The 70699-nt window shown below is 49.4% G+C and overlaps 2 protein-coding genes across 7 annotated transcripts; one reads left to right on the forward strand and one right to left on the reverse strand.

Annotated features, from left to right (window-relative positions):
- Positions 1–1715: 1715 nt before the first annotated feature.
- LOC101951584 (butyrophilin subfamily 2 member A1-like) lies at positions 1716–53664 on the reverse strand. Of its 6 annotated transcripts, none has more exons than XM_008177068.4 (12): positions 53438–53664; positions 33744–33987; positions 29867–30024; positions 21473–21820; positions 19604–19885; positions 17852–17968; positions 16830–16862; positions 5678–5710; positions 5548–5580; positions 4492–4512; positions 4367–4393; positions 1716–3023 (listed from the first exon to the last, which is right to left on the reverse strand). In XM_008177068.4, the coding sequence occupies exons 3-12, from the start codon at positions 29964–29966 to the stop codon at positions 2521–2523; spliced, it is 1497 nt and encodes a 498-aa protein (XP_008175290.2). In that variant the 5' UTR covers positions 29967–30024; positions 33744–33987; positions 53438–53664; the 3' UTR covers positions 1716–2520. The 6 variants fall into 6 exon arrangements, with proteins under 6 accessions (XP_008175290.2, XP_065432857.1, XP_008175291.2 ...); XM_065576785.1 differs by lacking the exon at positions 53438–53664 and adding an exon at positions 36521–36598; XM_008177069.4 differs by lacking the exon at positions 53438–53664 and adding an exon at positions 34154–34251.
- LOC135977270 (myb/SANT-like DNA-binding domain-containing protein 1) lies at positions 45289–47688 on the forward strand. The gene is made up of 2 exons (XM_065577198.1): positions 45289–46259; positions 47254–47688. Exons 1-2 carry the CDS (start codon positions 45656–45658, stop codon positions 47490–47492), a joined length of 843 nt encoding a protein of 280 aa, XP_065433270.1. The 5' UTR covers positions 45289–45655; the 3' UTR covers positions 47493–47688.
- Positions 53665–70699: the final 17035 nt, after the last annotated feature.

Here is a 70699-nt window from a genome sequence, read left to right on the forward strand (position 1 = left end):
GCCTTGATTCACAGAATCAGGGTAACAAAACTTTATTCTTCCTGCCCCAATAACAGAGAAAATTGGGGATCCCACACCAGCCAAAGTAACCACTTTGAGTTGCTGTTGTTTCATGCCAGGCGAGTGGGTGTGCCTATGCAAACAAGATCAGCCCCTGGAGTTCTTTTCCACACTCGCCATAATTCACCACCAGATGTCAGGGTAGAGCTCATCCTGACTCTGCTTACAGTACTAATGTGAGATTTCTAAAGATAGCAACAGCACTCAACCCAATGTTTAAGAATCTGAAGTGCCTTCCAAAATCTGAGAGGGACGAGGTGTGGAGCATGCTTTCAAAAGTCTTACAAGAACCATAGAATATCAGGGTTGGAAGGGACCCCAGGAGGTATCTAGTCCAACCCCCTGCTCAAAGCGGGACCAACCCCAACTAAATCAGCACAGCCAGAGCTTTGTCAAGCTGGGCCTTAAAAACCTCTAAGACCATCTCCCTAGGGAACCCATTCCAGTGCTTCACCACCCTCCCAGTGAAAAAGTTTTTCCTAATATCCAACCTAAACCTCCCCCCCTGTAACTTGAGACCATTACTTCTTGTTCTGTCATCTGCTACCACTGAGAACATCCGAGCTCCATCCTCTTTAGAACCCCCCCCTTCAGGTAGCTGAAGGCTATCAAATTCTTCCTCACTCTTCTCTTCTGCAAACTAAATAAGCCCAGATCCCTCAGCCTCTCCTCATAAGTCATGTGCCCCAGCCCCTTAGTCCAATGGAGGGCAACAAAAATGATTATCTACAATTTGTCCACATCCTTTCTGTAGTGGGGGACCCAAAACTGGATGCAATACTGCAGATGTGGCCTCACCAGTGCCAAATAGAGAGGAATAATCACTTCCCTCAATCTGCTGGCAATGCTCCTACTAATTCAGCCCAATATGCTGTTAGCCTTCTTGGCAACAAGGGCACACTGTTGACTCCTATCCAGCTTCTCGTCCACTGTAATTCCCAGGTCCTGTTCTGCAGAACTGTCGCTTAGTCAGTTGGTTCCCGGCCTGTAGCAGGGCAAAAGAGTAATGCTCCAATGCGGAAATTACAGAACCCAAACCGCCAAAAAAGAAAATCAACCTTCTGCTGGTGGCGTCTGACTCAGATAATGAAAATGAACATGCATCAGTTAACACTACTTTGGATTGTTATTGAGCAGAACTGTTATCAGCATGGACGCATGTTCCCTGGTGTGGTGGTTGAGGCACAAGGGGACATGTGAGTCTTTGGCGCATCTGACACATAGGTATCTTGCGACGTTGGCTGCAACGGTGCCATGGGAACGCCTTTTCTCACTTTCAGGTGACATTGTGACCAAGAGGTGGGCAGCATTGTCTCCTGCAGGTGTGGCCGGGCTTGTTTGTCTGGGCGATTGGCTGGGCAGGAGGTAGGACTGAGTGGACTTGCAGGCTCTGTGGTTTTGCATTGTTTTTGAATGCAGGTTTTTTTGTACATAATTCTACATTTGTGGATTCAACTTTCATGATAGGGAGATTGCACTGTAGTACGTGTATTGGGAAGTACTGTTTCTTTTGTTTTTTTTGCAGTGCAAATACTTGTAATCAAAAATAAATATAAAGTGAGCACTGTACACTTTATATTCTGTTGTAATTGAAATCAATATATTTGAAAATATAGAAAACATCAAAAAACATTTAAATAAATGGTATTCTGTTATTATTTAACAGTGCGATTAATCGCAATTAATTTTTTTAATTGCTTGACAGCCCTAATTCATATATGATCTTGAAAAAGGGATAAACAGTGAGGTGTCAAAATTTGCAGATGAGAAATTACTCAAGATAGTGAAGTACAAAGAACACTGGAAAGAGTTACAAAGAGATTTCACAAAAGTGGGTGACTGGGTAACAAAATGGCAGATGAAATTCAGTGCTGATAAATGCAAAGTACTGTTATACACATTGGGAAAATGTAATCAAGAGTGGTGTGGAGAAAGTGAATAAGGAAAAGTTATTTACTTGTTCCCATAATATAAGAACTAGGGGCCACCAAGTGAAATTAATGGGCAGCAGGTTTAAAACAAATAAAAGGAAGTTCTTCTTCACACAGCGCACAGTCAACCTGTGGAATTGCTTGCCTGAGGAGGTTGTGAAGGCTAGGACTATAACAGCGTTTAAAAAAGAACTGGATAAATTCATGGAGGTTAAGTCTATTAATGGCTATTTAGCCTGGATGGGTAAGGAAGGGTGTCCCTAGCCTCTGTTTGTCAGAGGATGGAGATGGATGGCAAGAGAGAGATCACTTGATCATTGCCTGTTAGGTTCACTTCCTCTGGGGCCCCTGGCATTGGCCACTGTCGGTAGACAGGATACTGGGCTAGATGGACCTTTGGTCTGACACGGTACGGACGTTCTTATGTTTAATGAAAATATTTAAAAAGGAAAAATTAGTCCATTTCAGAAAAACAACAGAACAAAAAAGTCTTTGACCAGTGAGAGGTGCTATCCCAACATGCCATATCTCAGGGACACAGCGTGATTGGGGAGTAGACCCAGAAGAAAGGGCGGAGCTGCCCAGTGAAAGAGGAGGCGAAAGTGTAGATCGGGGCCTCCACACCAGGATGATAAAATGACACCAGGCCCCGCTCATAGTCCAGATACACCCCAATCCTCCCGGGGCTCGCAGTCAGGGGAAGGAGGGTCTCTGGGGAGGTGCGAGCCCGGTAATGGCTCCCACACTGATCTACGGCCCAGATGCTCTCCTCAGGAGAAAAGCTGATCCAGCCCTTCCTCCTGACAGACTCTCTGGCCACCCCCACAGCCCAGGTCCTACCACCCCCGACCTCTACCTCCCAGTAGTGTCTCCCCGAGGTGAACCCTTCCGAGCCCAGCACGCAGGTTTCACTGTCAAATCTCTCGGGGTTGTCAGGGATGTCCTGCTGCAGGCCCCTCCATTTCACAGATCGCTGATTCTCAGAGACCAGGAGGCTGGGATGAGCTGTGTCCGGATCCAGAATCACCATCGCTGCAGAGATGGGGCAGAGCATCAGGGGCAGAGCCCAACCTATCGGCATAGGCACTGACTCCGTGGGTGCTCCGGGGTTGGGGCACCCACAGGGAAAAATTAGTGGGTGCTCTGCACCCACCACCAAGCTCCCTGCCCCAGCTCGCCTCCACTCCGTCTCCACCTCCTCCCTTGAGCGCACTGCATCCCCGCTTCTCCTCCTAGCTCCCAGTGCTTGCCGCTGCAAAACAGCTGTTACGTTGCGTAACAAGCTCTGGGAGGAGGGGGAACGCGGCGCACTCGGGGAAGAGGCGGGGCCAGGGCAGAGATTGGGGGAAGGAGTCCAATAGGGGCAAGGAGGGGGCGGAGTTGGAGTGGGGACTTTGGGGAAGGGGTTGGAATGGGGGTGGGGCGGGGTGGAGTCAGGGTGGGGCTGGGGGCAGGGGGGTCAAGCACCCACAGCGCTGTCTTAGCTAGGACACTCTCTGATCTCCAGGCTCTACCTCCCGGGGACCTGCCCCTCTGCATTTCACTGCAGCTCTCCTCCCAGGCACTAGGGGCAAATAGCTCCCCTGAAAGAGCGGGAGATGCCTCTAGCTCCCATTGGGCCTGTCTGTAACCTCTACAGAGGCCCCTGTGAGGAGCGAGCTCAGGTGTTACACACACGGACATCATTTCAACCATTACGAGAACTCAGTAGTCACCTACCACAAAATCTGTGCTGTGGGGCTGCTCCCACGTCTCCACAGCTAAGACCACAACTGAGTCTCCAATCTACGCCTGAGTTGGGAGCCCTCTATTCTAACACCCACAGAGTCGTATCACACTCAAATTTGGTAGATTTGGTCTGGGTCTAGGTAGAATTTTTCTACCAAATTTGAACTGAATTGGCCAAAGGGCTACTGATTGACAACTCTGTAAAAACAGAGATTTCACCAGAATCCAAAAAGCATTAAGATAATTACCCACAGTCAGTTAAGGTAATTTACAGTTTCCTAGAACCCTTCTAGTTCATGAAGTCAATTAATAACACAACACATGATATGAGAATTCACCATATGTGTCCAGTAAAACGCCAACTCTGACCCACAATTACCAATCCTGTGAGCACCTCCCCCCTGAACTGACAGCGGGTAAGTTCCCAGCCTTAGGAGCACTCTAAGTTATTGCAGTTACACTGGAGCTCTCATGACTCCATAGTTAAGTGTGAGCATTTGTTTCATGCAAGGAAACTGGGGACAAATCTGGCATTTTCATTGACCACACTGTTCTTTCCCTGTGACTTCTGGCATGTGTGCATCTGCTGGGCAGCAGAGTGGTGCAGGGGGGAGGGGGGCTGACATTAAAATACCAGCTTCACTTACCTGCATGTTTGCTGACTTTACTCCAGCCTGAAATCAAACACACAAGAGGTGAGCACTCCCCGGAGCACGGACTGCCCGCGTAGGACACAATGGCATATAGGGGAAAGGAGACACATAGCACTTACCAAGTTCAGCCAGGGATTTCCCTGCAAACAGAAAGACATGGGTGTACAGTCAGTTCTATAACAGCTCTTGGGTTAGGGAATGTGCCTTTAAAGGACACTTTGCCCTCCCCATTGTGCTCTCTGCTGGCCTCTTTCTGCCCAGGTCTCCTGGCCTGAGCTCCATCCTCATAGATCTCTCCATGGATCACACCCCCCTTCTTGGCATCTGACCCTTGCTGGGCTTCCATGACCCTGCCCTAGCTGGGCTCACCTGTGGTGTAGTGTCCACACTCCCCATGTGCCAGGCAGCTTGGCAAGGGGCTAGGCCCTGATAACGTGGAAGTGAGGGTTTAATGAGCTAACCCTTGGCCCTGGACACTGGATCTCAGCCAGGGCCGGTTCCAGGCACCAGCGCAGCAAGCAGGTGCTTGGAGTGGCCAATGGAGAGGGGCGGCACGTCTGGTTCTTCGGCGGCAATTCGGCAGTGGGTCCCTCACTCCCTCTCGGAGCGAAGGACCTGCCACCGAATTGCTACCGAAGAATGAAACGGCGGCGGTAGAGCTGCCGCTGAAGTGCTGCAGATCGTGATCATTTTTTTTTTTTTCTGCTTGGGGCAGCAAAAACCCTGGAGCCGGCCCTGATCTCAGCTTATGGGCCCAGCAACATTAGTTAGCTCCTTCTCACTGAGTTTGTGCCTCAAAGTGTCAGAGTGCTAGGAGACTTTGAGACTGCGCTGAGCCCCTGTTTCCAGGGCATCAGGATCCCCCCCACCCCGCCATTCCTTTAAATTCAATAGCAAAAAGGTACTTTGGCCCAGGCAGACCCACCAGTTTTGGATATGGACGCTCCCCTGTGTGCAGATTTTAAAGGAGGGGCTAAAATCAGGCTTATGCTGGAAACTGAGCAGCAATCTTATCTATGGAGCAGTTACTCCCCTCTATGATTGGTCAGAGCTCCCCGTCCGTTTGGTTCCCAGAGCCTCTCCTAACAGATAGTGCAGAGACAGAAGCCAAAGTCTGTCTGACTATGTACAGTGAGAGAAAATCGTTCAAGCCTCCAGTGAGCCCAGACATTTACCTCTCTCGTTCTCCAGCTCAGAGCGCAGAATCTCTGGAGGAGAAAAGGAAGAAAGAGGTGAAGTTTCATGTTGTTACATTAACTGGGTTATTCCTACTGTTATTTCAGGGAACTTGTCCCAGGAACTTACCTCTCTCTTTCTCCAGTTCAGATTGCAGATTTTCTAAAGAAAGAAGAGTGAAAAAGGTGAGATTCTGGGGGGCGATGGTCCCCTCTAATACTAACAGCTGCTATTTTACAGAAAATCAAAGATTCACAGAGCTTAAGGCCAGAAGGGTCATAGTCTGACCTCCAGTACATCACAGACCTTAGACCCTCACTCAGTCACCTCTGTATCAGGCCTAAGGTTACGATTTAGTCACAGGTATTTTTAGAGAAAGTTGTGTACAGGTCATGGGCAATAAACAAAAAAATTCACCGCTTGTGACCAGTTCATGACTTGTACTATAAGTACCCCTAAGTAAATCTTAGGGGGGCCGCTGTTGGAGGAGGAACAGGACCAGCAGCACCAGCTGCCAGGGCTCACTGAGCAGCAGTTGCTCCGGCCGCCTGAGGGACCACTGCTCAGGCAGTCTCTGGGGCCAGCCCCATCGGCTGCTGGTCAGGTGGTCCCCGGGGCCAGCTGCCCTGTGCCATTCCAGCAGTGGCTGGCAGCCGGTGCAGCTGGCTATGGGGCTGCCTGAACAACTGGCTGACCTCATTTGAAAAAAGACGTTGAAAAACTGGAAAGGATGCAGAAAAGAGCCACAAAAATTATTTGAGGGCTGGAAAAAATGCCTGATAGTGAGAGACTGACTTATAATAATGGGATTATTCGCACACTTAAAGTTAAGCCTGTATCTAGCTGATTTGGGGCCCTGATGTGTCTGGGCCTCAGTTCCCTAAGTGTAAAATGGGGATAAGAATGAGGTGGATGAGGCTTTCTTCTGGCAACTAGCAGAAGTTGCTAGATCGCAGGCCCTGGTTCTCATGGGAGACTTTAATCACCCTGATATCTGCTGGGAGAGCAATACAGCGGTGCACAGACAATCCAGAAAGTTTTTGGAAAGTGTAGGGCACAATTTCCTGGTGCAAGTGCTGGAGGAACCAACTAGGGGCAGAGCTTTTCTTGACCTGCTGCTCACAAACAGGGAAGAATTAGTAGGGGAAGCAAAAGTGGATGGAAACCTGGGAGGCAGTGACCATGAGATGGTCGAGTTCAGGATCCTGACACAAGGAAGAAAGGAGAGCAGCAGAATACGGACCCTGGACTTCAGAAAAGCAGACTTTGACTCCCTCAGGGAACAGATGGGCAGGATCCCCTGGGAGAATAACATGAAGGGCAAAGGGGTCCAGGAGAGCTGGCTGTATTTTAAAGAATCCTTATTGAGGTTGCAGGAACAAACCATCCCGATGTGTAGAAAGAATAGTAAAAATGGCAGGCGACCAGCTTGGCTAAACAGTTAAATCCTTGCTGATCTTAAATGCAAAAAAGAAGCTTACAAGTGGAAGATTGGACAAATGACCAGGGAGGAGTATAAAAATATTGCTCAGGCATGCAGGAGTGAAATCAGGAAGGCCAAATCACACTTGGAGTTGCAGCTAGCAAGAGATGTTAAGAGTAACGAGAAGGGTTTCTTCAGGTATGTTAGCAACAAGAAGAAAGTCAAGGAAAGTGTGGGCCCTACTGCATGAGGAAGGCAACCTAGTGACCGAGGATGTGGAAAAAGCTAATGTACTCAATGCTTTTTTTGCCTCTGTCTTCACGAACAAGGTCAGCTCCCAGACTGCTGCACTGGGCAGCACAATATGGGGAGAAGGTGACCAGCCCTCTGTGGAGAAAGAAGTGGTTCGGGACTATTTAGAAAAACTGGACGTGCACAAGTCCATGGGGCCGGATGCGCTGCATCTGAGGGTGCTAAAGGAGTTGGCGGATGAGATTGCAGAGCCATTAGCCATTATTTTTGAAAATTCATGGCGATCAGGGGAGGTCCCAGATGACTGGAAAAAGGCTAATGTAGTGCCCATCTTTAAAAAAGGGAAGAAGGAGGATCCGGGGAACTACAGGCCAGTCAGCCTCACCTCAGTCCCTGGAAAAATCATGGAGCAGGTCCTCAAGGAATCAATTATGAAACACTTAGAGGAGAGGAAAGTGATCAGGAACAGTCAGCATGGATTCACCAAGGGGATGTCGTGCCTGACTAACCTAATTGCCTTCTATGATGAGATAACTGGCTCTGTGGATGAGGGGAAAGCAGTGGATGTGTTATTCCTTGACTTTAGCAAAGCTTTTGATACGGTCTCCCACAGTATTCTTGCTGCCAAGTTAAAGAAGTATGGGCTGGATGAATGGACTGTAAGGTGGATAGAAAGCTGGCTAGATCATCGGGCTCAACGGGTAGTGATCAATGGCTCCATGTCTAGTTGGCAGCCGATTTCAAGCGGAGTGCCCCAAGGGTCGGTCCTGGGGCTGGTTTTGTTTAATATCTTTATTAATGATCTGGAGGATGGTGTGGACTGCACTCTCAGCAAGTTTGCAGATGACACTAAACTAGGAGGCGTGGTAGATACACTAGAGGGTAGGGATCGGATACAGAGGGACCTAGACAAATTAGAGGATTGGGCCAAAAAAAACCTGATGAGGTTCAACAAGGACAAGTGCAGAGTCCTGCACTTAGGACGGAAGAATCCCTCTCCAAATCTTTCTGAACAAGTCTCTCATGTTTCAAACTTGTAAGTAAACAGCCAGGCAAGGCGTGTTAGTTTTTATCTTTGTTTTCTCAACTTGTAAATGTACCTTTTTGCTAGAGTGTTTATCTCTGTTTGGGGATTCCTCTGGGCTCTTTAAGTTTGATTACCCTGTAAAGTTAGTTTCCATCCTGATTTTACAGAGATGATTTTTACCTTTTTCTTTAATTAAAAGCCTTCTTTTTAAGAACCTGATTGATTTTTCCTTGTTTTTAGATCCAAGGGGGTTGGATCTTGATCCACCAGGAGTTGGTGGGAGAAAGGAGGGGGATAGTTAATTTCTCCTTGTTTTAAGATCCAAGGGGTTTGGATCTGTATTCACCAGGGAATTGGTGAAGAGTCTCTCAAGGCTACCCAGGGAAGGGAATTAGCACATTTGGGAGTGGTGGCAGTGGACCAGATCTAAGCTGGTAGTTAAGCTTAGAAGTTTCATGCAGGCCCCCACATTTGTACCCTAAAGTTCAGAGTGGGGAAGCAGCCCTGACACAGACTAACACAGCTACCACCCTGAAATTTGTGGGAAGGGTTACTCATGCCCTGAGACATCTTCTTGTTGTAGTCTTATGATGGAAGGTGGTGATGGCGGCGAGATGTACTTCTATGGAGTATGGAAAGAACCCTGACATTTTTAGTTCTAGGATGCAATCTACCACAGTGGTAGTGGAGAGGATGTAGGGGTAACATGTCTCCAGTCACACCAGAGCTGGAAGCTCTTCCACTATTGAGTATACATGGTCTTTACATACTCAGAGCAGGTCATTTCTAAGCTTTGGAACCATTGAGTTGGAGAACCTGTAGATTGGGGTGATGGACCTTGCCTGAGAGAGGAGATGAGGAACAGGCATGCAAATTGCCAGTTGAGCACGGTATGGGAATAATGTTTGTCATGGCCACAAAGGGTCTATAAGTATAACCCTGGCTCTTTCTTTTCTTATCTGAAGCAAGACCTTTGATATTTGAGGAATTGGAGGACAGGCATAGAGGAGACCTGTGTTCCAATGTAGGAGAAAGGCAACGCCGAGAGAGTGATGACCCAGGACAGCTCTGGAGCAGAACTGGGAGCACTTCTTGTTTCTGGCTGTGGTGAATAAGTCTATCTTTGGGACTCACCAACATAGAAATATGCTGTGGAGAATGGAAAGGTCTTTCTCATTTGTGATCCTGGGAAAAGTTCCTGCTGAGAGTGTCCGCAGGAGAGTTCTGTGTGCCCGAGAGGTGAGCTGCTGAGATGTTGATGTGAACATAAGAATGGCCATACTGGGTCAGACCAAAGGTCCATCAAGCCCAGTATCCTGTCCTCTGACAGTGGCCAATGGCAGGTGCCCCAAAGGGAACGAACAGACAGGTTATCATCAAGTGATCCATCCCCGGTCACCCAATCCCAGCTTCTGGCAAACAGAGACTAGGGATACCATTCCTGCCCATCCTGGCTAATAGCCATTGATGGACCTATCTTCCATGAATCTATCTAGCTCCCTTTTGAACCCTGTTATAGTATTGGCCTTCACAACACCCTCTGGCAAGGAGTTCCAGAGGTTGACAGTGCGTTGTGTGAAAAAATACTTTCTTGTGTTTGTTTTAAACCTGCTACCTATTAATTTCATTTTGTGACCCCTTGTTCTTGTATTATGAGAAGGAGTAAATAACACTTCCTTATTTACTTTCCCTATACCACTTATGATTTTATAGACCTCTATCATATCTCCCCTTAGTCACCTCTTTTCCAAGCTGAAAAGTCCCAGTCTTATTAATCTCTCTTAATACGGAAGCTGTTCTATGTGGTGGTGAATGCACCAGTTCCAGAGTTTCACTGCCTTGGTACAAAGGGACAGTGAGCTTGCTCTTCCCTAGTGATTTATGTAAAACATACATGCAATGTTGTCTGTCATAATCTTTATATGCTTGCCCCAATCAGTGGTAGAAAATGTGAACAAGCTTTCCTGACTGCTCTGAATTCCAGTAAGTAGATATGCAATGTGGATTCGAAGGGGAACCATTTGCATTGAATAGTGTTGGTGTCCAGGTGGGCTCTCCATCCCAATGGATATAAGTCTGTTGTCATTATTAGCATTGGGGGTGGTTGAGTGAAGGGAACTCCTGTGAGGGGTTGTGAGGGTCTTTCCACCAGTTGAAGGAGTTTTTGACTGTTGAGGGCATCAATAGAAGTTTGTTTATACTGTGTGTGCTTGGTATGTACACTGTGCTGAACCACCACTGAAGGCAGTACTTGTGGAGTCTCACGTGATTTATTACAAAGGTGCCTGCCACCATGTGTCCCAGTAGTTGAAGGCCATTTCTGACCAAGGTCTGAGGGTGGCCTGTCCTGTCGAGATTAAGTTGTCTAAGGTGTTGAACCTGCATAAGGAGAGGAAGGCTTTGGCCTCTGCTCCATCTAGGTAGGCTCCTATGAATTCCAGATGTTATACTGGAGTTAATATGGTCTTTTGGATGTCTATGTTTAGAGCCAGTTGGAGGAATAGGTCCATAGTCTTTTGTGGGGGCGTCCAGGCATCATCAAAGGAGCATGCCTTGAGCAGACCATCATCTAGATACAGGAATATTATCACTCTTTGTTTGCAAAAGAGCACCACAACCACAGAAAGGACTGTTGAGAACATCTGGGTCCAGATAATGAAAGTGGTCTTGTCCCAGAGTGAATACTAGAAACCTTCTGTGGATCGCAATATGGAAGTAAGCATCTTGTAGGTCAAGGGTCGAGAACCAGTCCCCATGGTCCAGAGATGGGATTATTGCTGCCAAAGTAACCTTATTGAAGTGTTGTATCTTTAGAAATCTGTTGAGTGATCTTAGATCCAGAATGTGTCTCCAATCACCATTCTTTTTCAGTATCTGGAAGTACTTGGAGTTGAAGCCCTTCCCTCTGTGTTGGGTAGGAACTGGTTCTATAGCACGTAGGTTCAGAAGATAGCTTCTTTCCTGATGTAAAAGCTGCTCATGAGAAGCGACAAAGAGTCCTGTGGCACCTTATAGACTAACAGAAGTATTGGAGTATAAGCTTTCGTGGGTGAATACTCATGAGAAGGGTTCCTTAGGAGGGCCGGGAGAGAGGGGTAGGCAGGAGTGAGGGAGGTAAAATGGATCGAATATCCTGTGGAGATGATCTTCAAAACCCACTTGGTCTCAGTTTTGACGAAAAAGAGTCAGCAGTTGCCAAAGTAGTGGTGATATTTGTGTTTTTGCAGCAAATTAAAATGGGGGTGGTAACTCGGGGCCTCAAACAACACATCAAAATTCATGCATAGATGTAGATGGCTGTAATGTTGATGATTGTGGGGCAGTTGATCTTCCCTTTTTTATTCATTGTGTTTTCTGTTGGAGTTCATAATGCCTCTGGGGAGGAGAAAATTGATCAGGCCGGGATCTCTGTGTCATCTGTGATTTATTTTTTCTCCTTTTTTGTGCAGGTGCATAAATTCTCAGTGAATGCAAAGTGGCTCTAGAGTCTTTTAGTATGTGGAGGGATTCATCCATTTTCTCCACAAATGATTTGGATCCTTCAAATGGAAGGTCCTCCACAGTAGACTGGACTTTCCTTGGAAAGCCAGAAAGGTGAAGCCAGGAAGCCCTCCGCAAGCCCACCACTGTTGAGATGAAGCAGGCAGCTGTGTCAGCGGTGTTATTTATTCTTTTATGTATAATAATAATAATAAATAATATTATTATTTAATATTATTATTTTATTATTAATAATAATAATTATTGACACAAATCAGACATCAGGAATAGTCACATACAAAAGCCAGTAGGTGAACACTTCAACCTCCCTGGACATTCTATAAGATTTGAAAGTAACTATTCTTGAATAAAAAAACTTCAGAAACAGACTTCAAAGAGAAACAGCAGAACTAAAATTCATTTGCAAATTTAACACCACTAATTTGGGCTTGAATAGGGACTGGGAGTGGCTGGCTCATTACAAAAGCAGCTTTGCCTCTCCTGGAATTGGCACCTCCTCATCTATTATTGGGAGGGGACTACATCCACCCTGATCGAATTGGCCCTGTCAACACTGATTCTCCACTTGTAGGGTATTCCTTTCTCTTCATGTGTCATTATATAATGCCTGCATCTGTAACTTTCATTCCATGCATCTGAAAAAGTGAGGTTTTTTACCCACAAAAGCTTATGCCCAAATAAATGTTAGTCTGTAAATTGTTTTAAGTTCTTGTCAGAGGGTGTTGATTTAGCACGGTGCTGTCTGCCACATTCATTTACAGCATCGATGACAAGGGAGTCTGGGAATTGGTGTGAAAATAAAAATCCGAGTCTTTAGAGGGAACATAATATTTTTATCTGCTCTCTTGCATGTGGGATGCATGTCTTTATTGGGTCCAGCAATGCCTCATTAATAGTGAGTGCAACACAGTCTTAGGATGAAGTATGTAGGATGTTGAGCAGCTTGTGTTGCAACACCTTGACTTCTTCCAGTGGAATTTGTAGAGAATCCATTTCTCTCTTGAAATGGTTTGAAGTCATTTGCCAAAGTTGGTGGGGGAGGCATAACAGCTTCATCAGGAGAGGATGAAGAGATGTTAGTCAGTGGAGTAATCCCTTTGTCTAATCTCACTGCCTGTTCTCCTCTGGATCAGGAGATCTAGACAGAAAAGCAGTAGATTTCCTTCTCCTATCCTGATGAGCAACAGTAGTGGCCCTCAAGAATTGGAGTCTATAGGCCACCCATGGGTCCCAGTATGGCCACTGAACATGTTGAAATAGATTTGATTCCCTGCAACTGGATGTGTAACCCACTGATGATGTTAGTTAAAAGTCCCCCTGTGGGTCAATTAACAGAGAATACAAGTTGTTACAACCCCTAGCAGTGGTGAACGACACCTTTCAGAGCAATCTCGCCTGAGCCAGTTGGAACCAGTTGTTATTACGCATAGGCTCATGTCAGACAGTGCTGACTGTGGGGTAGTGGAGATTGTGTTAAGATGACAAGCTATTGTCTTAAGTGTGAGGGGGCTCCTGGTCCTGCTTGAAGGCTAGGGGGCTCTGTAGGGAAGTGTCAGTGTGTGATCTGGGGCTTAAGAACATAGGAATGGCCAGACTAGTGGTCCAGCTAGTCCAGTGTCCTGTCTTCCAACGGTGGTCAGTGCCAGAAGCTTTAGAGGGAATCAACAGGACAGGTCAATTATCAAGTGATCCATCTCCTGTCCAGTTCCAGCTTCTGGCAGTCAGAGGTTTAGGGACACCCAGAGCATGGGGTTGAATCCCTGACAATCTTGGCCATTGATGAACCTATCCTCCAGGAACTTATCTAATTCTTTTTTGAACCCAGTTATATTTTTGGTCTTCACAACATCCCACGGCAACAAGTTCCACAGGTTGATTCTGTATTGTTCGAAGAAGTACTTCCTTTTGTTTGGGTTAAACCTGCTGTCTAATAATTTTACCTGGTAACCCCTGGTTCTTGTGTTGTGTGAAAGGGTAAATAACATTTTCCTAATCACTGTCTCTAAACCACTCATGATTTTATAGAATTCTATCATATCCCCCCCTTACTTGTCTCTCTTCTAAACTGAACAGTCTGTTTTTTTAATCTCTCCTCATATGAAAGCTGTTCAATACCCTTAATCATTTTTGTTGTCCTTTTCTGTATTTTTTCCAATCTAACATACTTTTTGAGATGGGATGACCAGAACTGCACACAGTATTCAAGACGTGGGCATACCAGAGATTTATATAGTGGCAGTATAATTTTTTCTCACTTATTACCTACCCCTTTCCTAATGGTTCCTAACATTCTGTTAGCTTTTTTGACTGCTTCTGCACATTGAGTGGATGTTTTCAGAGAACTATCCACAATGACTCCAAGATCTTTCTTGAGTGGTAACAGCTAAATACAAACTCCATTATTTTGTATGTAATTAGGATTATACTTTCCAATGTGCATTACTTTGCATTTATCAACACTGAATTTCATCAGACATTTTGTTGCCAAGTCAGCCCATTTTGTGAGATCTCTTTGTAATTCCTTGCAGGGAGCTTTGGACTTAACTCTCGAGTAATTTTGTATCATCTGCAAACTTTGTCATTTCACTGTTTACCACGTCTCCAGCAGCCGGTGTGCAAAGAGCCAGCCTAGAGAAGTAGGAGAAGAGTTGCGTTGCTCTGCCTTAAACTCACAGACTTTAAGGCCTGAAAGGACCATCATGATCATCTAGTCTGACCTCCAGCACATTGCAGGCCACAGAACCTCACCCACCCACTCGTGTAATAGACCCAGAAACTCTGGCTGAGTTACTGACGTCCTCAAATCGTGGTTTTAAAGATTGCAGGTCTCAGAGACTCCACCGTTTACACTAGTTTAAACCTGCAAAGGATCCATGACCCATGTTCCAGAGGAAAGCAAAAAAAAAAAAAAAAAAACCCAACAACAACAAAAGAAACCCAACAAAACAAACCCAGGGTCCCTGCCAATTTGACCCAGGGGAACAGTCCTTCCTGACCCCAAATATGGTGTGTCTCTGTTTTTGGGTTTTGGGTGGTGGTGTAGTAATTGGGCCTGCAAATTTACCCTAATTATGAGCTCAACAATGAGACAGGAGTGAAAGCTCATAAAATGTCACAATAACCTACAACAATGAATGTGGAGGGGAAAAGATGCAAAGAGGAGTGAGACAGACTGAATTAGTCCAAACAAAAATGCCTCCTGATATAACTCAAAGACTCTGTTAAGATCATGCCTGGTAAACAAGAGACGTGTGGGATCAGAAATCAGTGCAACAAAATTTGTCAGAAATTAGGCCTAATTGGTGGACAAAATAATGAGCGGATGGACTATTCCACCCATCACTCCATTTCAGTGTTCTTAAAAAAAGATTTTGGCGGGAATACATTTGAACAGATGCAGGGTACTGCTATTTTGGCTGAAAGAAGGGGAAGGAGTGAGCTTCGCCACTATGGCTGCCACTCCTCCCTCCCCTGGAATCCCAGGCCTTCTTCATCCTAATCCTGAGAGATGTCCTGACCAGACCAGGCCAGAGAGAGGGACCCAGAAGGCAATGCCACTTCCACCAGCTCTGGCTGGCTCCTGAATACCACCTGCAATGTGATGTCTGCCCCCACCAATGTGTCCTTTTCCTTCTCTAAATTATTTCTTCTCTTTCCTGTCTCTCTGGCTTAGCTGGCCAAGAATGCATATTTTGCAGCACTGCTGTGATCCTGTGACCAGAGAGGCAGATAAAAGCTATGCCCCAAACAGTCTGATGCTGGTGTGATTTTTCCAAAGTGGATGATCAGATTGTGGGCTGGGTTGTGTTTCTCCGCAGTGAGGCTGCCAGCGAGAGTCAGCACCAGAACAGAAGCTGCATTTTCTCTCTTTGCTACTCTTCTCTCTCTCTCTCTCTCTCTCTGTTGGAAAGAGGTGCCGGCATCAAAGAAAAGGAGCATCACACACTGGACAGAGGCAAAGATGGGACAACTGGGGTCACTCTCGATTCTGCAGCGAGGGAGAGGAGGAACTGACTCCCTCCCGGGGTCACACAGCATATTGTCAAACTTCTTTTATTGTGAATGATGATTTACAGTTTAATTTTTTCCTAAGTGAGTATTTGATGTTACTTTCTATTCTATCATTATTCCATACTTTCTATTATAGTATTGTTCCTGCCAAATTTCTGGGGTTTTTCCTTTATTAAGTTTAAAATGTAAGGTTAACTCCATGGTGATGGTTTGCCTCCGCCTCTCCTCACGGTAGGCATAGCCTAGTCAAGACATGGGTCATTGCACAGTTCAAACCTGTCTCTACTAACATCTCTTCTTTTCTCAAAAAAGGACATTCCCATCTTTAACACCATCTAAGAGACTGTCAGCCATGAGAGGGGGGAGCTGTCCTTCTAAAGTCTTTCACTAAAGGCAAAGGGAACAGGGGATGTCATTAAAACAAAAGTTTCATGTAATACTTTACATTTCAAATGCTTTACCTGTTTTTCCTTCTTTTCTGTATTTTTAATGGTGTGTTTGCCATGGTACAAAGCAGGCTGAGGTCTCTGGATACCAAACCCCAAAGGTGTTTAACTCTGTTTAATGTTGGACAGTGACATGGTTGTGTTGTCACCTTTAACTGTTTATTCCATCTAAATTACTACAGCAGTGCTGGGGTTCCGGATTCCATGCAATTATGTCATGTTACGTTAAAAGCATAGATTCACTTGCTGGAAGCATGCATCTAACGTCTCTATGTATGTGCTGGGAGCGTAACACTCATCAGCAGGAACTCAGACACAGAAGTTCCCACTTCAGTCCCCAGTGTGTTGGCCAAAAGGGCAGTTTTCACATTCATGGGGCTTATCCAGTGTTCACATTGATTGGGACAGAGAAAGTACATAATCCACTGGTGCACGGGTCACAGGTTCCCCCGTCCCATTCCACAGAGGAGAGGAGCTGTTAGAGCCAGGCTCTCTAGCTGGGGCTGTGTGAATTGGCTCACAGGGGGCCTGTAACACACACTCACAGTGGGTCACATCCACAAGCCTGTTTTTAATTTATTATTATTATTAACAATAGTAGTAGTAATAATAGACACTCACGTATCTTTTTCTTCAGTTCAGCTTGCTCAGTGTCTAGAGGGAGAGAAAGTGACATGTAAGATTGCAATGTCACGTTTACCATGATATCACTCCTGTTAATGAATGTCACTGGACTGTAATTACTAAGGCCTGGTGCTCAGATAGCATTTGTAGTTATGGCGGTTAGGGGTGTGATGTTTTACCCAAATAGTTATAGTGGTACAACCCCTAGTGTGGATGCAATTACACTGGGACAAAGGTGCCTCATAGCATTATAGCTTCTCCCCTTCCCCAATGGCAATAGCTCTACTATAATGCCCTTTGGGTCTAACTAGCCTCACCAACCACCAGGGAGCCTCATAAGTCTTGCTGGATATGGGAGGGACCTTGATGAATAGCTCCTGCTCCTCGTTGCCTGCAAGCAGGCCTGTTCAATACACGGAAGTTAGCAGGTAGCTTGGGCAGTGGATGGGGGCTGAGTTGGAGCTCAGGAGACTTGGGCTCTATTCCCAGCTCTGCTGCTGACTTGCAGGGTACCCTTGGGCAAGTCCTTTCCTGCTTTGTGCCTCTGTTTCCCCTCCTTCCCTTCATGTGCCTGCCCTAATTAGATTATAAACTCATTGGGGCCAGGACTGTCTCCCAATAGGTGTGTGTGGTGTTCACAGGTGCTAGTGTGACACAAGTGACAATACAGATCCATGCCCAGTTTTCCCGGTCTCATTCCTGCTTCAGTCTGAGTGACCCCGACACCCACTGAGTACCTAGGGTCTGGTACATTCTATTCTACAATGCGCCCCAAAGGGGTGACTTTGGGCATGTCTCAGTTCACACACACAGTTGTGGCTCATCCAGGACACCCCCCTGCCCCCAGGGTGTGTTCAGCTCCTCTCTTCCATGGCTCATTCCCTCTCCCTCCAGCTCTCTCACTGACTTCATTCAAACCTCTCTTCATGGCACGGGACTGAAGCCCCCTGACAACCTTCTCTGAAGTCAGGAGACCCTCTCTCCGATCCGACAGCATTCCTTCCCCTCGGTCACCCTACCTTTTGCTCTGTGCTGCTTCCAGAAGCAGTAACTGGCCAAAAGGATGAGAAAAAACACACCAGCCAGGGTCACCGACAGAGCCACCTGGTAGGGAGAGGTCCTTGGGAGGAACACATCTGCAAGGAAAAGTTGCATTGATTTGAAACCCAGACAGAATCGATGTGGCAGCAGCAGGAGTGAGGGGAGCCTGCAGCATCCTGCAGTGATCTGGGAGGATCTCACAGACATGTTTGGTCTGGTTTTTGAGAGATGAGAAGTGGCTTCTCCCATGAGGCTGAGTCCAAGCTTTATCCTGGTCACTGAACTTGGCTAGGCCCTGGCTACATTGCGGATAGGCCGTCTGTTGTGAGACCGTTTGTTCTGCTGGTGCCGAGCACTCTGGCCTGACCTGCTCATGTCTGGCCTTAGGGGTGGGGCACCTGGGAGACTGCCCAGGGCACTGTCAGAGCAGCTCACTGCCTGCCAGCACGGGAGTGCAGCAAACTCCCGGAGGCACCGTGAGAGGGGGCACCCAGATTTCTCCTGTTTGGGGAACCGCAATGCACAGATACTGCGTGTCCCCCCCATCATTCTTCTGTGCCCCCCAGGGGGCTGTGTGGGTGGGGGCAGAGCAAGGAACAATGCCAGAGCTCCCTGCACTCAGGTCACTTTCCCCATCTGGGTGTGCTGTGAGGCATCAGGAGCTGCTGCTCTCTGCCTTCCCCTTACCCAGCTCAGGGGAGGAAAGTGACCTGGATGCATGGAGCCATGATGCTGCTCCTTGCTCCCCCCCAACAGCCCCCTAGGGGGCACGGAGGAAGGGGGGGAACGAGGAGCAATGTGAGCGAGGAGTTGGAGGGGGGAAGCGAGCAGCAATGCCAGCTGCCCCTAGCATCCAGGCCACTTTCCCCACCTGGGTGCAGGAAGAGAGAGTGGGGGCTAAGAAAGAAGGGGTGCAAAGGGAGTTGGGGAAAAGGGGATGCAGGGGTGGAGCACAGGAGTGTTGCTGAGGTTAGGGGTGAAGGGGGTGCAGTGCAGGGGCTGGGGCACAGGATGGGAGTGCAGGGCTTAGTTGTGAAGGGGGTGCAGAAATGTTTAGGGGGGATGGGGAATAGGAGAGGAGAAGGGAGTGCAGAAGGTGGTTGGGGACGAGGGGCGCAAGAGAGTTAGTGGAGAAGGCAGCACAGTGCAGGGGTTGGGGTGCAGGAGGGGAGTACAGGGACTAGGAAAGAAGGGGTGCAGAAGGGAGTTGGGCAGAAGGGCTGCAGGGGTTGGGGCACAGGATGGGTTCAGAGGTCGGGGAAAGGGGGAAGGGCAGGGATTGAGGCACAGGATGGGAGTACAGGGGTTAGAAGAGGGGCGCAAGGGGCTGGGTAGAAGGGGGAGCAGGAGGGGTTAGGGGAGAAGGGGTTTTTTGTTATTATTGTTGTTGTGTCTTTTACAAATAGTTTCACACATACGTCTCAAATTAGAAGTGTGAAATCCCACTTAGTTTTATAAGTGAGTACCACTTCTCAGCTTCTCTGCACTAGCACAAGATGGGTCCATCTCTCCCCCCACCTGCCTGGTTCTCTCCTTCCCTTACTCTATTCTTGGGAAGAGGCAATGGGACCCTGGGGCTGTGGGGAGCCGGGGGAGCCCGTGGAGGCCAGGGGCAATGGGAGGGCACCCACAGAGGTCAGGGCAATAGGGGGGCACTGCATCCATAGGGGCCAGGGTGCCAAAATACGAAGTCACCCAGGGTGCCATTTTCCCAAAGGCCGGCCCTGGACCTGCTATGTGCAGCTTCGCTGTTTTCTCTTGGCCGAGACGGGGGTTGATGACAGAGCAGGACAGGTTCTGTTTCGAAGCATCTGTTATAACAGCAGCAATGTGAGTATCAAACAGCCTGTCAGCCTGCTGGGATATTTTCTCCATCACTGGCGCTAGTCGCTGCCCACTGAGGTCTCTCCACAGCACTTGGGGCTCCGGATACCATCCAGCCGATTCACACACCACGTGGATCCCTCCATCCTGATAGCCATCGACAGAAAGGTGAGGGGTGGAACCCAGACCTGGAGGGGAATGGAGTGAACCTGTGTCACTGCTACACCCTGGGCCCACTAGAGAACTGCACTGGTGCAGACTGGAGTGCTGGGACTGTGGCAGTGTGAGCCCCAGCGGTGTAGCATTGTCCTCACTTGCCATGATGTTACACATACAGATCTACCACCTGTCCACACACAAAGCTCCGGTCACCCCCTGTGGCTGCATGGACCTCAGGGGATCTATCCCAGAGTTCATAGAATCATAGAAGATCAGGGTTGGAAGGGACCTCAAGAGGTCATCTAGTCCAACCCCCTGCTCAAAGCAGGACCAATTCCCAACTAAATCATCCCAGCCAGGGCTTTGTCAAGCCGGGCCTTAAAAACCTCCAAGGAAGGAGACTCCACCACCTCCCTAGGTAACGCATTCCAGTGCTTCACCACCCTCCTAGTGAAATAGTTTTTCCTAATATTCAACCTGGACCTACCCCACTGCAACTTGAGACCATTGCTCCTTGTTCTGTCATCTGCCACCACTGAGATCAGCCGAGCTCCATCCTCTTTGGAACCCCCCTTCAGGTAGTTGAAGGCTGCTATCAAATCCCCCCTCATTCTTCTCTTCTGGAGACTAAACAATCCCAGTTCCCTCAGCCTCTCCTCATAAGTCATGTGCTCCAGACCCCTAATCATTTTTGTTGCCCTCTGCTGGACTCTCCAATTTTTCCACATCCTTCTTGTAGTGAGGGGCCCAAAACTGGACACAGTATCCTAGATGAGGCCTCACCAATGTCGAATAAAGGGGAACGATCACTTTCCTCGATCTGCTGGCAATGCCCCTACTTATACAGCCCAAAATGCCATTAGCCTTCTTGGCAACAAGAGCACACTGTTGACTCATATCCAGCTTCTCGTCCACTGTGACCCCTAGGTCCTTTTCTGCAGAACTGCTACCTAGCCATTCGGTCCCTAGTCTGTAGCAGTGCATGGGATTCTTCCGTCCTAAGTGCAGGACTCTGCACTTGTCCTTGTTGAACCTCATCAGGTTTTTTTCGGCCCAATCCTCTAATTTGTCTAGGTCCCTCTGTATCCGATCCCTACCCTCTAGTGTATCTACCACGCCTCCTAGTTTAGTGTCATCTGCAAACTTGCTGAGAGTGCAGTCCACACCATCCATAGACACACCGCGCTACCTAGAGGTCTTCTATCAGCTCCTGGAAGCAGAGGCTTCTGGGAGATTTCCACAAACTCTCTCAGTGCCCAAGGAAATTGTGGCAGAAGGGGTCACACTCCCTGGGATGAGCAGCTGTGTCTGGGGCATATCCCCAGAGTGGAGGTTGGGGAAACAGATGGGCCCTGATCCTTGCTCAGACAGATGCCCCAGCAGCTGGGGGGTGGAGGAGCTGGACACGGAGCTGGTTACTCCAGGGGGTGTGAGGAGTCGGCAGGCGGGTGCATCAATCCCATTAACAGCCGGCCTCATTCCCTAGCGCTCCGGTGCCTTTCCTGTGAGAGGTGACTAGTCTGAGTAGACCAGAACTGTGGGGATGGGGGTGAGACACACCATTGACCAGTGCTCACTGGTGCTGGGAAGGGTAAACAACAGCCCATGCTACTGACCAGCCACCTCCAGTTCCAACACAGCTTCTTCGTAAAAGGTGGGTGATTGGAAGAGGCAGCCGTAAGTCCCTTCATCAGAGGGGGTGATGTCGTGTATCCTCAAGGAGACAGTCCCATTAGCAATACCGTCCTTCAGTAGCTTCGTCCTGCTTCGATACGGTGCGATCTGCTGGCCAACCTGATCTCTCCCATCCCGATAGAGATGGACAATTGCAGAGAATGTGGATCGGAACCAGCGCACCTCCATGTTCTCAGCGCTCATCCTGGGGGAGAGGTGACAGGGTAACAGAGCGTCTTCTCCCACAAGTGCCCTGATGGGGCCATCGGGTCCAATCACCTTGAAACTCACTGTAGAAGGAACCAGGACAAATTAAACTGTAGCTACAGTGGAACTAGGAATATGTCATGGCGATGGAAATGGGAATTTACTGTAATATTTTTATCAGCAATGGGTCTCCCCGTCAGACTCTGTATTGTTACCCCCTGAATGCACAAGGGTTAAAATGCCTCTCCAGACAGACGGAAGGCATGAGGTGTCTGAAATATGTTGTCTCCTGGTTCCAGACCAGAATAATTAAAGTGAACTGGATACAACCTGCACCTGTGAATGCAGGATCCAGTCTGGAAGAGAAAAACGAAGAGCTGGGACTGGGACATTATCACTTAATGGCTGGGGAGCCAGTGCAGGTTGGATATATGAACTCAGCATGGTTTGGCAGCAGGAGAACAGGGGATGATGGGTGTCAGGGAGCCTGGGTTAAAAACAGCATTCACAGCCACACAGGGCCTTTCCTTCTGGACTCAGAGGCAAAGGGACAGAGAGAGTCCAGAGGGATCCTACAGCAGCTTGGCTCAGTGGAGCCCTGGCTTCAGCCACTATGAGCCGTGTTTTAACCTCTGCCCCTCTGTGCTAACCTAAGGATTTCCCAACTCCGTATTCCAGTTGAGTAATAAACTAATAAACCCTAGCCTGTAGTCACTGGGCAGTGCTCACCATGAGAAACAGGAGAGCTAGAGCCCAGAGGCCGGTCTCAGAGCCACTGAGGCCAGGTGGCTACCCTCTTGGAAAATGTGACCCCTTGAGGGTCTGGCATGCGGAAGGAGTTATTTTCAAGAGACCTTTTAAAGGCAGGGCAGAGCACAGACACAGTGACCGTCATATAAATGGAAGCAATGTGATGCTGTGAGCCCTGAGAGGCTGGGGGACTGAGCGTGGGACTAGAAGCCACGAACACCTGCATCCTGTTCCCAGCTCTGCCACTGACTTTGAGGCCTAGTCTACACTAGGAGTTTATCTCGAATTTAGCAGCGTTAACGAACTAACCCTGCACCCGTCCACACAATGAAGCCCTTTACTTCGATATAAAGGGCTCTTAATATCGATATCTGTACTCCTCCCCGATGAGGGGAGTAGCGCTGAAATCGGTATTGCCATTTCGGATTAGGGTTAGTGTGGCCGCAATTTGACGGTATTGCCCTCCGGGAGCTATCCCAGAGTGCACCATTGTGACCTCTCTGGACAGCAATCTGAATTTAGATGCACTGGCCAGGTAGACAGGAAAAGCCCCGCGAACTTTTGAATTACATTTCCTGTTTGCCCAGCGTGCAGAGCACAGGTGACCATGCAGAGCTCATCAGCACAGGTAACCATGCAGTCCGAGAATCGAAAAAGAGCACCAGCATGGATCGTACGGGAAGTACTGGATCTGATCGCTATATGGGGAGAGGATTCAGTGCTAGCAGAACTACGTTCCAAAAGACGAAATGCCAAAACTTTTGAAAAAATCTCCAAAGGCATGATGGAGAGAGGCCACAATAGGGACTCACTACAGTGCCGCGTGAAAGTTAAGGAGCTCAGACAAGCCTATCAAAAAATAAAGGAGGCAAACGGTTGCTCCGGGTCAGAGCCACAGACACGTCGCTTCTACGCTGAGCTACATGCAATTCTAGGGGGGGCTGCCACCACTACCCCACCTCTGACCGTGGATTCCGAGGCGGGGGTAATCTCAGCCATGCCTGAGGATTCTGTGGATGGGGAAGAGGAGGAGAAGGAGGATGACGACAAGCTTGCGGAGAGCACACAGCACTTCGTTCTCCCCAACAGCCAGGATCTTTTTCTCAGCCTGACTGAAGCACCCTCCCAACCCCCAGACAATGAGGCCATGGAAGGGACCTCCGGTGAGTGTACCTTTGTAAATATAAAACGTGGTTTAAAAGCAAGCGTTTTTTAATGATTAATTTGCCCTGAGGACTTGGGATGCATTCGTGGCCAGTGCAGCTACTGGAAAAGTCTGTTAACGTGTCTAGGGATGGAGCAGAAATCCTCCGGGGACATCTCCATGAAGCTCTCTGGAGGTATTCTAAAAGCCTTTCCACAAGCCTTATTCTGTCCTCCATGGTAGGACACTTGACCACGCCATGCTAGTAGCAAGTAATCTGGTATCATTGCATGACAAAGCCTGCCAGCGTATGGTCCCGGTGTTTGCTGGCATTCAAGCAACATCCGTTCTTTATCTCGCTGTGTAATCCTCAGGAGAGTGATATCGTTCATGGTAACCTGGTTGAAATACGGGAATTTAATTAAGGGGACAGAGGTGACCATTCCTACTGGGCTGTTTGCCTGTGGCTGAAAAGAAATCCTTTCCTGCAGTTAGCTAAGCGCGGGGGGGTGGGGGGGATCTTCCCTGATACCAGCCACGCGGTGGGGGAAGGGATAAAGCAATCATCCCAGAGAATTGGATGTGGGGGGATTAGTTTGGTTTCTGCTGCTGCACATTAACAGGAAAACTGCAGCACTCAACGGGCTTTGCTTGGTATGTGGGAAAGGAGGGCGCTGCTTGTAGGAAAGCTGCAGAAGCCAAAAGACAATGGCTTACCATGGCCGCAGGCAAGCCGAATTCTGTTGCCCGGACCTGCGTCTGTGCTCTCTAACACCAAAGCCGCAGGCACTCAATATTAAGATGCAAAATGCGACCTTGTACCGAAATCACATGTGCTATGTAATGTGAATAGTGTTGTTCACCATGAAAGAGTATAAGCATTGTTCTGTAAAATGTATCTTTTTAAATACTTCTCTCCCTTTTTTCCCTCCCTCCCGCAGCTGCAAATTTTTCAAGCCTCCCTCCTCCGTCCCGAAGGCTATCTCAGATAAGGCGTCGAAAAAAGAGGATGTGAGACGAAATGTTCTCGGAAATCTTGGAATCCACCTGCAATGAAAGAGCTCATCTGAAGGAGTGGAAGGACATGGTATCAAAGTACAAGAAAGATGCCAGTGAACGTGAGGCCATGAGGGATGCTCGAGATGAGAGGTGGCAGGCTGCAATGCAGGGCCTGCTGCGTGATCAAACGGACATGCTCCGGCGTCTGGTGGAGCTTCAGGAATGGCAGCAGGAGCACAGAGTGCTGCTGCAGCCGCTGTATAACCTCCCTCCCCTCTCACCACGTTCCATAGCCTCCTCACCCACACATGCAAGAACACGGGGGGAGGGGGGGGAGGGAGGCTCCGTGCACCCTCCCACTCCACCCCAGTGGACAGCCCAACAAAAAGGCTGTCATTACACTGAACTTTTTTAGTGCCTTTTCCTTCCCTTCTATCCTCCTCCCAAACCCCACCCGGGCTACCTTGTCAGTTCTTTCCCTCTTTTTATAATCAATTAATATAGAATGCATGATTTTTAAACGATAGTGACTTTATTTCCTTTGAAAGCAAGCTGGGATCGAAGGGGGAGGGTGGGTTGCTTACAGAGAACGAGTCAATCAAGGGGGTGGGTTTTCATAGATTCTAGGACTGGAAGGGACCTCGAGAGGTCATCGAGTCCAGTCCCCTGCCTGCATGGCAGGACCAAATACTGTCTAGACCATCCCTGATAGACATTTATCTAACCTACTCTTAAATATCTCCAGAGATGGAGATTCCACAACCTCCCTAGGCAATTTATTCCAGTGTTTAACCACCCTGACAGTTAGGAACTTTTTCCTAATGTCCAACCTAGACCTCTCTTGCTGCAGTTTAAGCCCATTGCTTCTTGTTCTATCCTTAGAGGTTAAGGTGAACACGTTTTCTCCCTCCTCCTTACGACACCCTTTTAGATACCGGAAAACTGCTATCATGTCCCCTCCCAGTCGTCTCTTTTCCAAACTAAACAAACCCAATTCTTTCAGCCTTCCTTCATAGGTCATGTTCTCAAGACCTTTAATCATTCTTGTTGCTCTTCTCTGGACCCTTTCCAATTTCTCCACATCTTTCTTGAAATGCGGTTCCCAGAACTCGACACAATACTCCAGCTGAGGCCTAACCAGAGCAGAGTAGAGCAGAAGAATGACTTCTCGTGTCTTGCTCACAACATACCTGTTAATACATCCCAGAATCATGTTTGCTTTTTTTGCAACAGCATCACACTGTTGACTCATATTTAGCTTGTGGTCCACTATAACCCCTAGATCCCTTTCTGCCGTACTCCTTTCTAGACATCAAGGAGAAACAAACAGAACTTTCACACGGTAGCCTGGCCAGTCATGAAACTGGTTTTCAAAGCTTCTCTGATGCGCAGCACTTCCTGGTGTGCTCTTCTAATCGCCCTGGTGTCTGGCTGTGTGTAATCAGCGGCCAGGCGATTTGCATCAGCCTCCCACACCGCCATAAAGGTCTCCCCCTTACTCTCACAGAGATTGTGGAGCACACAGCAAGCTGCAATAACAATGGGAATATTGGTTTGGCTGAGATCTGAGCGAGTCAGTAAAGTGCGCCAGCGACCTTTTAAACGTCCAAATGCCCATTCTACCACCATTCTGCACTTGCTCAGCCTGCAGTTGAACAGGTCCTGACTCCTGTCCAGGCTGCCTGTGTACAGCTTCATGAGCCATGGCATTAAGGGATAGGCTGGGTCCCCAAGGATAACTATAGGCATTTCAACATCCCCAACTGTTATTTTCTGGTCTGGGAAGTAAGTCCCTTGCTGCAGCCATTTAAACAGAGTAAGGTTCCTGAAGACGCGAGCATCATGAACCCTTCCCAGCCATCCCACGTTGATGTTGGTGAAACATCCCTTGTGATCCACCAGTGCTTGCAGCACCATTGAAAAGTACCCCTTGCAGTTTACGTACTGGCTGCCCTGGTGCTCCGGTGCCAAGATAGGGATATGGGGTCCATCTATTGCCCTACCACAGTTAGGGAATCCCATTGCAGCAAAGCCATCCACTATGACCTGCACGTTTCCTAGAGTCACTACCTTTGGTAGCAGCAGCTCAGGGATTGCTTTGGCTACTTGCATCACAGCAGCCCCCACAGTAGATTTGCCCACTCCAAATTGATTCCGACTGACCGGTAGTGTCTGGCGTTGCAAGCTTCCACAGGGCTATCGCCACTCGCTTCTCAACTGTGAAGGCTGCTCTCATCTTGGTATCTGGCGCTTCAGGGCAGGGGACAGCAAGTCACAAAGTTCCATGAAAGTGCCCTTATGCATGCAAAAGTTTCGCAGCCACTGAGAATCGTCCCACACCTGCAACACTATGCGGTCCCACCAGTCTGTGTTTGTTTCCCGGGCCCAGAATCGGCGTTCCATGGCATGAACCTGCCCCATTAACAGCATGATCTCCAAAGCGCCGGGGCCCACGGTTTGATAGAATTCCATGTCCATGTCCTCATCACTCTCGTCACCGCGCTGCCGTAGCCTACTCCTCATCGCCTGGTTTTGCAGGTTCTGGTTCAGCATAAACTGCACGATAACGCGCGAGGTGTTTACAATGTTCATGACTGCTGTCTTGAGCTGAGCGGGCTCCATGCTTGCCGCGGTATGGCGTCTGCACTGTTCACCCAGGAAAAAGGCGCGAAACGGTTGTCTGCCGTTGCTTTCCCGGAGGGAGGGGGAGGATGTACCCAGAACCACCCGCGACAATGTTTTTGGCCCCATCAGGCATTGGGATCTCAACCCAGAATTCCAATGGGCGGAGGAGACTGCGGGAACTATGGGATAGCTATGGGATAGCTACCCACAGTGCAACGCTCCAGAAATCGACACTAGCCCCGGTACATGGACGCACACCGCCGAATTAATGTGCTTAGTGTGGCCGCATACATTCGACTTTATACAATCTGTTGCCAAAAACCGGTTTCTGTAAAATCGGAATAATCCCGTAGTGTAGACATACCCTGAGTGGCCTTGGCCCGTCATATACAGATGGATTCTGGCCTTTTCACAGTCCTCTGACAGAGTAAAGTGGGTTGGGCAATCCCCTCCCCCCCACAGGAGTGGCTCAGGGCTGGCATACTTGACCGTATCCTCAGAGCACCAAAGTGTGTCACATGGTGTGGCTGGAGCACTTGGCGTTCTGCCAATACCAACCTGCAGAGCAGCTGTGGAGGCTGCTGCAAGCTAGGGCAACCCTAATTGACACTGGGGGCTGTTGCAGTCCCTGGAACAACCCAGGATCCAGGAGATGCAAAGGTGACTAAAAGCCAGGCTCTGTCCTGGGCTGCATGTCCTGAGAGGCAGAATTTCATCTTTAGATTTAAGGGCTAATTACATCTCCTAAGTGATCTTCTTACTGAGACCTTACACTCGTAGGGAAACATTTTAAAATGCTCCTTCTCCTAGAAATCAACTCCTCTTTACTCGTCATTTCTTTCTGGCTTCCTATAACGTATAAAGTATATATCATTATTGTGCTTTACATTCAACCTGCTTTCAGCCATGTCTCAGAGTTAGGCAAAACACTCACAGGGACTGTAACTGATCACTTTATCAAAATTACTGCTGGTTGAAATTTTTTCATCAGAACATTTTTTGACCAAATGTGGCTTTTTGAGCTAAATGAAAATTTTCAATTTCAGGCAAAAATTTCCCTTCTTGTTGAAAAACCATAAATAAAAAATTTTGTCTGAAAATTGAAAAATGTTCATTAAAATACATTCTCAGTAAGTATTTCTGGTTTACTTCCCAGTTTTTGGACAAAACAAACAAACTAAAAACAATTGGTAGGAAATTTTGAAGAACAGTTTAAAAACAATTTCCCACCAACAATAATTGGCCTTTTCAAACCACTTCTAATCAAACCTGATTCAGCCAGGTTTCCCCTTTTTTAATTTTTGCCATTTGAAAATCATGTTTGTAACTTTATGTAAATTCTCCCAGAGTTTGGAAGAGTGTGATCAAAGCCCTGCTGTGTCTGGCAGCTACTCCTTGTTTTCCCCCCCTCCCCCCCTAGCCCCCAAGCTCCCCGCAAGCCAGTCTGCCCTTTTCTTCTCGGCACCAGAGCTGAAATCCTGGCCCCACTGGCACCAGTGGGAGGATTATTACCAGGTGTTACCCAGTATCTCCACTACCCAGCTCTCCCCCGCATTGTGAACACTCAGGGCATGGCTACACTTGCAGATGTAGAGCGCTGTGAGTTAATCCAGCCTTCATAGAGCGCAGTAGGGAAAGCACTGCAGTCTGTCCACGCTGACAGCGCACTGGCGTGGCCACATTTGCGGCACTTGCAGCGGCATTGGGAGTGGTGCATTATGGGCAGCTATCCCAGCATGCAAGTGACTGCAAAGTGCTTTTCAAATGCAGGGGGTGGAGTGTGTTGTGTGTATGTGGGGGGAGAGAGAGTGGGTTTTTGGGGGGCTGAGAGCATGTCAGCATGCCGTCTTGTAAGTTCAGACAGCAGCAGATCCCCTCTCTCCCCCCGCCTCTCTGTCTCTCTCACACACACACACACACACAGCATTTCACAGAAACGGAGCTTTGAAAGGGCATTTCCGCATTCCTACAGGAGTTCAAAACAATGACAAGAGTGGCCACTTGACTTAAGGGGTTACGGGACGTCTCCGGAGGCCAATCAGAGCGCAGTAACACAACACCTCATTCACACTGACGCCCGGGCGTTGTAGCCAAGGTGCAGCAAACGTTCTTCCTCTCACTGAGGTGGAGTACCAGCAGCGCTGTAGCCGCGGAGTCAGAGCGCTCTACATGCCTTGCCAGTGTGGACAGGGAGTGAGCTAGTGTGCCTGGGTTGCTTTATTGCACTGTAACTCGCAGTTTCTAGTTGTTGGGGCCATTCTACGGAACTGACTGTCCCTGCAAGCAGGACCCAGCTATACATCCTCACTGCCCCTACGGGCAGGACACGTCCCACAGAACCAGAAATCAATCAGCCTCATGGGGACATTTTTGGGCACAGCTGCCACATGCTGCCAGCTGGAGACTTGCTATGGGGGCCTCTTGTAGGCCACAAGACACAGTTATTGCCCAACTCCCTGGCTCCTCTGCCCACCAGCTGCCACCTTTGCTGCTCTGCTCATCATCCCCGAGTTCCCTCAGACAGAGCTCAGGCTGAGGGCCCAGCCTTCCCCAGCAGAGCCGCTGGCTTCTGTGGGAGAGAGACTGGACCCTAAATCACCAGGAATCCTACCTGAGTCCAGCCGGTGAATGTGAAGAGAAATGAGGAAAATGGTGAAGCCAAGCAGCGGCAGTGACCTCACAGAGCCGGAGGACATCGAGGAATCTTCCATCTCCCTGATGTCCAGATGACCACATAAGCCCTGGGTGAGTGAGTCAGTGAGCGTGACCCTGCAATCCAGGACATGAGAGTGGTAAATAGGCAGAGCTGGTGCGACTACGCTGACTCCACTGGGTACTGGAGTGCGACAACCCCACATTCTGGCCAGACCTTTCAGAGATGCCCAGCACCTGCAGCTGAGGCCAGATTTTCCAAAGGGCTCAAAGCGTTGGGTTCACAGTAAGTGCTGAGTTCTGCTGACAGTCAGGCCCAAACCCAGGCCAGCTCCAGCACTGGCACAGGAATAAACCCACTCTTACAGGAACGATTTCTAGATAAGTTCCAGAACTATCGGCCAAAAGCTCCTGACCTCCGGCCTGCATGTGCCCTCAGCCCAGGGAATTCCGTGCTGGTTCGAAACTGCAGCCCTGTGCTACAAAGAGGGCTTGTGGGGTATCTTTCTTAAACCACACACAGGGCAGCCCCCTCTGCCACTCCGCAGGGAAGGGGGCCCTGCTGCCACCCAGCTGCAGCTCACAGGGGGAGGAGGAGGTCTGCCAGCCTCCACCCCTGCCCATCTGGGAAGGAGACTCCAGCTTGCCAAAAGGGGAGTCTTCGCAGCCCTTGCCTGTCCAGCACACAGTTCTTGTGTGGGTTGTCTCTGATGCAGCCACTGAAAATGTGTGTGTGGGGTGCAGTGTGGGGCAGGGCCCAGGGAGTGCTGTATAACTGGGGCCCGGGATTGTCACAATCCAGCCCACAAGGGTGGCATCCCAGGGCGGGCCCAGCTGGAGTCAGTGCACACCGGCTGTACAGCTGGCTGAGGGCCTCAGGCAGCACCCTGAAGCAGGACTGTGATCCCACAGGACTCAGCAAAAGCCTCAGGCAGAGAAAGCCCCCTCTGGGGAATCAGGTTTCTGGCACCAACAAGATCAAACAACCCAGCAGAGCCCTGGGGAATTATCTCTGTGTGCAGCTCAGTAATAGAACAGAGCACAGCTGCACCTCTCAAAGGATTATCCACAGGGGCATCAGCAACATCAGTCAACTGGGGAAACTGAGTCATGGCTTTTCTGCAAAGAAAATTCATACCTCATTAATCGGTTAGAATTCTTTGAACGTGCCAAAAGGCATAGTAGATATAATTTACTTGGACTTTCTAAAGGCCTTTGGCGCAGTCCCTCTCAAGGGGCTACTAAAGAAATCAGGTCATGGGTGAGAGGTAAAATATTGTCATGGATCAGAAACTGACTTGGCAACAGTGGGAATAAATGGTCAGTTTTCATCATGGCCAAAGATTAACTGCGGGGCCTCAAGGTTCTGTACTAGGTCCTGTGTTCTTTAATACACTTATTCATGAGCTGGAACGGGGATGAGATGGGTGGGGAGGGAGTGATAGATGAAGGTGACACAAAGATATTGAGGTTAGTCAGGCCGTGAGAGGGCTGTGAGGAACTTCAGAGAGACCTGAACAACCCGGGGAATGGACAACAGGAGAGCAAATGAAATCCAGCGTTGATAAATGCAAAGTACTGTACACCAGAGCGGGAAATCTGAACGCCTAATCCAGATGGACTGTACCAACTCAGGAGAGGACCTGGCCATCACAGCAGTCTGCTCAATGGAGACCTCTCCTCAGTGAACAGCTGCAGGCCAAGAAAGCTAACAAAACATTGCTCTGTGGGGGGAGGGGCTTTTACCAGCAGCACTGCAGGAAGCCTGGGGTTCCTCCTTTATTGGGTGGGCCTGGGAAGGGGAGAGGCTAGAAGGACCCTTAGCCCTGGATTTCCAGCTGTTGCTTAATAAAGTTAATGTTAAAAAAAATTTACATTATATTTACATAGGTTAAGAAAAGAGTGTCTGTACATCTAGGTATAGTGCTTAGATAAGGGGTGGGCAAATTTTTTGGCCTGAGGGCCGCATCGGGTTTCATGAATTGTATGGAGAGCCGGTTAGGGGAGGGGGTCATGGCCCAGCCTCCACCTCCTATCTGGCCCGCCCCAGGACTCCTGCCCCATCCAACCCCCCGTGTTCCTTGACTGCCCCCCGGGACTCCTGTCCCATCCACACACCCCCGCTCCCTGTCCCCTGACCCGGACACCCACCGCCACATTCAACCCCTCCTCATTTCTGATGCCCCCGCCCCAGGACCCCTGCCCCATCCACCCCCCCTGCTCCCTGACCGCCCCCAGAACCCCTGCCCCGACTGCCTCCCATCACCCCTTCCAATCCCTCCTCTCCTTCCTGACTGCCCCCCACAGGACCCCTGCCCCCATTCAACCTCCTGTCCCCCCTGACTGCCACAACCCCTATCCACACCCCCACCCCCTGACCACCACACCCTGCTCTGTGCCCCCTTACCGCGCTGCCTGGAGCACCAGTGGCTGGTGGCACTACAGCCGCGCTGCCCAGCTGGAGCCAGGCCATGCTGCCACCATCGCACAGCACAGAGACCAGGTCAGGCCGGTCTCCCAGGAGCTCACAGCCCCGCCGCCCAGAGCATTGTGCCAGTGGCGGAGTGAGCAAGCTGAGGTTGCGGGGGTGGGGGGACAGCAGGGGAGGGGCCAGGGGCCAGGGGCTAGCCTCCCGGGCCAGGAGCTCGGGGGCCAGGCAGGACAGTCCCATGGGCTGGATATGGCCCGCAGGCCGTAGTTTGCCCACCTCTGGCTTAGATTATCCAGAAAGTCAAAATACATGAAGTACATAATCAGCAATAACCCAAATTTAGGGGATTAAATTTAACAATAGTTTAGATATTAGAATCCAAATACTCAGGTACATCACTCATGAAAAGTTGTACAGAGAGCTGGTTGTGGAAAGCAAATATATCAATCAATGAGTGAAAATTGACCCTCAGTAATTGAGAATTTAGGGCAGGTTGTCCATTGGTATTCCACTGGGAACTAAGCCAATCAGGCTCTTTCTGTGCCATCCCTGGGTACTTGGAGACTGGCCACAGTTTGCTTTGTGCAGCATCATTATTTGTGTAGTCACATGCCAAAGAAGGTGGGTGGGGGCAGTCGGAGGCCGCATGGAAATCAGAGCTCATCACCCTGCAGCTACCAATTCTCCCTGCTCTCTCCAGCCTTCAGCAGCAGCTTGCATGGAATGTTTGCAGATTAAAGGCAGACAGCGCTAGGTTAGCATGAGCAGGGACACTCCATAGGGAAGCCCCATCTCCAGGGCGGACTGGCTGAGTCATGGGACACTGCTGCTGAGGGGGGATGAGGCAGGAGTTAAAATAACTGGTGTCCCCAGGCAACTCTGACACCTCCCTAGAAGAAAACATGCAAGACCAGTTCTGTTATTTATTATTAGCCTTTCTGTAGAGTGAAATACCAGTCAAAATACCCCTGCAAAATGCCTGAACAATTTATTAGAGTCAAAACGGCTGGCGCCCACCCAGCAGGAAAACATTATCCCACACACAGAACGAATGAACTCAGCCAGCCAACAAATCAAAGCTGCCAAACCGCCCCATTAGCCACCCAGGAACAACCCTCAACCCGCTCCCATAACTCTATCCAGTAAAGAAGGGCCCGTCAAGCTCCGGTGAAGGGGCAGGTCCCTTTTGATGTATCCTGGAGCCAGACAGGGTCTCCCTGATTAGAAGCCAGGCCAAGGAGCTCTGGGGGCACGAGGAGGATATTGGTTGGACTAGAGCACATGCAGTGGGAGCATGCCAGCTGCTGCACCCCTTCATAGGGCTGCCCTGCACTACCCTTCCCCTGCTGACACAGGACATGGGATTTAAAAACAAAGTAAAGGATGAAAACTTCCTGCCACCTACCTTATGAAACCGGGAGACACTTCTCAGTGGTTACAGAATTGCTGTCCTCCAGCTTCTCTACAGTCAGTTATACGGACCCCTAGTCCAGGAGGTGCCTCACAATTAACGAATTAAAGTGAGGCTATGAAGCAAAATCATTTTGGAAAAGAGAATCAGTTGGGTATCAGTCTGGTCTCATGCAATTTTCTGTTAATTCTTGTTCAATGGCTGCAGAATTTGTTCTTTTCTCCAGCACGTAGGAAGGCTAAAATAGAAAGTGAAAGAGTAAAGCAGAACAAGGTGGTTTGTCAGGGGTCAAAAAATCATTTTTTTCTGCTTTTTAGCAAAACTGACAACCAGGGGCGGCGAGTTGTATTGGCTGGTGGTGCCTGGGCTCCAGCAATATTCAGGCCCCAGGGGCCCGGCCCTACCTGCCGCCCCTCCGTGCTTCCCCGGAGCACCGTCTCTCCCCTGCAGCTCTATACTGCCTCCCTACATCAACTGCTGCCGCAGGGTCCTAGTGCCCCCCATCCACTACACCAGGGTAGACTGACCCTGAGCCTGCCCTTCCCCCTCAGAGCCTTTCATTTTCCAATGGGACCCTCCACCCAGGGCCGGCTCCAGCATTTCTGCCACCCCAAGCAAAAAAAATAAAAATAAAAAAAAGCCGCGATCGGCGGCGGCAGTTCAGCGGCAGGTCCTTCGATCCTAGAGGGAGTGAGGGACCTGCCACCACCGAATTGCCGCAGGTGCCGCCCCTCTCCCTTGGCCGCCCCAAGCACCTGCTTGTTAAGCTGGTGCCTGGAGCCGGCCCTGCCTCCACCAGCACAGGCCCCCCCCGCCCGCAGTCACCGCTCCTGCCCTACGCTGGCCAAGGGGAGAAAGGGGGGAGGGATAGTTCAGTGGTTTGAGCATTGGCCTGCTAAACCCAGGGTTGTGAGTTCACTCCTTGAGGGGGGCCATTTAAGGATCAGGGGCAAGATACCTCCTGAGGTTCCTTCCAATCCTTATATTCTATGATGAATAGGGCGGTTAGATTCCAGGGATTTTTTTTTTGCCAGACAAAAGACTATATAATATATATGTATACACAGTATAAGATTTAAACAAACAATTTAATACTGTACACAGCAATGATAATTGTGAAGCTTGGTTGAGGTGGTGAAGTCAGAGGGTGGGATATTTCCCAGGGAATGCCTTACTGCTAAATGATGAACTAGCACTCGGCTGAGCCCTCAAGGGATAACACATTGTTGTTACTGCAGCCTCACACTCTATAAGGCAGCACGAATGGGGGGGGGGAGGGGGCAGGAAGACAGCATGGCAGAGACACACACCCTGTGTGTGAGAGAGAGAGACTTTGAGAAAGCAGCTGCTGCCAAGAAGCTCCCTCCATTCTGAGCCCTGTCATGCCCTCCCCTGCTCTGTGGAGATGGGGGGCAGGAATGGGGGAGGGGGACACCCTGACAACAGCACCCCTCTTCTCCCCCCACCCCCCAGGAAGAGGTTCATGGGAGCAGCTCCAAGGCAGAGAGCAGGAGCAGCACAAGGCAGTGGGGAGAGGGACATTTGAACTGCCGGCAATTAATAGTTTGCTGAGTGGCAGATGAACAGGGAACTTAGGGGAGCTGTCGGCCCACCCTGGTTCCAAGCCCCCACCAGCTAGCTCCAGTGGGCTGCTCTTTCTGAAAGCAGTGGACAAAGCAGGTGGCTGCCAAACAATGCATAGTGCAACTTTAAACGAGCATGTTCTCTAATTCAGAGGTTCTCAAACTGTGGTCCATTCAAGTGGTCTGCGGATAGTTCCCTCTAAGGTGCACTCCTGGGTGGCTCCACATGAGAGAATGAAGGGCCACCCATCTAATTAGTGGAGCCTCGCAGGCGTGGCTCCACTAATTAGGTGCGTGGACCCTGGAGAAGATGCACATAGAATATCAGGGTTGGAAGGGACCTCAGGAGGTCATCTAGTCCAACCTCCTGCTCAAAGCAAGACCAACTAAATCAACTAAATGTTTAGAAAGAAGTGGGGCCATTGCTCCTTGCACGGCAAGCAATTCTCTCCCACACGCACATGCATCAGCATGGGAACGGCCACCCAGAACAGGCCAATGATTCACCCAGACCAGTATCCTGTTCATACCTAGGACTAATTGCACCATCAGAGGGAGGCTAAAAACCCTGTAATATACATAGCTATGTGATATCATACTATGAAGTAAAGTTTCCTGTTCAAAAAGAAAAATGGATAGCTCTTGTATTTGTCCTTGTTAGTCCAATTCAGAAGGCTTTCTGTATTCATACAAACATCTAATCCCTTTCTTTTTGTGTACCAAGCTATTTGCCTCAATATCATGCACCAATGAGTTCCATGGATTCATTGTCTGTTGATGAAAGAACCACCAACTACCCTGTATCTCACACTTCCCCGTGGCTAATACCAAATGCTCAAAGCCATATGAAAAAGTGGAGTTCTCAGCTTGCCAATGCCAGAGAGTCAGATATAGCCCTGACAGTTTCTGAGATACCCAGGATTAAAACAGTCCTTGGCCCCAGATGTCACAATGCTATTTTGGAATTGCTCCAGGACTTAAAATAGCACATCCTGGCCCTCATAGGAGAATAATTGTCTGTCTCTGGAGATCTATAACTGGCATTTCATTTCGGTGGCCACTGTGAAGGCTGAAGGCATCCATGAAGTATGGGTAATATCATATATACGGTCTAGCATATATTTTAGGTGGGTGCCTGACAGCATTTGGACAATTTATAGCCAGCTCATCCCTAGTTTCTCTGCTTACCTGCCAAAGGTTACATTAGATTCAATACCTTTCCTTTTTCCAAATGAGACTGGAAAAGCGTCCAGAGTCTGACGCAGGGGTTGCTGTGAAGAGAAGGCATGTGTATGTATGTGCATGTGTATTTATTATATCTATGAAACACACACACCCATGGAAAGGAGCAGGAACATGGCAGAACATCTTTTTGGTAAGTTTCTACTGAAGACGGGCCTGAGTCACACAGCTCAGACCTGGATCTGAGCCTGCCCAGTGTCCAACGGGTGTTTGGATGTGAGCCAGTCTCTATTCCTTAGTCTACCTGCTAAGCCTAGGAAAGCTGATCATTTGTTTAGTAATTTTTAACTTGTTCAAATAGTTGCATAGTTTCTGTTGCACAGGGTCTGTATGTATTACTGCCACAGGCCACGCCTACACTGCCCTGCAGTTAGAGCTACAAGCACACACTAGCACACTGCACTGTAACTCTGCCATGTGGATGCTGTAGGGTGTGAACCAAAAGGTACCTAGTGCTCATAAATGAAGTCCCCTTTGAGCAAATAAGTTAATGTGAACCAAGTACCTTTTAGTTTATGCCTGCAGCATCCACACAAGGGACTTACAATGTAGCACGCTAGTGCAAGCTGCAACTCACACCCCCACAGCACAACCTGCGGGGCCACGGAGACAAGCCATTGGATCTCAGATGCCATCTCCACTCCATTTATAGGGCTCTAGCCCCCACATCCTCAACGTGGATGTCCTTTTATCTTCATTACTTCCATCCTGGATTCAGTTATGCCATATGAGACTACATGAAATGCCTGTATCGCGGTGAAGGCTATAGCTACCAGGTGTTTGATTCTGACACATATCGCAGAAGGTAGCTACAATGGCTCTTGGATGCCCAGGTCTGAGAGTCACCTCGTTCCCCACCCCCACCTCAAGGGAGAGGGAGCCTGGCTTGTGCTTCTCCGGGTGCCAGGTTCCTGACACCTACAGCCCGTTAGCCACCCAAGCTCTCTCCTCGGAACTAGGCCAGCCCTTACTTTGCCTATCAGGGTTATAACAGAACATGCTCTCTAGAAACTACACTTAACAGATTAATAATTGTGTTAACTTACAATGCTAAATTTACATGCCCAAGAGACAGGCTGACAGAAAACCTGTTTTTCAACTGAGCTCTGCCTTGATACAGACTTTAAAACATATTCCCAATATGCATAGATAAATACTGGGTATGGAGTTATGTATCTAATAACAGGCAAAAACACTAACAAAATGTTAGGAATCATTAGGAAAGGAAAAGATAATAAGACAGAAAATATCATAATGCTGCTATATATATCCATGGTACACCCACACCTTGAATACTGCATACAGATCTGGTCGCCTGATCTCAAGAAAGATGTATTAGAATTGGAAAAGGTACAGAGAAGTGCAACAAAAATGATTAGGGGAATGGAACAGCTTCCGTATATGAGGAGAGATTAAAAAGACTGGGACTTTTCAGCTTGGAAAAGAGATGACTAAGGGGGGTATGATAGAGATCTATAAAATCATGACTGGCATGGAGAAAGTGAATAAGGAAGTGTTATTTATTCATTCTCATAACACAAGAACCAAAGGTCACCCATTGAAATTAATAGGCAGTAGGTTGGAAAACTAACAAAAGGCAATACTTCTTCACAGAACGCACAGTGAACCTATGGAACTTAGGGTGACCAGATCGCAAGAGTGAAATATCAGGACACATTGGGCGAGCGGGGGGAGGGGGCGGGTGAAGAGGATGACAATGACAGACACAGGTGCACAAAGCCATGAGAGGGGGCCCTAGGAAGCTGCGAGAGGGGGCCCTAGGAAGCTGCGAGAGGGGTTGTACGGCCCCTGCTGCAGCTCGCACCACAAGCCACAGGGCAAAGACACCTATTGAATTCAATGAGAATTTTGCATGTGAATTGATGTACCTAGTTCTGAGATTATAAAGCCAGAAGGGATCCAGTGATCACCTGGTCTCACCGCCTGTATAGCACAGACATAGAACTTTCCCAAAATAATTCCTAGAGGATAGCTTTTAGAAAAAGCTTTTAGAAAAACACCATGACCCCATAGTATATTGTTAATCGTTAATTACTCTCACCATTGAAAAGGTATGCCTTATATCCAGTCTGAATTTGTCTAGCTGCAACTTCCAACCGTTGGATCATGCTCTACCTTTCTCTGCTAGACTGAAGTGCCCATTATTAACTATTTGTTCCCCATGTAGATACTTACAGTCTATAACCAAGTCACTTCTTAACCGTCTTTTTGTTAAGCTAAATAGATTGAGGTCCTTGAGTCGATCACTATAAGGCATGTTTTATAATCCTTTAATCAGTCTTGTGACCCTTCTCTGAACACTCTCCAATTTATCAATATCCTTCTTCAATTGTGCACCCCAGAACTGGACACCGTATTCCAGCAGTGGTTGCACCAGTGCCAAATACAGAGATAAAATAACCTCTCTACTCCTGCTTGAGATTCCCCTATTTAGGCATCTGGTCACCCTATTTCTGTATGCATTTCCCCAAACTGAACTGCATCTGGTCACCCTATTTCTGTATGCATTTCCCCAGAAATTCTGTCATGTGGAATCATTATGAAACTCGCATGGCTACAACCCTTCCGATGAACCTTTAGATCCACTGCACAGACTTATGCCACTTGAGCTAATGGAGTAAGTGATGGCAGAGGCAGACAGGTTGTCATCCTATATGTGATAGATCAGCTCTATAGGGGGATGAGACACTTTTTTTGCCACTGGGTTTCACAGATATCTGCTGACAGAAGAGGAACTGTGAAACTCAGGAATCCTGGGTCTATTCCAGGCTCCTGAATGGAGTGGTCTCTAGTAGTCAAAGACCCTTCTTCCCCATCTCCTCCCATCTATGTCTATCCTATTGCTGTCTAACCAGCCCCAGCTCCTCATTTAATTTCAACTGCCCCCCACTACTGCTCTGGATTCCTTGTCCCAGTTTCCTGGTCCTGTCTCACTCTCCTCTCTCCCCACCCCCATCCCTCAGATGGGATGTTCGTTCCAGACTGGCAAAATTATAAGGCTTCCCAACATTTCAACACTTCCCATTCTAAATTTTCGGTTGCTTAACTATAGGCTAGCTCTGCCTGCAACAAGCATATTCAGAACCTCTGATTAAAGGGATGATAAGTGTAGCAACCTCCATCATAGCTAGTCATCAAAGATTGAACCCGAGCCATCCAGACTTAAAAGCATGAGCTTCTACTACTTGAGTTCAAGATATAACTCCCTTAGCTGGTAGCTATACAGTTATCCTCTAAAAATCCACCAGAGGAGGGCACAAAACACAGGTTGGACAGTGAATTACAAAAGTGCCAAATATTATTATTAGACCTGCAATACTTTTCACAATGAACATCAGCGGGGGATAAACTGGGAGTTTAAGAATATTTGGAAAACAATTTTAGAATAGCATTCAGTGCTGTGGTTTAAAAGAAAAAAAACCTGTTAAAACTCATAACTTAGCAGCATTCAGTGTTTGAAAAAAAAAAAAACTTCTAGGAGCTCTGGGATACAAGTTAAGAATGTTGAAACAGGAAGATGTTATACTTAGTTACCACTTGGGCAAGGCAGCGTGCTATGTAATACTTGCAAGATTTCACTGTAATATTTTACAATATATAGCAGCGCAATGCGGATTCCATTGATATTGTTGAGCAATTCATGCTGATTTTATTTCAGCCCACATCTTAATAGTTTTGAATACTATAGATCACAATTTTCAGCTCAGTTGGTCTGAACATGCAGAGCTTTAAAATTGCTATGCTCTAAACTGTATATTAACTACAATTTTATAAACCTGCATGTCAGAGAACTGTGTGCCACTACTACTAGACAGTGGCACAAGGCAATTCAGTGTGAATCATAGAAATGTAGGACTGGAAGGGACATCAACAAGTCATCTAGTCAAACCCCTGCACTGAGGCAGGACTGAGTAATAACAACTAGACCATCCTTGACAGGTGTTTGTCTAACCCAGGGGTCGGCATTCACTCTAATTTAAGGTTTTGCATGCCAGTAATACATTTTAACATTTTTAAAGATAGAAGGTCTCTTTCTATCAGTCTATAATATATAACTAAACTATTTTGTATGTAAAGTAAATAAGGTTTTTAAAATGTTTAAGAAGCTTCATTTAAAATTAAATTAAAATGTGGAGCCCTCCGGACCAGTGGCCAGGACCCGGGCAGTGTGAGTGCCACTGAAAATCAGCTCACGTGCCGCCTTTGGCACACGTGTTGTAGGTTGCCTACCCCTGGTCTAACCTCTTAAAAAACTCCAATGACTGCTATTCCATAACCTCTCTAGGTAATTTGTCCAGTGCTTAACTACCTTTACAGTTAGGAAGTTTTTCCTAATGTCTAACCTAAATCTCCCTTGCTACAATTTAAGCCTATTTCTTCTTTTTCCTGCATGACCTGAATGGGACGGGGATGGGTCCAGGCAGTGGGATTGGGGGGAGGGAGGTCAAGGGAGTCGGTGGGTGTGTGGGGATGGACCGGGGGAAGCAAGGTGGAGGAACTGAGGGGGACACGACTGGGACTGGGGGAGTCGGGGGAGCGCCCACTGCCCGCTGCCGGAGTCTACAAGCCCCGCCCTGCTGCAGCACACAGGTGAGCAAGACCTCCTCCCTGCCGCTCTGTGTGCTGGGGGCAGGGGCAGGGCTGCGCTCTGCAGGCTCCTGCCGGCCCGTGGGCTGACACCACCGCGCCAGGACCTCTCAGCTGCGCGCTGCCCCAGGGCCCAGGGAGGAAAGGTGAGTGGCGCCGGCTTGCCGCTGTCCCCCTCATATAGGGTGACCAGACGTCCCGACCAATGTAAGGTCGGGACGTGGGACAAGTCCCCTAAAATCGGGACTGTCCCGATAATATCAGGACGTCTGATCACCCTAGTGGAACTAGTCGCCAGGGGATATTGTGATGGCCAAAAGTATAACTGGGTTCAAAAAAGAAGGCTAGGCCCATCAATGGCTATTGGCCAAGATGGTCAGGGATGCAATTCCATGGTTGGGTGTCCCTAGCCTCTGACTACCAGAAGCTGGGAATGGGCAACAGAGGATGGATCACTTGATGGTTCCCTGTTCTGTTCAGTCCCTGTCAGAAGCCAGAATACTGGGCTAGAAGGACCATTGGTCTAAACCAGACATGGGCAAACTACGGCCTGTGGGACTGTCCTGCCCAGGCCCTGAGCTCCCGGCTGGGGACCCTAGTCCTCGGCCCCTCCCCTGCTGTCCTCCCTCCCACGCAGCCACGCCGCCGCGCGGGCCGCACTCTGGCCCGCCACTCCCGCTGGGCAGCGTGGGGAGCGCAGCTGGCTCTGGCCGGGTGTCACAGCTGTGAGCTCATGCTGCTGGTAAGGGGGCGGGGAGCAGGGAGGTTGGGTAAGGGAGCGGGAGGTTCTGGGGGGCAGTCAGGGAGGAGGGGGTGGTTGGATGGGGCGGAGGTTCTGGGGGGGGCGGTCAGGGGATGGGGGACAGGGAGGGTTGGGAGTGGGAGTCCCGGGGGCCTGTCAGGGGGCAGGGATGTGGATAAGGGTCAAGAGGGCAGTCAGGGGACAGGGAGGGTTGGATAAGGGGGTGGGATCTCAGGGGACAGTTAGGGGTAGGGGGTCCCAGGAGCAGGTGGTCAGGGGACGAGGAGCAGAGGGCAGTTGGATAGGGGGTGGGAGTCCCGGGGGGGCTGTCAGGAGGAGGGGGTGTGGATAGGGGTCAGGGCAGTCAGGGGACAGGGAGCAGGGGGGTTGGATAGGGGGCGGGGGTCCCAGGAGAGGGCAGTCAGGGGACAGGAACAGGGGGGTTTGATGGGTTGGGGGTCCTGAGGGGGGCAGTCAGGGGGCAGGAAGTGGGAGGTGGCGGATAGGGGTTGGGGGGCAGGTTGTTTGGGGAGGCACAGCCTTCCCTACCCGGCCCTCCATACAGTTGTGCAACCCCGATGTGGCCCTCAGGCCAAAAAGTTTGCCCACCCCTGGTCTAAACCCAGTATGGCCATTCTTATCTGCACATACATTTCACTATGGTATTAATGACCAGTGTGGCCCTGGCTTTTATTTAAGACCTCCCATGACATTCTTTGATGAAGCAGAATCAGGATATTCATCCCCTTGCCAGGTGGCACTGAAGGGTTCCTTGGTCACAGTAAAAAGCAACAGAGGGTCCTGTGGCACCTTTGAGACTAACAGAAGTATAGGGAGCATAAGCTTTCATGGGTAAGAACCTCACTTCTTCAGATGCAAGTAATGGAAATCTCCAGAGAATGGAAATCTTGCATCTGAAGAAGTGAGGTTCTTACCCACGAAAGCTTATGCTCCCAATACTTCTGTTAGTCTCAAAGGTGCCACAGGACCCTCTGTTGCTTTTTACAGATTCAGACTAACACGGCTACCCCTCTCATACTTGGTCACAGTAGTAAGAGAAACATAAGAATCTCAATCTACTAAATTTATCCAAAGCAAGGTTACGAGCTGACCTGGTCACTGTCTAAGTAACAACATGAGGGCAACTGACCAATGAAAGGATTACCTAGGAACATGGTGGACACTCCATCACTTGTAGTCTTTAAGTCAAGACTGAGTATCTTTCAAAAAGAATGCTGTAGCTCAAAAAGATCTTATGGGTGTGATGCTCAAACCACTGCGCTATGACGTGGTGGCTTGGGGAGGAATAGGGGCTAGGTGGGAGGGGGCAATGGGGTGAGAAGAGGGGATGGGGGGGAATTTGGGACATGCAGGGCTACGGCAGCCAAAGAAAGAGGCTCCAGGGCTGCGGCTGATGGGAGAGACCCCCTTCCTCCCCAGCTTCAACTCTGTGGCTGCTGTGGCAGGGGAGAGACCCCACTCCTTTCCAGCCCAAGCTCAGGGGCTGCTGTGGCAGGGGAGAGAGGGAGAGACCCCCCCGCTTCCCAGGCCCAGCTTGGGAACTGCCGCAGTGAGGGAGAGAGGGCACATCCATCACATTAGAAAGGTTAAGACTACTGATATTAAAATATGAGTTGTGTGCTTTTATGTGTAGAACAAAAAAAAGTTAATTATTATTAAGGGTTTTTTTTTAATATAGCACTTTTATCCAAAGCGCTTTACAATAGTTAGCTAACGGTACAAACAACATTTGGAAAGATCATTAAGTGGTCTGCTGAGACCCGCAGCAATTTTCAAGTTTCAGAGTAGCAGCCGTGTTAGTCTGTATCCGCAAAAAGAACAGGAGTACTTGTGGCACCTCAGAGACTAACAAATGTATTTGAGCATAAGCTCACGCAATTTTCAAGTGGTCCATGGAAAAAAAAGTTTGAGAGCCACTGCTCTAATTGATCTGCAACATAACAACAAAACAACGTTAACCAGGACGACTTTAAGTGAGGAGTTACTGTATATTGGCTTACAAGGGAGGTCAGGGGAGAGGGGACTTGGACCTGTTCTGGGCACCACCAAAAATTATACAAACCTGCCGCCCCTGCTGACAACTACAACCACCACTTTCCCCACAGCTGCTGGACCACAGTTCCTCACAGCCTGGACAGTAGGGCCTGCAGCCTCCTCCTCATTCCCTACACAGATGTTCTATCACATTATAGGATGTGCTAGGTAAATAGGTCTGTGTGTCTCACAGCGCTTAGCAGAGGTGGCTGGGCAGAGCTAAGCACACAGATTTGGCTCAGTCAGTCTGAGAGACACTGTGGCCATATGGGAGAGTCCTGTCCTGATCCTAACTCTACTAGAACTGCGCTTGTGCAATATCTCATTTTCAGGTCCACTGTTACCTCATCTGTTAGAGGGGGAACAAGGATCCTTGATGATCTCCTGTAGGGACATGACGCCTTGATCAATAATAATACTGTGAAGTGCAGAGAACTGTTAACACCAGTGAGTGGAAGAGGTGAGACTAGACCACATGGTCTCCTGGCTCCCAGCCCAGTACACCTCCCTCTAGCCCAGGGATGTTAAACTTATTCTGTGCAGGGGGCCAAATTCCATTTTATTATGATCTCTGGGCCAGGGCGTCGATTTAGTGCTCACCACTCTCCTCATTCCAAAGTGGCACCTTCACTAACCTCCATGGGAGATTAAGAGCAGTAATAGAGTAAATTCCCTGTTCATTATCATCACCATGTTACTTCTCCAGGGCCTTGTTATCGCAGTCAGCATCACTCAGTGGGGAAAATGCTCACCACTGTGACCACCATTCTCTCTGTCCTTTGTTCCTCTTCCTTTCCCATCCTCCTGTTTTCCCTGCTTTCCTTTTTCTCCCCTGCCTCTTCCTGTCTTCCCTTGGCATTTCTTTCCCCTCAGCTACACCCACTTCACTCGCAAGGTTGCCTTCCCACCCTCTACCCTAGACCAGCTACTAAAATGGACAGCAGTGAAATAGTTAATGCTCAGGTTTAAACGTAATTGTTGGGGGCGGGGGAGAGCTGAGGTTCTGCAGAATTTAGGATTAGCTCTGGGCCTTCTCATTCTGTGGTTCAAGAAATGAGGTCTAATAGCTTCATATTTTCAATTCTGGCCCTTGGTTTAGGTCCCAGACAGAAGATCTCAGCAGTGGAAGTCCATTGCTGTGAGTTTGTGTCTCTCCTGTCCTTCACTGTGTCACCCATTTGCCAGACTAAACCAATGGGGGAGCCCTAGGAAACATGAGACAGTATTGGCCAGCATGCCTCCAGACACCAGAGGGAGACACATGTGCAAAGATCTCAGGGCTCATTGGTCCTAGCTTGAGTCACTGAGGCCTGGTCTACACTAGGCGTTTATGTCGAAGTTAGCGCCGTTACATCGAATTAACCCTGCACCCGTCCACACCGCGAAGCTATTTAGTTCGACATAGAGGTCTCTTTAATTCGACTTCTGTACTCCTCCCCGACGAGGGGAGTAGCGCTAAATTCGACATGGCCATGTCGAATTAGGCTAGGTGTGAATGGAAATCGACGCTAATAGCTCCAGGAGCTATCCCACAGTGCACCACTCTGTTGACGCTCTGGACAGCAGTCCGAGCTCGGATGCTCTGACCAGCCACACAGGAAAAGCCCCGGGAAAATTTGAATTTGAATTCCTTTTCCTGTCTGGCCAGTTTGAATCTCATTTCCTGTCTGGACATCATGGCGAGCTCAGCAGCACTGGCAACGATGCAGAGCTCTCCAGCAGTGATGGCCGTGCAATCTCAGAATAGAAAGAGGGCCCCAGCATGGACTGATCGGGAAGTCTTGGATCTGATCGCTGTGTGGGGCGATGAGTCTGTGCTTTCCGAGCTGCGCTCCAAGAAACGGAATGCAAAGATCTACGAGAAGATCTCTAAAGACATGTCAGAGAGAGGATACAGCCGGGATGCAACGCAGTGCCGCGTGAAAATCAAGGAGCTGAGACAAGGTTACCAGAAGACCAAAGAGGCAAACGGACGCTCCGGATCCCATCCCCAGACATCCCGTTTCTACGAGGCACTGCATTCCATCCTAGGTGCGGCCGCCACCACTACCCCACCACTGACCGTGGACTCTGAGGATGGGATATTGTCCACAGCTGGTTCCTCGGACATGTTAGCGGACGGGGAAGATGAGGAAGGAGATGAGGAGGACGAGGCAGTCGACAGCGCTTACAACGCTGATTTCCCCGACAGCCAGGATCTCTTCATCACCCTTACAGAGATCCCCTACCAACCGTCCCCAGCCGTTACCCCGGACACAGAATCTGGGGAAGGATCAGCCAGTAAGTGTTGTAAACATCTAAACATTTATTTGTAACAGAACAGGAATATTAACCAAAACAACAATGGGTTTCTCATGATTAGTTTGCCCTAGGCGCTTAACGTTTCAGTCCTGGGCAGTGCAACTATTGAAAAAAAATCTAGCAATGTCCGGTTTAGCATGATTGTTCTGCCCAAGCCGCTCTACTGTTTAGTCACTGCCAGTGCAGCTAGAGTAAAATGCGGTCTATATGTCCGGGGATAGAGCAGAAATCCTCCTGGGACATCTCGATGAAGCTCTCCTGGAGGTAATTGGAAAGCCGTTGCATCAGGTTCCTGGGGAGAGCGGCCTTATTGGGTCCTCCGTAGTATGACACGTTGCCGCGCCACGAGACAATCAAGTACTCGGGAATCATTGCTCTGCACAGCAGGGAGGCATACGGCCCTGGTCTTTGGAGGCTTTCCCGAAGCATTCTTTCTTTCTCGCTGTCTGAGATCCTCATCAGGGTGATGTCGCTCATGGTGACCTGCTTTGAATTAGGTAGGGGAATGTTAGTGTTGGGACTGCTTGCCCGTTCCTTTACAGAACTGTAACCGCTGGTTTGCGGCCACGCGGTGGAGGCGGGAGAGGGGCAGCCTACAGGGATCATTCCCGGGGACAGCCGCAAGGGGGTGGGACAGGGGCAGAGTTCCTGCTTGCCGGATTGCTGGCAGCAGGGACTGACATTGCTTTCAATGTGAAATGAGGCCATTGCAAATATTAAAGTTTTAAGCTGCCACAAGTCTACAGCTTACCATGTCTGCCTGCTACAGAAATTCCGGTGTCCTGCCCCGCTTCTCAGATCTGCTGTGCAAGACCCCAGGCACTGAATGCGAAGGCCGAGAATTCGACCTTGTGCTGAGTGCGCATGTGATAGGTGCTGTGCATGGTCTTGTTCACAGAGAAAGACTATGTTCTTTGTTCACAACTACATTTATCTTTCTGAGGAATTCACTCCCTTTTTCCCATTCCCACAGCCACATCTGCGACTGTCTCACAACCTAGCCTGGCATCACACTCCCAGAGGCTAGCGCAGATTAGGCGTAGGAAGAAGAGGACACGGGAGGACATGTTCTCGGAGCTTATGGGCTGCTCCCGAGCCCAGGCAGCACAGCAGACCCAGTGGCGGGAGAACTTGTCCCAAATGCACCAAGCAAACATGGATCGGGAGGAGAGGTGGCGCAGCAGGCGATTCAAATGCTGCTTGGACTACTGAGGGAGCAAACGGACACGCTCTGGCGCCTTGTGGATGTTCTGCAGGAATGGAGGCAGGAGGACAGAGCCCCGCTGCAGTCTATCTCTAACCGCCCTCCCCCGCCACCAAGTCCCATACCCCCCTCACCCAAAGTCCAAAGAAGGAGGGGCGGCAGAGTCCGTGCTAACTCTCACTCCACCCCTGCAGAGAGCTCAAGTAGTAGAAGGCTCTCATTCCCCAAAATTTGACAAGTTTTTCCCTTCCCGCCTCACACAAGCCCCCGTCCAAGTTTCACCTCCCAGTTCCATGTGTAGTTGATAATAAAAAATATGTTTCTGTTAATTACTGTTTCCATCATGTTCTTTTGGAGGAGGGGGGGAAGGGGGTTGATAATTGGACAGGACAGTCACCTTTGGCAGGGTACATAGGCGGGGGCAGGTCCAGCAGCAGGGCACATACACAGTGCAGTGACTAGTTACCCTGGTCAGTCTGGGAGGTGGTTTTCATGTTCTGTGGTGGGGGGTGGGTTGCTCTGTGACTTTGTGGCGGGGGAGGGCACTTACAGATCTTAAGCGGCGGTCCTTATCCTGGATCACAGAGCCACGCAGCAGGGGATCTGTAACCGTCCTCCCCCCGCCACAAAGTCACATCGCCCCCCCATACACACAGTCCCGATCAGGAGGGGTGACAGGCTCCGTTGAAACAACCAGTCCATCACAGCGGAGCCTGTCAATCCTGGAGTTTAGAAGCTTCATTTGCGTCAGTACACTACACCCGCTCCCCACCAGAGTCTACGTCCCAGTTTTAAAACATTCCCGCAAAAACAGTAATAAAGAAAACGGTGTTCATTAACAAAGTAGAAGTGATTTTATTTCTAAACGAGTGTTGCAAGGGGGTGAAGGGGGTATGTAACTGGAGAGGATAGTCAACATTAACTGGGTAAAGAAACGGGGGCTGGTTCAGCTTCTCTGTACAGTAACTTAAAAGTCACAGGTTACCCTGCTCAGTCAGGAACCTAGCTTTCAAAGCCTCCCGGATGCACAGTGCGTCCCGCTGGTCTCTTCTAATCGCCCGGCTGTCTGGCTGGGCGTAATCAGAAGCCAGGCTATTTGCCTCAACCTCCCACCCCGCCATAAAGGTCTCCCCCTTGCTCTCACAGAGATTGTGGAGCACACAGCAAGCTGCTATAACAATGGGGATATTGGTTTCGCTGAGATCACAGCGAGTCAGTAAGCTTCTCCATCTCCCCTTGAGACGGCCAAAAGCACACTCCACCAGCATTCTGCACTTGCTCGGCCGGTAGTTGAAGAGTTCTTTTTCACTGTTCAGGGCGCCAGTATAGGGCTTCATGAGCCAGGGCATTAGCGGGTAGGCTGTAAGGTGCCACAAGTACTCCTGTTCTTCTTTTTATAGGCATCTCCACATCCCCAACAGTTATTTTGTGGTCCGGGAAGTAAATATCTTGCTGCAGCCGTCTAAACAGACCAGAGTTCCTGAAAACACGAGGGTCATGAACCTTGCCCGGCCATCCGACGTAGATGTTCGTAAAACATCCCCTGTGGTCCACCAGTGCTTGCAGCACCATGGAAAAGTAGCCCTTTCTGTTAATGTACTGGCTGGCCTGGTGGTCCGGTGCCAGGATAGGGATGTGAGTTCCATCTATGGCCCCACCGCAGTTTGGGAATCCCATCGCTGCAAAGCCATCTATGATCGCCTCCACGTTTCCCAGGGTCACTACCTTTGGCAGCAGTACATCAACGATTGCCTTGGCTACTTGCATCACAACAACCCCCACGGTAGATTTGCCCACGCCAAAGTGGTTCGCGACTGACCAGTAGCTGTCTGGTGTTGCAAGCTTCCAGAGGGCTATGGCCACTCGCCTCTGGACAGTCAGGGCTGCTCGCATCCGGGTGTCATTGCGCTTCAGGGCAGGGGACAGCAACTCACAAAGTTCAAGGAAAGTTCCCTTACGCATGCGAAAGTTTCGCAGCCACTGGGATTCATCCCAGACCTGCAGCACTATGCGGTCCCACCAGTCAGTGCTTGTTTCACGTGCCCAGAATCGCCGTTCCACGGCATCAACATGACCCATTACCACCATGATGTCCTCGGCGCTGGGTCCCGTGCTTTCTGAGAGGTCTGTGCTACTCTCAGACTTCAGGCCCTCACCGCGGTGCCGTAGCTTCCTCGCCTGACTTATCTGCATCTGCCTCAGGGAAAGGTGGATGATAAGCTGCGAGGCGTTGAGAGCGGCCACAACTGCAGCGATGGTCGCAGCGGGCTCCATGCTCGCAGTGCTGTGGCGTCCGCGCTGTCACTGATTAGAAAAGTGCGCAAACTGATTTCCCGCCGGCGCTTTCAGGGAGGGAGGGCGGGAGTGATGGACGGATGACGACAGTTACCCAAAAGCACCCTCGAGACATTTTTTTTACCCAGAAGGCATTTGCAGCTCCACCCAGAATTCCAATGGGCAGCGGGGAGTGCGGGAACTGTGGGATAGCTGCCCACAGTGCACCGCTTCCAATGTCGACGCTTTCCCCATTACTGTGGACTCACAAAGTCGAATTACTGTCCTTAGTGTGGACACACATGTTCGACTTTGCAATATCGATTCCAAAAATTCGATTTAAGTAAAATCGAACTACTCTCGTAGTGTAGACATACCCAGTCTCTGAGGCAGGAGGAATAAAGGGCTCTCCCTCCCTTGGGGATCAGAGGTGTCCCACTAGAGGACGACTGTTTTTCATTCAATGTAGGTAAAAAAATCAGCTCACAATCAAGGTGCCCTAGCTCAGCAATGCCTTGTTCAAATAACTGCAGGTTTCCCCAGTAACTTGATCTCACCCCTGACAATCAGGCTGAGCTGACTTATCTTTTGGAATTTAGAGAGGATGAAAAAAGTTGGTTTTAAACAAAAACTTAGTTACAGACTTAACTCTGGAGATGCTACTGCCTATGTCTCCAGGACTCAGGCTGATTTATGCCAGCCGATACCCTGGCAAAGGTTTCAAGCGGAGTGCCCCAAGGGTTGGTCCTGGGGCCGGTTTTGTTTAATATCTTTATTAATGATCTGGAGGATGGTGTGGACTGCACTCTCAGCAAGTTTGCAGATCAGGGCCAGCTTTAGGCCGATTCAGCCGATTCGGCTGAATTGGGCCCCGCGCCAAGAGGGCCCCGCGCTGCAGCTGTTCACCCCGCCCCCAGCTCACTTCCCCCTCCTCCCCTCCCCTGCACGCTCCGCCCCCTCCCCTGCTGAGAGGAAGCAGGGGCGGGCCGGCAGCACAAAGTAAGCTGGAGTGGGGGCGGGAGAAGGGCTCCGGGGAGGCGCGGCCCGTTCCCGCAGGCCCCAGCGGCTCCGGCCCGGCCCGGTCCCTGCGGCTCGGGTCCCCCCCCCGCGCGGCTTCTGCGGCGCGGCTCAGGTCCCCCCGCGGCACAGCTCGGGTCTCCCCGTGTCCCCCCCGTCCCCCCCGCGGCACGGCGCGGCTCGGGTCTCCCCGTGTCCCCCCCCCGCGGCGCGGCGCGGGTTTCCCCGTGTCGCTCCCCCCGCGGCGCGGCTCGGGTTTCCCCGTGTCTCTCCCCCTGCGGCGCGGCTCGGGTCTCCCCACGTCTCTCCCCCCGCGGCTCGGGTCTCCCCGTCCCCCCGTGTCCCCCCCGCGGCGCGGCTCGGGTCTCCCCGTGTCCCCCCCGTCCCCCCCGTGGCGCGGCTCGGGTCTCCCCGTGTCCCCCCCCCCCGCGGCGCGGCTCGGGTTTCCCCCTGACCCCCCCGTCCCCGGCGCGGCGCGGCTCGGGTCTCCCCGTGTCCCCCCCCCTCCGTCCCCCCCGCGGCGCGGCTCGGGTCTCCCCGTGTCCCCCCCCCCCCTCCGTCCCCCCCGCGGCGCGGCTTGGGTCTCCCCGTGTCCCTCCCCCCGCGGTGCGGCTCGGGTCTCCCCGTGTCTCTCCCCCCCCCCCACGGCGCGGCTCCCCCCCCGCGGCGCGGCTCGCCCCCAGGAATCGGGCCCCGCTTTTGCTAAAGCCGGCCCTGTTGCAGATGACACTAAACTAGGAGACGTGGTAGATACACTAGAGGGTAGGGATCGGATACAGAGGGACCTAGACAAATTAGAGGATTGGGCCGAAAAAAACCTGATGAGGTTCAACAAGGACAAGTGCAGAGTCCTGCACTTAGGACGGAAGAATCCCATGCACTGCTACAGACTAGGGACCGAATGGCTAGGTAGCAGTTCTGCTGAAAAGGACCTAGGGGTCACAGTGGACGAGAAGCTGGATATGAGTCAACAGTGTGCTCTTGTTGCCAAGAAGGCTAACGGCATTTTGGGCTGTATAAGTAGGGGCATTGCCAGCAGATCGAGGAACGTGATCGTTCCCCTTTATTCGACATTGGTGAGGCCTCATCTGGAATACTGTGTCCAGTTTTGGGCCCCACACTACAAGAAGGATGTGGAAAAATTGGAAAGAGTCCAGCGGAGGGCAACAAAAATGATTAGGGGTCTGGAGCACATGACTTATGAGGAGAGGCTGAGGGAACTAGGATTGTTTAGTCTCCAGAAGAGAAGAATGAGGGGGGATTTGATAGCAGCCTTCAACTATCTGAAGGGGGGTTCCAAAGAGGATGGAGCTCGGCTGATCTCAGTGGTGGCAGATGACAGAACAAGGAGCAATGGTCTCAAGTTGCAGTGGGGGAGGTCCAGGTTGGATATCAGGAAAAACTATTTCACTAGAGAAGCTGGATATGAGCCAACTGGAATGGGTTACCTAGGGAGGTGGTGGAATCTCCTTCCTTGGAGGTTTTTAAGGCCCGGCTTGACAAAGCCCTGGCTGGGATGATTTAGCTGGGTTTGGTCCTGCTTTGAGCAGCGGGTTGGACTAGATGACCTCTTGAGGTCCCTTCCAACTCTGATATTCTATGATTCTATGATTCTATGATAGTGGAAGGTTTACCAGGAATCTAGGTTACGGTGGCACTTCTTGTGTTCACAGCACACACAGAGAGAAGTTAAATAAAAACAACTTTTTTTCTTAGAATTCAGAACACACAAGAACCCAACACTAAGAAGAGAGACAACGCAGGGTGCTCCCTAAAACAGAGAAGCACAACTCTCCCCAATTTACTTTTAGTTGTCTGTCTGCAAACTGATTGCTGGCACAGTCACAAGCTTATCTATAGAGCCCTCTAGCCTGCAAGTATGACCAGGGAATTCCTCGCTCCCCACCACACACCCTTACAGTGATAGCTGGCAATTCCAACACAGTCAGATCTCAGTACACCCCAGCACTGAGGCCCTCTAATCTCCCCTATGCTCAGGCAGCCATTGAGGGTCAGTGCAGCCCAGGGAAGTGGGTACGACCAGGGCTGCCAGGGAACGCACTGGCTCAGCCCCTGTACTCAGTGACCCTTGTTGATGGGGCTCTAGAGGTGTTACAGCTGAACCCTCTCCTGGGAGAACCTTTTGGAGAACAGCAGAAGTAACATCACCGGCTCTATGTCTGGATAACTCTCCCCTTTCCCTGGTATAGAAAGGTCCTCATGGCCCAACATGCTCAAATTAACCCCTCCCTGCACCAACGTTTTTGAATCAGGCCCACAACATTTCCTTTCTTTTAGTCTCTTAGAGCAGAACTTCACTAGAGTGAGCTGACAGCAAATACACACAGTCAACAGCAAAGGAGAACAAGAGAGCACACACTCCTCTGATGACAGCTCACAGGAAAGTCACCAGAGCAGGAGTGCTGGAGTGTAAATCTAATGCCAGGAAATAATGCAGAAGAGCAAATAAATAGACACTATTTTAGTCTGTGTTACAGGGTAATTGAAAAGGAGACCACAAAGATCTCTGAGCATCTTAGACATTTCTGCAGCAATATTTAAAGCAGAAAAGTGAAAGCCCCAGACAGACTCCTGTCCATAGGAACAGCTCCCATGAAGAACAACAGAGCTTCACCCAGAGCAGTTGAGGGCTGACACTCACCTGACTGCTGGATCCTACAGGGAAGGGCAGAGGCTGGCACTAGTGGCGGAGGAAGGACTCCCAGCTTCAGAATTGCCAGGTCTGCATTGCAAGTGAACATCTCAGAATTTACAGTAGCATTGCACGTCTGACTCCAGTCTGTTCATACAGCTATTGCTGGTTAACTTACAGCAATTTTATCTGAACTGAAACATTCTCCATCCAGCAGCTTCCAACTGAAAGTGAAACCATCGCTGGTAAATTACAGGAATCTCATTTATGGTACACAGAGACAAAAGATTTAAAGAAACACACACACAGTCCTAGGGTGGTGTCATAACTATAAAGGGAAGGGTAACAGTCCTTCTGTGTACAATACTATAAAATCCCTCCTGGCCAGAGACTCCAAAATCCTTTCCCCTGTAAAGGGTTAAGAAGCTCAGGTAACCTGGCTGACACCTGACCCAAAGGACCAATAAGGGGACAAGATACTTTCAAATCTTGGGGAGGGGAAGGCTTTTGTTTGTGCTCTTTGTTTTGGGGGTTGTTCGCTCTTGGGACTAAGAGGGACCAGACATCAATCCATGCTCTCCAAATCTTCTGAATAAGTCTCCCATATTTCAAACTTGTAAGTAAACAGCCAGGCAAGGTGTGTTTGTTTTATCTTTGTTTTCTCAACTTGTAAATGTACCTTTTGCTAGAGTGTTTATCTCTGTTTGCTGTAGCTTTGAACTTAAGGCTAGAGGGGGTTCCTCTGGGCTCTTTGAATCTGATTACCCTATAAAGTTATTTTCCATCCTGATTTTACAGAGATGATTTTTACCTTTCTTTCTTTAATTAAAAGCCTTCTTTTTAAGAACCTGATTGATTTTTCCTTGTTTTAAGATCCAGGAGGTTTTGGATCAGTGTTTACCAGGGAAGGGAGTTAGCCCATTGGGAGTGATGGCAGCAAAACCAGATCTAAGCTGGTAATTAAGCTTAGAAGTTTTCATGCAGGCCCCCACATCTGTACCCTAAAGTTCAGAGTGGGGAAGGAGCCTTGACAGGTGGTGACAGCTTTAGTTTTTAAGGCATTTCCCTGCTCGCTCAGAGTCACTGTCACAACAATCAATTGTATTTCTGTCATACACACATGCCAAGGCTTTCTGCCCCCACAAGCACTATACTTTTCTGACTGAAGCAGTGTGCCAGAGGGGTGCAGAACTAATCAGACCTCAGCAGTAGTCCTTGACCAAGGCAGGAAAGGCCTCCCTGCAGTTCCAGGTAATTCACAAGTTTTCTGGTGCAAAATAAAACAAACTCTCTGAGATGCCACATTCTCCTTCCACAGTGGGGAATAAACAACAAGAGCCATACTCTGCCCGGCCTTCACACAGGTGGGTCGTATGAGCACAGAGAGGTTTTCCCTCCCTCTTTGCTTGGCCTACATAAAGGCCCCCTGCCAGTTTTGTAGTTGACAAACACACCTTTAAATGTAAAATAATGCAAATTCATGTTTTAGGGCTACTGAAATAAAAATGACAGTTGTAAGTTGTGGAGAAGTCTAGCTTTTTGCTAAAGAACTCATTAACTAAATTGTTCAGTTTTTTAAAAAGCAGGAAGGAATGTGGGGAAACATACTGCTTCATTACTGCATAGTTTCTCTCCTTCATGTAGGTACTCAATCCTTCATGCTGACACATGGATTTTGTCTTTTTAAACATTATTTTATATTGAAACACATATGTAAATAAGCATATCTGAAGTGACATTTCCCTCCGTGCTTTACATAACATTTTATTGTAAACCCTCAGTTGAAGAGTGTCATGTTCAGGGTCTCAAAAGTGGGGGCCCCCTCCCCAGTCTCCAGCACCTATGGCAAAAACCCATCTCAGTGGCTCCTTGGGAGGGAGGAGCCAAAGGGTCAACTGGGCCCTGGCAGAGAGGCTGGGGCTACATGGAAAGACCCCAGACTGCCTCCTGCTGCAGCAAGCAGGGGTCACTGCACAGATCTGCCCTGATATCCCCTCATCTATTGTCATGGATCCATAGGATTGGTGCTACACTCTGGCTTTGGAACAGTCTCTCAGGAGGCCCTTTGATATGCCAGACTCCCTAGAGGTCTCATTCTTCCTTCAGGGTAAGACACGCGGTTTCACTGCCTCCTGTGACTGGACCTCTGGACCTTCAGCACTCCTGCTTCACACCGGGAGCCCTGTTCAGCGAATCCAGCTGAGATAGGCTAAGCCAGACTGAGACAGATTTGTCCACGCTTCAGTGATTAGGGCATCTCACCAAGCATTTGCAATGACATTCAGAGCATTGACTAATAAACCAGGGTGACCACCTGTCCCAAATTGGGCAGGACAATCCCAAAATGCACAGTTCAAGTCGCAGTCCTGGGCTGAATGACTCCAGGACAGCATCTCCCTCTGGGTCATTTGTTGCTAGGTGTCAATGTCCAGGCAATTGGGTTTGCCATCTTCTTCTCAACTGCTCCATTAGTATGGGGATTAAGGCCCAGAAAAAGCTAGGTGACATCCACATTTACTTCTTTAAGCCTGTCCTGAGAGCAAAAAGTCATTTTTCACTCCACTGGGTAACAATGCAGCATACTGGGTAAACTGAGGCACGCATAGAATTCATAAAATTATTACAGAAAAATTCCCACTTCATTACAGCTCTTCCCCCTTTGAGACTGAACTGAGCAGGGTCACATTAACCAGGGACCTGGGGAAGTTTGAATCACAATTGTTATCCATAGACGTCACAGCATCTTTCCAGTCTCCTTGGTAGCTGTCCTCTGTGAAAGTAGAATGAATTATATTGTAAAAATAGAATGGATTAAAGAAATGCTGTATGTACCTTTAAGCAGAAATAAGGAATACTGAAATACAGGTGTCAGGAAAAGGAACATTAAGGCATAAACAATGAGTCCGCTTAAGCTAATGGTGAAACATCAGCCGGAGATCTGTAAAAGTTAGTAAGAAAATTGAATATGTATGTCTAGCCTTGGGTAAACTTGTCAGTTCTGCTTTCTTTGTTCTCTTGTTAAGTTCGCACCCTTTTTATCTGTATAAAATAAGGTAGTGTGGGTCTTGGAGGGTGCTCACATTATCTGGGTGTTATTAGCAGAGCGCTGTGCTAATAAAACAAAGTGGTCTGACAAACTGTGAGTCCTGAGTCTAACTTTGACACCTCCCAAGCACTTCCAAGATTCCCATAGCGCAGTTGTTAATCAATCAAGCTCACAGTTTCCAAGACAGTTCAGTGCAGTGGCACGTCCTCCCTTAGGTCTGGTCTGCTCGATGACACTAGCAAGGTGCACATGAGGAGTTTTCATTCAGCCCCATGCCCTTTTGCCACCCCAAAACCTTTGGGTTTCAATCTGGACTGCCACTCCCGCCTCCCTCTCATTTGCCAGGGAGTCAGGAGGGCAGTGAGCCCAGATTACTCCATATGTCAGCCATCTTGGCTGCAGCCTGGGGTGCTCTGGCCCCTAAGCTGGTGTAGAAAGTGACCCCTTGACCCGGGTTTCCAAGGATCTGGTGAGGCAGGGGTGCAGGGTAGTCCTGAACATTGGCAGCCCCTCTCTGGAGTCGTGTCCCAACCCCAGGGCTGTGCGTATGCAGGGAGCCCATGTCCCCTCTTGGAGTGACAGAGTCCTCGCTCAGCTTCCCTCCCTCCACCCCTCCCTGGTGGGCTGTCATTCAGTTTCTTTTGGTTAAGAGAACCCGCCATGGCCACAACCATTCTCCAACATAGTCTCTGTTTCCAGCAGTGACCTTCCAGCTGCTTTAGCTTCTCTGGGGCTTCTCCCACTCCTGGAGAGAGCAAACATGTCTGGCAGTCATCTTTCCTGGCCCTTGTCTCCCCACGCTCAGCTGGGGTCTCAGCTACCACCGTGCTCAGCTCTGCCTCTACTTCCCCAGTGAGAGTAGGCTGTGAGCTCGCTCCCTTGGTCACAGCATTTGAGCCAGTGTGACTCCCACATTTCCACTGTGGAGCTGGGTGGGGGCCATTCCTCTGGCCCATTCAGATCAGGTGTCTGGTTACAGACACAAAGGTGTCCTGAGCTTAACAGCCTTTCCTGTGCGTTGCAAGCAAGGGGGAAAAACACCCCCTTCTCCCTGCCAGCCGAGCTATTTGCATTTTCATCCACACCTCCTTTCTGAGCCTTCTGGCTCACTTGGTTTGAATCCTCATCTGGTACAGAAATAGGGACTGAATTTTGTCTCAGAGTGATACAGTCATTCCTCAGAATGATATCCTGGAGACCCCTAGCTACCAGCCCCACCCCCATCCTTCCTGTTGCTCTCAGGCCTCATTGGAAAACCCATCTGGGTCTGGAACCTGTTTCTTGGTTCTTTCATCTGTCTCCAGCCGTCTCCAGAAGACTTAGCCCTCTCCCTGCACAGGGTTTGTGATGCTCTTCTTAGGGAGGTGGCCTAACCAGGGTCTAACAAGGGCCCAGGTTATATGCTATTTTCTTGCTGTTTCCTTTGACTACCCTTGTTTTACTGCTGCAAGTCATTTATTACAAAATATTACTGGTGCATTCAGCATCCCACCACTGTAACCAACTGTCATGGAGCCACAGGATCGGTGCTACACCCCCAGCTTTGGAACAGGCTCTAGGAGGAACCCCTTCAGTCTCCCAGACCCTCTAGGGGTCCCACTCGTCCTTCAGGATAAGCAACATTGCTTCACTGCAACTCGGGGGGGGGGGGATTTTAGGTGTGGGAGGGGTGCAGGCTCTGGGAGGGAGTTTGGGTGCTGAATGCAGGCTCTGGACTGGGGCGGAGGATTGGGGTGCAGGAGTGGTTGCGGAGCACGGAGCTGGTCTGGGGATGAGGAGTTTCGGGTGAAGCGGGTAGGCTGCCCCGGGGGCCAGAGAGGAAGACTCATCCACCCCCAGTCCTCTCCCCACTGGCAGCAGCGAGCTCCAGGGGAGGGGTCCCCCTCTCCCTCCCCTTCCCCTGCCACACGATACTCACCCAAGCTCCCCAGGCTGCTGCTCTGGAGCCGGAAGTCCAGCCAAGATAAAGCCACCCGTCCCCGGAGTTGACTCGGAGTTGCCTGCCCGGGAAGGGGATGGGAGAGAGCAGGGGGCTGCCATGTGCCTCCTTCCTCTGCAGGTGCAGCAGCCGCCTAAGCCTGTCCCTGGCACTGCTCCCTTGTAGCCAGCTGCAGCAGTGGCCGGCGAGGGAGCACAATGCAGAGCTGCAGGGGGCAGCCACCCTCTGCCCAGGGCAGGCAGAGATGAGTAGGGGGAGGCGCGTGGGGTGGCAGGCGGGGCCGGGGGAAGAGACCCAGCCCTGAACTTTGGTGGAGACGGGTCCCTGGGCCTGGACTATTCCTGGAACCCAGGCACCACAGCTCATACAACTCACCACCCCTGCTTGTTGACATCCAGAATAAGGACTGGGGTGGTATTCACAAAGGTATTTAGGTGCCTGAGTCCCATTTTTAGGCACTACTGTGACCCATGAAACCACTGCTGCCCAACCTTGTAGATGCCTTAGCTCACTTGGCTGGTCAGTGCCCACGATTCTGCAGCACAAATTCCCTAAAGTCCTAAGTCTCTGGCTCCATGCATGTGCACTGCTGCCTCCCTCTAGGTTTCCAGGTGCCTGTCTCCTGGCTGATCCCCCAAACAATCCACAACCTGGGGAAAGACAGGCAGAGGAGCACTTAGCGCCTGTCTTGGACCTGATCTGGGAGGCTGCCTAGCTCCACACAAAGCAGGTGTGAGAGCAGGAGAAGGTGATTTCCTTCACAATGTTTAGCCCTGTGGTTCGGAGATACACCATGGCTATGGGAGAGCTCCAGTTCAAATCCCCCTCTGCCGGAAGAGTAGGGATTTGACCAAGTCTCAGGTGACTGCCCCAGCCTATGAGATATTCTCATTTAAGTTGTTCCTCTTTAATTGAATAACTGAATAATTAAATATTAATTGGGCCAGAGGAAAGTGTGACAGTCACTCTATGGTGGTTAGGGCACTCTACTGAGAGACAGCAGAGCCACGTTCAGGCCCTGCTCTTCCTCCAGCAGGGAGGGGGATGTAAACCAGGGGTTCCCACATCCCAGGTGAGTACCCCTAGCCCCCAGACTAACGATTGTTTTGTGTGGCACTAGGCAGCCTCTGGGCCCAGATTGGGCCCCACACCCAAGTGAGGCAGAGGAGCAATTCTCCTCCCTCAGCTCGGGAATCACTGAGAGTGTGGCAGGGCTTAGCACACACCCATCTTGCCTTGCTCCCACTGGTTAGCTCCCTGCCAAGTGTGCTGGCTTTATTCTAAGGTGCCTGTCTCTTCCCCATTCATTGTACAGGGCGCCTGGGAACTTACCTCAGGCTTTGTGAATTGCAGCATGTTGCTGTGATTTTCTAGACCCTGAAAGTTAGGCATTGTGATGCTCAGTGTTACAGCCCTAAATTAGGGTTGCCAACTCTCCCGGACCGATGGTGTCCCCATTTGCATCAATTGTGTCCGGTCCAGGAGAGTTGGCAACCCAACCCCAAGTGACTTTGTGAATCTAGCCTGTGCAGCCTTCATCAATACTAAGTCTGTGAAGTGCAGAGGGACATTAACACCAGAGGTGAGACTAGACCACATGGTCTCCTGGCTCCCAGCCAAGTACACCTCCCTCTAACCTAGGGGTGTTAAACTCATTCGGTGCAGGGGGTCAAATTCCATTTTTATTATGATCTCTGGGCCAGGGTGTCCATTTAGGGCTCACCACTCTCCTCATTCCAAAGTCGCGCCCTCACTAACCTCCATGGGAGATTAAGAGCAGAATACAGCCTTTATACAGTAAATACATTTTTCATTATCATCACTGTGTGTTATTTCTTCAGGGCCTTGTTATTGCACTCAGCATCACCCAGTGAGGAAAATGGTCACTCTCTCTGTCCTTTGTTCCTCTTCCACCCACATCCTCCTTTTTCTTTTTCTCTTTCCTGGCTTTTTGTGTCTCCTCCTGTCTTCCCTCAGCATTCCTTCCCCTCTGCTACCACTATTTCACCTCCACAGCTTCCCACCCACCCCCTTCCCTATCGCAGTGGCTAAAATGGACAGTGGCAAAATAGTAAATGCTAAGGCAGTGACAGAAAACACCCCCATGGTCACACCCTACCCACCTTTGTAAGGTTTGTATGAGGCATGCCTTCTGAGCTGTTATTTAAAAACTCATAATTTGCTGATCAATAATATCATGGCAAAATGCACATAAGAATGTTACATGTGAAGTTATCAACATAAACTAAAATCATAACTTAAAGTATGTTTTCCAGGTAAGTCTGGGGAGTGGCCAAACTGGTTCCTCAGGGACAAGGAGCAAGCTGATGCCTCAGCCAGGTGAAAACAAGGCTGATGGATCATTATCTGCTAAGTGGCCATTCTTTGGCAGGAAAGGGGGCAGGAAAAAAATCTACATCCTGGCAAAGAAAAAGCAGGGAGTTTCCATCCACGCAGACTGCCTGTTGCCTTGCTCCCAGCTGGAAATGCTTCCTCAAAGGGAGGATAGGATTATAAAAAGGAGGGGTGGACAGCCCTAGGGTCCCTCCCCTCTCTCTGCCCATCACATTCTTTACACCTGAAAAGGCATCGGAAGTAACTGTTGGATTCTGGGGGAGGGGTTCTGACTCAAAGAATTTGATCTGTAAGACTGCTGAAAGCATAGGTGAGAAACTTGATTTGAATCTAATATCATTTGTTAATTTAGACACTAGTAAGCTTTCTGTCTTTATTTTTCTTGTAACCATTTCTGACTTTTATGCCTCATTATTTGTACTCACTTGAAATCTATTTATTTGTAGTTAATAAACTTGTTCTAAGGTTTTACCTCATCTAGTGTGTTTAAATTGAAGTGTCTGGGTAATGCTATTTAAAGTAATAAACGGCTATATTATTCCCTGAAAGGAATAATAGATTGAGTATATTTGTACTGTCCAGAGAGAGAATCTGTGACTGGGAGTGTGCCAGGATCACCCTGTGGACTCTTTAAGGCTGGTAAGAGCCAAGGGGTGGCTGGCTGGCTGCAGCACACACAGACATGGCTGGGAGTGACTTCCACACTGGAGGCTGTTTGTGAGCAGTCCAGGTTGGAGGCTACGGCAGCAAGACATTATAGAGGCACCCCAGGTTACAGGACAGGTGTGACACAGCTTCCCATTGGTCTGGATTGTACCCTGGTATGTCACAAAGGTTTAAACAGAATTACTGAAAACAAAAACTGAAGCTCTGCACAATTTAAGGACTAGACTGGGCCTTCTCATTCTGTGCTTTGAAAAGTAAGGACTATCAGCTTCAGATTTTTAAATTATGGACCTTGGTTCAGGTCCCCCTGGCACATTCCGCAGAGCAGTCCATACCCACGAGGAGTGAGTCACTGCCTGCTCTGACACCTGGGTGCCCCACAAGGATTTGCTGCTGTAGATTCCAGTCTGGGTTGCTCACAATCCGCCTGCAGCATGCAGGTCACACCCTGAGTGTCTGTAGCCATAGCCCTGGTCCAGCAACTGTGACCCCAGCAGCTTGGCAGCAACACTCCAGCTACATGCTGGCTTCCACCAGGCTCGGTTACTATCTGCGGGGCGACCCCAACACCCACCCAGTCCCAAAAGGTGAGTTCTGCACTGCCTACCCCTCTCCCAAGCAGTGCAGATATTGGCCCCTGTAAGGGTCAATGCATAACATTTTGCTGTTTTAAATAGAGTTACTAAGCAGCTTAGTTTAAACACAACATTGGATTAGTTTAAATTAAAAATAAAACAAGTTTAACTATAGAGAGATTTTAAGTGAGTATAAGTATCCGCTATTAAGGTCAGAAATGGTTACAAGAGAACCCACTTTGTCAGTCCCCTCTGGTGTGACAGTCACCCTCTGGGTCTGGCTGAACTATGCGCTTGTCTACACAATCACTTACTTCAGTATAACGTATGTCACTCCAGGGTGTGAATAACTGGCGCTCAGGTCAGTGTAAGACAGCACTGTGTCAGCGGGAGAGCATCTCCTGCCACCATAGCTCCACCTCCATGAGTGGCATAGAGCATCTTCAGCTGATGGCTACAACAGTGCAGCTGCATCAGCACAGCCGTGCCGTTGTCGTGCTTCTAGTGTAGACTAGTCCAAACTGAAGAATTTGGCACCTGTTTTCTTTGTACTTGGCCGTGGAATTGGCCCCACCCTTAGAGATGCCCCACTGAACACGCTGCAAGGGCTCATGGACTTTTTCCTTTGTTTATCTGCTAGTCCCCAACTAGCTGGAGTCAGTGGACAGCTGCTCCACTCTTCTGGCAGGAACCAAACCAATACTGGCTGCTACTGTTTAAAAGAAACAGCAAGAGAAGCATGTGGGATGGGTTGGGAGGGGTTACATATCATTTTCCCCATAGGCCCTTTAACCTCAATTCTTGTCTGTGGCTCGTGGGCATTTCCCGTGAGTCTGTCGGACCACAGCCCTGTGAGTCACACCCCTGCTGGGAGAGGACTCGTAGCCTCTGCTCTTCTGGTCAAGAATCCCACTTGGGGAAGGCTCCAGACACCCGTCCCTTCTCTGTCTCTCCTTGTAGGGTGTTTGTCTAGGCTGATCTGTGTGAAATTTCCAAACCGCCTAAGGGCCTCTCTGCACAAACACTGACCCCACAATAATGGAATCTGTTTGACTTCACACCTTTGGTTAAGATACAAGACTCTTGTTTTGATGAAGATAATTTTATTTCAGGCTAGCTTGTCAGTAATACCCCCCCGTCCCAATCTGGTGTGGGAAGCGTGACCTTAACCCTGCATTTCTGTGTTATCTAATGTTTGTGTTTTGCTGAGCGTGTTTCCCGGCTTTTAGAGGTACCCAGGGGAGCTGGAACAATGTGTATAGTGGGGGTGCTGAGAGCTATTGAACCAAACTGCCAACCCTGTATGTGATGGAAACCACTTCAAGCCAGGGGGTGCAGCATCCCCCAGCACCTCCAATTCCAGCACCTATGGAGGTACCGGTTCTCTGCTTCCCATGTCTGCATTCTGCAAGGGTACAAGGCCTTGCTTTTAAACACACAAAATTCTCTGTTACTCACACACTTTAGGGACACCCACATTTACCCAGTTCCTAGGGCTCCAGGCAAAAGGCACCTAACTTTACTCCTCTGTGGACTCCGAGCTCTACTCCTCCGTGGGCTCTGGGCAAACACCCTTTCTCTGTGGACTCGGAGCAAACACCCTTTACTTTCCCTATGGATTCAGAACAAATGCCCTTTACTTTCCCTGTGGACTCAGGGCTTAATCTTTTGTGGGTTTATGGGGTCTTTTACCAGTGAAAGAGCCTTACCCAGTAATATCCTGCTTAATCTCTATTTGTTAACAATCCCCAAAACAGAAGCCACACGCTGTACATACAGTGCTCACCACTCCCAATAAGACAGATTAATTTTTCTTGATGGCCAGTCAGGATCAGGTCATCTGGGGGAATCCAGTTTCTGCACAGTGTCCCTGGCAGTGTTGAGCTCTGGCAGCTCTGAGCTTGGGGCTGTGTCCTACAGTTGGTTCCCAAAGAGCTTCCTTTTGGACCCCAGTTTATAGAGTGAAACTTGAGTCCTGCTTAGCCATACCTTAACCAATCCTTTTACTGAAATCCCTACGTACTGTAACAAAATTATCTAACCAATCATCATACCCCACCACCCAAATGGATTTACACCTCACAAAATTAATTATATAACAGACAAAAATAATTAAGGAACCAGACAGAGACCATACAGATAAACAAACAATAGAGAAGTGGGGACCATAAAGACAAAACAATCAAGAAATGAGGATTTCACAACCCCAACTATTGATAAGTGGTTTCTTGCTAGACAGGATGCATCAATACAAGTTTTCTTTAACCAGCTTGAGATCTGTTTCTTTACCTGGTGATGGCAGGTGCTGTTAGGACGGGGTCTCCGTTTTACCAGCCCGATGTGACAGTGTTTTAATGTCATTTAGATGGAATGTGAGGATGTGACTTTCTGCTTCTGAGCTAATGGCTGCTGCTCTCTTAATCTGGCTGCAGACAAACGCCTTGTGCCTCACCCTATGGCTACAGGAAAAGGCCTGATCCTAACACTGCCAAGGCCGCCCAAACTCCCCTATGGCAAAGTTTATTAGTGAATTAATTGAAGGCTTGTCTACACATACATGTGCACTGGTTTCAATGAACTAGTGCAAAGCTGTGTGTGGAACGTACATGGGTTTGGAAATGGCTTATCTTGATGTAGCTTGAGTCAATTCCTTCTTGATTTATGAGTATCCACACAGGGATTTGCCCTTGAGTCACTAAATCATTTAATTAAACTGGAGCAAGTTTGTGCATAGAAAAGCCCTGACATTAACATCAATTTCACTGGCTGGGTATCAAATAGGAATCTGACCAGAATAACTGACCAACCCACACCCATGGACTCACAAACTGTGAGTCCTGACACAAAAGGGAGTTGCAGGAGGGCTGCAGTTATTTAAGGGGGAGTCACAGTAGTGCCACCCTTACTTCTGCATTGCCTTCAGAGCTCAGTGGCCGGAGAGTGGCAGCTGTTGGCCAGGCGCCTAACTATGAAGGCAGCGTCCCACCAGCAGCAGCGCAGAAGTAAGGGTGGCAATACGATACCACGCCTCCCTTACTTCTGCAATGCTGTCTGCAGAGCTGGGCGGCTGGATGGTGGCAGCTGCTGACTTAGGGCCCAGCTATGCAGGCAACAGCACAGAAGTAAGGATGGCAATACCAGACCATGCCATCCTTACTTCTAGCCTGCTGCTGGCAGTGGCTCTCCCTCAGAGCTGGGATCCTGGCCAGCAGCCACCACTCTGCAGCTGCCCAGTTCTGAAGGCAGCGCCGCCACCAGCAGCAGTGCAGAAGTAAGGGTAGCAATACTGCAACCCCCATACAATAACCTTGCAACCCCCCCCAACTCCTTTTTGGGTCAGGACCCCTACAATTACACCACCATGAAATTTCACATTTAAATACCTGAAATCATTAAATTTATTATTTTTAAAATCCTATGACCATGAAATTGACCAAAATGGACCATGAATTTGGTAGGGCCCTAGCCATTGGCCAGATTTTCAGAACAGCTCAGTACCCAGCAATCACTATTCTTCTTAGGAGGCTGTGGGTTCTTGTGTGTTAAGATTCTGGATTCTAAGACATAAAGTCGTGTTACTCTGCAGCCTTCTAGCCAGACTCAAGTATTTCTGTTTGTGTCTAACTTGTCTGTGTATGCTGTGACCATCGTAGTTCGCGGGGGGGGGGGGGGGGGGGGGGCAAGGGAATTCTCCTTTGTTCTCAGTGAGAGCTGCTGGGTGCTCAGAGTTTATGCAAATTTGGATAATGAAGTATTTTTTTCCGAATAGCACAAGAGAGCCCTGGATGTGGTCTGAGCATCGCTACTTAGATGACACCTGAAACTCCCACATCAGTGTAAGGGCTGCGTTATGGGCCCCGTCCTGCAGTTCAGACTCTGGCAAAACTCCCGTCGCCTTAAATGAGAGCTCTGCCCGAGTCAAAGCTGAGGCTCAGGCTGTAACTTGTATTCAATTGCACAGAGGCCATAAATGCAGAGCTCCACTGCCAGCATAACCCCATTCGCCCTGTGAATGCGTGCTGTGGGTTTTCGTTTCGTAATCACACAATTGGCCTGATGCTGCCTTCCCTGCATAACCAAGTCGGTGGGAGCATTGGGAGTGCTAGTAATACAGGATCAGGCCCAAAACATTCAGAAACAAAATCTTAGCTAAGAGCAGTTTAATTTTGGAGGGGGGAAGTTCAGATTGTGTGTACTATTAGCTACCGAATAACTTTAATACAGAATGACTATTTCATCCCTGTAATAACAAGAATGTTGCATTTTCAGGCTGTGTTCATCGGAGATCTCCAAGTGCTGCACTGCTGACTAGCCTAGGGTGTGCCCAGCATTACCTGATTGTTAGGTTCACAGCACACACACAAAAAATTAAAAACCCAACATAAATACTGTTCCTGAAAGGCTGCAATGTAGTCACCAGGAGGGATGGGGGGGGGGGTTGAACAGAGGGGGCAGCTGCAAGGAGGGGAGAGTGGAGAGGGGCAGGCACCAGAGGGCAGAGTGGGGGCAAGGGAACAGGTGAGCACAAGGGGGGGCAGATAGTGGGGTGTGGAGAACGGTGGGCCCTAGGGGGGAGAGGGAGGGCGAGGGGAGAGACCCAGAGGTTAGAAGAGGGGGTGTGGGGAGGGGTGGGGCACCAATGGGTCAGAGATAGGGTGAGGGAAAGGAGCAGACACCAGGCAGGCAGAGGGGGCAAGGGAAGAGACTTGCACCAGGCAGGCAGATGGGGGTAATGGCAGAGATGGGCCTCAGAGGGGCAGAGGAGGAGTGAAGGGAGGGGCTGGCACCAGGGGACTTGGTGGGGTGCAGGTGTCGGGGATGCAGAGGGGGAGGGACAGGGGGAGGGGGGGCAAGGGAAGTGGCTTGTGCTGAAGGCAGAGGTGGGGTCCAGGGAAGGAGAGGGAAGGGACAGGCACCGCGGGGCAGAGTGGGGGAGAGACAAATGCTGGGAGGACAGTGGTGGGGTGTGGGATGGGGCAGGCATGAGAGGCACATGGGGGTGAAGGAAGGGTGGTCCTCAGAGGGTGGGAGGGCAAGGGAAGAGGTGGGTGCCAGAAGGGAAGGGGGGAGGGGCAGGTGCTGGGGACAGAAGGGGGAAAAGGAAAGGGCAGACAAAAGGAGGGAAGGGGAGGGGAGACGTGTGTGCTAAGGGCAGAGGGGGAGAAAAGAGGAGTGGGCATGAGGAAGGCAGGGGGTGGGGCAAATCATGGGGGCAGAGGGGAGTCGGGGGCAGAGGGTGGGGAGGGGGTGGGCACCAGGAAGGAAGGGGGTGAGGGGAAGGGCAAATGTTGCGGGGGGCAAGGGGAGAGGCAGGTGTTGGGAGGCATAGGGCAGAGGGAAAGGGCAGGCCTCAGGAGGGTGCAGGGGGGAAGGGAAAAGGCAGGTGCCAGGGGGCTTGAGGGGTTGAGCAGAAGGGCAGACACAGGGAGGGCTGAGGGGGGAGAGGCTGGTACCAGGGGGAAGAGTGGGGGGGCGATGGAGGGGTGGTCACCAGGGGGCAGAGAGGGGCAAGGAGAGAGGCAGGGCAGGTGGGTAGAGGGACGTGTTAGGAGAGGGGAGTGGGGAAGGGCAGGAGCTAGAGGGGCAGAGTGGGGCTAGAGGAGGGGTGGGCACAGGGGGCTGAGGGAAGGGGCAGGTGCCAGGGTGCAGGGGGAAGGGGCAGGTGCCAGGTGAGCTGAAAGGACTGAGAAGGGCAGGAACAAGGACAGCAGAGGAGGGTGAGGGGTCCTTTGTAAATTCTGTGGCGCCTGATTCGGAACAAGAACTAGTCTAAAACCCATACTATCCAAATTAATATTATTAATCTCCTAAATCAGGCAAAAAGACTGGCGAGCCAGGCACGAAACTCAAGGAGTGTGTGACAGGGATTTTCAGGGTTTCCAGGCATCTTTAAACTCCTGAGAATCTCACCTGAGGCATAAGTAAAGAGTTAGAGTTAGAGAGCAAGATCATGTGTCTTACTCACTTGCTCTTAAGAACACAGGAAGCTGATTTTCTGTGACTGCTTCTTGGCAGCATTCATAGTATTTCCTGTTCTGTACTGTGGTTTGACTTAGAGTTTTTAGCTTAGAGGTTTTGAATTTAATCTTGCAGGATAAAAAGTAACTGTTGTTATTATTTAAAGTGATATGTGCGTTTAAGGGGCTTTGTTGAAGGTTGAAGTTATAACGAATGGTACCGATAAGATATTTTAGCAGTAGCATCGGGCCTGATGACCCACACTAGTGGTGGCGGGGGAGTTGATAAATCTATTTATTAATTGCCACCAAGAGGCCTCAGTAACTCAGAACCTGTACAGTTTGAGCTACCTTATTTCAGTCCCCTCAAATCTCCCGGGCGGCACTTCTGATCTGTCTGCCTCAGTTTCCCCCAGCTGTTTGGCAGGTCCTGACGGAGGAAAAGAGACCTCTCAATCAGCTATGAGCCATTGAGGGAAGAAAGGGGAACGCGCTCCCACCCCTCTATCGTTTACTTGGGACTTATTGAACTAAGTGTAAAAACCAGTTTGGGGTGTTGTTTCCTGTTTCTGTGAAGGGTCGCCTTCAGTTTCAGAGTAAATAACAGCAGAGTGTTCATTATACAGTTTATTACATAGGCTAGTCAATAGTGAAGTTTTTGAATTAAAATGAGTTCTATGTTGCATGTTAAAATGAGTGGAGCAAGGGCAAAAGTAGAATCTGTTGGAATTACCCGCAGTATGGCTTTAAAAAAACGTTGCCAAAAAATATATTCAGGAACATGGAGTAGGTTTAGTACAGCTAAAAAATAATGAGATGATCTCTGAGCATTGTGACCCATGGGGTTTTGTGAGTAAGGTGTTTGTAGAAACAGAGCAGAAAAAAAGAGAGGCTAAACTGGTGAAGGGAACAGCTGTTGAATGTCTGCTCGTGGCTTGTAGTTCACTGGAAGAAATTGAATAAAAAATTAGAGTTACTCAGAAAAGCCCTGCAAACTTTGAATGAGGGAATCATAGAATATCCGGGTTGGAAGGGACCTCAGGAGGTCATCTGGTCCAACCCCCTGCTCAAAGCAGGGACCAGTCTTGAACTAAATCATCTCAGCCAGGGCTTTGTCAAGCATGACCTTAAAAAACCTCTAAGGAAGGAGATTCCACCACCTCCCTAGGTAACCCATTCCAGTTGGCTCATATCCAGCTTCTCATCCACTGTACAAAAGGAGCACTTAAAGACGATAAAGTCATTGCGGAGAAACTAAATGAATTCTTTGCTTCAGTCTTCATGGCTAAAGATGTTAGGGAGATTCCCAAACCTGAGCCGGCTTTTGTAGGTGACAAATCTGAGGAATTGTCACAGATTGAAGTGTCACTACAGGAGGTTTTGGAATCAAGTGATAAACTTAACAGTAACAAGTCACCAGATGGCATTCACCCAAGAGTGCTGAAAGAACTCAAATGTGAAATTGCAGAACTACTAACTATGGTTTGTAACCTGTCCTTAAATCAGCTTCTGTACCCAATGACTGGAAGATAGCTAATGTCACACCAATATTTTAAAAGGGCTCTAGAGGTGATCCTGGCAATTACAGACTGGTAAGTCTAAAGTCAGTACCGGGTAAATTAGTTGAAACAATCGTAAAGAATAAAATTGTCAGACACATAGAAGAACATAAATTGTTGGGCAAAAGTCAACATGGTTTCTGTAAAGGGAAATCGTGTCTTACTAATCTATTAGAGTTCTTTGAGGGGGGTCAACAAACATGTGGACAAGGGGGATCCAGTGGACATAGTGTACTTCAATTTCCAGAAAGCCTTTGACAAGGTCCCTCACCAAAGGCTCTTATGTAAATTAAGTTGTCATAGGATAAAAGGGAAGGTCCTTTCATGGACTGAGAACTGGTTAAAAGACAGGGAACAAAGGGTAGGAATAAATAGTAAATTTTCAGAATGGAGAGGGAGTAACTAGTGGTGTTCCCCAACTGTCTGTCCTAGGACCAATCCCATTCAACTTATTCATAAATGATCTGGAGTAAGGGGTAAAAAGTGAGGTGGCAAAGTTTGCAGATGATACTAAACAGCTCAAGATAGTTAAGACCAAAGCAGACTGTGAAGAACTTCAAAAAGATCTCACAAAACTAAGTGATTGAGCAACAAAATGGCAAATGAAATTTAATGTGGATAAATCTAAAGTAATGCACACTGGAAGAAATAACCCCAACTATACATACAATATGACGGGGGCTAATTTAGCTACAACTAATCAGGAAAAAGATCTTGGAGTCATCACAGATAGTTCTCTGAAGATGTCCACGCAGTGTGCAGCGGCAGTCAGAAAAGCAAACAGGATGTTAGGAATCATTAAAAAGGGGATAGAGAATAAGACTGAGAATGTTATTGCCCTTATATAACACCATGGTACGCCCATATCTTGAATACTGCATACAGATGTGGTCTCCTCATCTCAAAAAAGATATACTGGCATTAGAAAAGGTTCAGAGAAGGGCAACTGAAATGATTAGGGATTTGGAATGGATCCCATATGAGGAGAGATTAAAGACAGGGCTGGCCTTACAATGAGGCGAACTGCGGCTGCTGTCTCAGGTGCCAGACTCTGTGGGGGAGGCGGGGGGTGCCACTAGGACCCAGAGTGTAGAAAATTGTGTCTGCTGCTGGTGCAGAAGTATTCTGTCTGCTCTAGATGCACAGAGATGGTGGAGTGCTGGGCTGGAGGAAG

Source organism: Chrysemys picta, chromosome 23, assembly GCF_011386835.1.
Source record: "Chrysemys picta bellii isolate R12L10 chromosome 23, ASM1138683v2, whole genome shotgun sequence".
Taxonomy (NCBI): domain Eukaryota; kingdom Metazoa; phylum Chordata; order Testudines; family Emydidae; genus Chrysemys; species Chrysemys picta.

Excerpts from the sequence above, each read along its gene's own strand:
- LOC101951584 (XM_008177068.4), bottom strand. The coding sequence starts at position 29,966 with ATGGAAGATTCCTCGATGTCCTCCGGCTCTGTGAGGTCACTGCCGCTG. Across the intron at positions 17,969-19,603 it reads AGCGAAGCTGCACATAGCAG|ATGTGTTCCTCCCAAGGACC; the intron begins GTCCAGGGCCGG and ends TTTTCCTTGCAG. Across the intron at positions 5,581-5,677 it reads TGAACTGGAGAAAGAGAGAG|AGATTCTGCGCTCTGAGCTG; the intron begins GTAAGTTCCTGG and ends TTTCTCCTCCAG.
- LOC135977270 (XM_065577198.1), top strand. The coding sequence starts at position 45,656 with ATGGCGAGCTCAGCAGCACTGGCAACGATGCAGAGCTCTCCAGCAGTG. Across the intron at positions 46,260-47,253 it reads ATCTGGGGAAGGATCAGCCA|CCACATCTGCGACTGTCTCA; the intron begins GTAAGTGTTGTA and ends CCATTCCCACAG.